Source organism: Chenopodium album, chromosome 6, assembly GCF_948465745.1.
Source record: "Chenopodium album chromosome 6, dcCheAlbu1.1, whole genome shotgun sequence".
Taxonomy (NCBI): Eukaryota; Viridiplantae; Streptophyta; class Magnoliopsida; order Caryophyllales; family Amaranthaceae; genus Chenopodium; species Chenopodium album.
Window position 1 is genome coordinate 5,091,127 of NC_137839.1, and position 60,948 is coordinate 5,152,074.

General features: G+C 31.9%; 2 protein-coding genes and 1 pseudogene across 6 annotated transcripts; 1 reads left to right on the plus strand and 2 right to left on the minus strand.

Moving 5' to 3' along the window:
- Window positions 1-33,740: 33,740 nt before the first annotated feature.
- LOC145635677 (zinc finger BED domain-containing protein DAYSLEEPER pseudogene) lies at window positions 33,741-38,780 on the minus strand (annotated as a pseudogene). Of its 3 annotated transcripts, none has more exons than XR_014113899.1 (2): window positions 38,430-38,780; window positions 33,741-37,241 (listed from the first exon to the last, which is right to left on the minus strand). The product of XR_014113899.1 is annotated as a zinc finger BED domain-containing protein DAYSLEEPER pseudogene, transcript variant X1 (transcript). The 3 variants fall into 3 exon arrangements; XR_014113900.1 differs by having other exon boundaries at window positions 38,282-38,780; XR_014113901.1 differs by lacking the exon at window positions 38,430-38,780 and adding an exon at window positions 38,130-38,264.
- A 5,353-nt stretch (window positions 38,781-44,133) lies between these two features.
- Window positions 44,134-48,700, plus strand: LOC145635679 (uncharacterized). The gene is made up of 7 exons (XM_081687007.1): window positions 44,134-44,276; window positions 44,523-44,649; window positions 45,910-46,023; window positions 46,586-46,784; window positions 46,870-46,915; window positions 47,579-47,654; window positions 48,126-48,700. Exons 1-7 carry the CDS (start codon window positions 44,220-44,222, stop codon window positions 48,530-48,532), a joined length of 1,026 nt encoding a protein of 341 aa, XP_081543133.1. The 5' UTR covers window positions 44,134-44,219; the 3' UTR covers window positions 48,533-48,700.
- An 89-nt stretch (window positions 48,701-48,789) lies between these two features.
- Window positions 48,790-53,915, minus strand: LOC145635678 (putative galactinol--sucrose galactosyltransferase 6). 2 transcript variants are annotated; one of them, XM_081687005.1, is made up of 5 exons: window positions 53,603-53,915; window positions 50,638-51,995; window positions 50,127-50,336; window positions 49,884-50,018; window positions 48,790-49,676 (listed from the first exon to the last, which is right to left on the minus strand). In XM_081687005.1, exons 1-5 carry the CDS (start codon window positions 53,834-53,836, stop codon window positions 49,031-49,033), a joined length of 2,583 nt encoding a protein of 860 aa, XP_081543131.1. In that variant the 5' UTR covers window positions 53,837-53,915; the 3' UTR covers window positions 48,790-49,030. The 2 variants fall into 2 exon arrangements, with proteins under 2 accessions (XP_081543131.1, XP_081543132.1); XM_081687006.1 differs by having other exon boundaries at window positions 50,638-52,011; window positions 53,603-53,734.
- Between the last annotated feature and the right edge of the window lie 7,033 nt (window positions 53,916-60,948).

Consider the following 60,948-nt stretch of genomic DNA (forward strand, 5'->3'; position numbering starts at 1 on the left):
TCTACATATATACATGTGTAATGTTATGTTATGTTATTTCAATCTTTATCATTAATAATAATATTCATCCCTATTCAATTATGTCATATCAATGGGGCAACCCTCCTTTGTTACTACTTTTACAGCATAGTATGCATATGTAATTGTAATTGTACTTATTCCGTTCTTTTTTTTTTTTTTTTGCAATATAATGTATTCCTTTTTTGAGAAGTTGCAAGTGCAACGTTCCTTCAACCAACTAATAATAGCCTAATAACATATAGTAATAACATTAGAGGGAAATTTTCAAACATGCAAGGCTCCCCATCTTGACTAGGTGATTAATTATGTCATCAATTAACAGTAATTATTATCATTAATTTCACCCGGGTTTCCATTATACGCCCGCTTAGATATCAATATCACATCTTATGAGTTAAAACTTGAATATGTAGAATGCAATAGTGTACATATGCATTAAGTGGCGGATCTTGGGCTAAAAAATTAGAGGAGTCGGGCCCTTACCCGCCCTAACCAAGATCCGCCCCTGTATGCATTCACATTTACTTCATCTAGAACCCTTCTAGAAATCATAATTTCATATTTTTGAACAAAACATTGTCATTCTTTTAGGAAATAAATTAACATACAGTTAAAAAAAAAAAAAAAAAATCTCTCACCTCTCTTCTAAGGTTTCTCCAAAATCTTGGCCGTTTAAGTCGGAAATAGTTTTTTTTTAAAAAAAAAAAATTGGACTATTTTCGACCTTTTTTCCCTTATTTTTTATTTAGATTTGCAATTTAGGTTTCAATTAATCTACACAAGTAGTGTAGATATTCGCTTATCTTCCTATGGTGGAGTGTCTCCCTACAGGGAGTGGAGTCTTTAGTTTTAGTTAGTTTAGTTGTTCGTTTATGTTTGTGTGTTAGGGTTTATAAAAAAAGATAATCATCTTTTGTCCTATTGTTAGTTATTTGGTAAAGATTTGTTCGGGATCGTAACGGTTGTCAAGTTTTTAAATGCGTCCAAGGGAATCAGATGAAAATCATTTTTACGGCTAAAACAAAACATTAGATCGTCTCTCCGAAAAGGTTGTATATTTCAGCGATTTGTGCGAGAAATGTAATACAGTGCAAAATCTTTTCAACGATCGTAACTTTGATGAAAGAAACCCTAATTTAATTCAATTTTTTGTATTTGTTAATTAAAATTTCATTTGTATATACCAGATGGCTTTTTATTAATGAATTGATTATACAAGTATTTGTTTTAAAAAAAAAAAAAATTAACATACAGCCCTGTAATAAAAAGGATGATACCGGTAATAAAAATCCAAAGGTGGGTGGGGCCAAAGTAGAGTTCGTAGGAGCGGGAGCTGAAAATGCGCCGGCGCTAGTACTGTTGTTCTCCACGTGGGGGGCCAATACGACGCCGTTTAGTGTCAGACTTTCGTAAAACGACCTTTCATTGCTTCCATTGCTCTCCAAGTCACGTGATCGACTCCCTTCCAACGCATTTTCGTTAGTCTACACTTGTTTTTTAATACACGTACGTACGTTGTGTATTTTAATGTCTCTTTCAACTAAAGTCTCACTTCAAATTTGAAAATAAAAATATATACATAATTGAGATTTTGATAAATTTTTTGGAGTGTTTGAATTATGATCGAAATTTAAATGCCCCCTTTTCATTTGTATTTAGTTGTAAATTTAAAATTAACTTTTAGGTTAGATTTCTAAATATTTAAGATTCTAAATAATATTGTACTCATTTTAAAACCTTATTAATGTTGGTTAAATTATACCTCTATTATCTAATTGTCTATCATTTATGATCATAAGTGACATTGTTAACCTTTAGATTTTGTTTTAATTTGTGGAAGTAATCTATACTAATCTATACTAAAAGGCGTTCTTAAGAACGTCGATGTGTCACGTAGTGACTATTATGATGCGCCACGTCATCTTTCCAACATTTCATGACGCCACATCATCACTCAAACGATGTCACATCACCCAAGCAACCACTCAAACAATGCCACATCGCCCAAGCAACTAAAATTACTCCATATAATTAAAAACATAAGGATAAGGGGATTCGAACCCTCAATTTCTTATAAGAGCAAGTTTAGCCCTAAGTCTTAAGACTTGGATGTGACATCATTTTTTGTGGTCCCCATTGAAAATGATGTCATTAAATTTTTGTTAAGACTCACTAAGACTTACACAAATTTATCACTTTAGCCCTAAGACTTAAATATTTGACATATTATATGTAGAAAAGTGTAAAAAAAAAAAAAAAAAAAGGATAATAAAAATAAAAATGAAGTGGGTGAAGTGAGTCCCAATCTCAAGTCTTAAGTTGAGTCTTGAAATTTCAAGACTCAACTTGAGACTTGCTTGAGATTTTTGAAGAAAAATGGGAAAAGTCTTAAGTATAAATCTTAAGACTCAAAATGATGATGTCACCCCAAGTCTTAAGACTTGGGACTAAACTTGCTCTAAGACATGTGACTATTTAACCATCTAAGAGCAAGTTTAGCCCCAAGTCTTAAGACTTGGGGTGACATCATCAATTTGAGTCTTAAGACATATGCTTAAGACTTTTCCCGTTTTTCTTCAAAAATTTCAAGCAAGTCTCAAGTTGAGTCTTGAAATTCCAAGACTCAACCTAAGACTTGATATTAGGATCCACTTCACCCACCTCACTTTTATTTTTATTATCCTTTTTTTTTTTTTGATTCCACGTCATCAAATATTATCAATTGCACGTCTACAACAGTAGCAATCCGTGGCAACGCCCGGACTTACTCACTAGTTGTTATCTCAAAAGCATGTTTTCTCAAAGCATGTACTTCGAATTAACTTTATGCTATTTATATATAGTATTCAAAATTAGTTGGTGTTGTTCTTTAGAATTCTGCCGATCTCACTAATTTATTTGTCTAGCATCCTCACTCAAGTTGGACATTACTAGAGCTACAATGCATGATTTGATAAAACACATTACGCCAAACAACAAACCAGTAATGATCGTTACTTAACTTAATTACAAATCGACATCATATTATTTTAGAGAGTTTTAAGTTTGATCCATCATTTCTAAAAAAAAAAAGAAGTTTGATCCATCAACCAATTGCTCAAACAATAATGGTAGCCTTAATATATGAACATGAATGATTTTTTGACAAGTTGACAATAATAATGCAAGTTATATACTATCATTCTTATAACTTATATCATTATGTGTGGATAAAATTAAGTGTATAGAAAATCTACTTTTTTTTTTTTTTTTTTTTTTTTTTTTTAACAAAAAAAATAAATAAATAAAAAGGTGGTGGGCTCAAGATATGGTGGGCTCCAAAGGTTAGACACACGAATGGGCCAAAGCCACCAATTGGGGCAATCTTCGGATCAAATAACCCAAAAAAGTGAGGTCCACTTCCACCTGCGCGCATCAGCTTCATTTTCAGTTTGTTTTTGGCTCTATTCTTTAACCCAACCTTCACTTTCTTACTTCACCTACTTCAATTCTACCTTTTTACCATTCTTTTCTTTCTTTTTTTTTTAAACTCCCCGATTACAAAAATAATGGTGGTGGATAATAAGTGTAGTAATGTTTCATCAATAATGATTGTTCATGACAATTATGAGGTTTCATAAAGGTTTGTTTTGAATATCTTTCTTGCCGTTTTACAAAGGATTCACTATAAACAACCAATATTAACGATGAATGGTAAGTCTAGCACCACTATAATAACCAATTTCAACAAATTTGTGCTTCTTGACACCCTAAGGAAATTATCCGGATGTGTATGTAGTCGGAAATTAGAACTATTGCTCACAGATTTTGATTACCATATCATTGATATTTGAATCAAATCATTTTTAGGACTTTATATAACTAGCTATTGATTAGCCTGACATGATTTCAAACTAACTTTTAATATATATATATATATATATATATATGACATCGGAAGGCACTCTCTCACATTTACTTTGGTTTTGAAAAGAGTAATTTTTTATATTGGTTCAAAAGAATAAATTATAGCTTTTAATTTTAAGGATTTTATTTAGTAGAACCTAAAAAAGATAAAAGACCGCTTTGGTGGTTGGAACCATCTATTGAGATGCTTCCCATATTCCCAAGGGACTCTCTCAAGAACATATATTTGATGCTCAAAACCATAAATTTGCTTGCATCCCAAGCAATCATATCATATCTTAAGTTGCCTACGTACCTCGCTCGGTCATGTCATGCCACCTTGCTTAAGGGGTGAGTTCTAAAACCCGAGATTAAATATTTTCTACATTATTTTTCCTTTACGACTCTCTTCACATCAAGAATAAGTCTTTTAAACTCCTAATAAGTACAAGACGTAATTAATATGCATTGACTAGATTGAGGCACATTTTTTAAAAAATCGTGGCTATTTGATGAACAAATTACACTAGCTAGTGACAGGATTCGAACCTGTATGAATGGATGCATCTAGTCATCTACTTTAAGTTTTTAACTAGTGAGTTTCAATTTTCAGTGGTTATAATTCAGATTAAAAGAGGCCAGTAGATTTTTGTTTAAATTAGGGTTGAAATAATGTTTGCTTTCTCTCACCAATCACTATTGAATTAAATGATCACCAAGCCTTTATTTGTCAATTGTCATCCAACACAGAGAAAGAGAGATCCATACCTTTTTTCAATAGAAAAAGTAATAATAAAATGCACTCATTCATCAAACAACTTTTTATAAACATCACAACTTGTACGTGATCATAAAACCATTTATCAAATTCACAAATTTTGCCAAACAATTGACAAAATTTTTACTTTTAAAAAAGCCAATTAATTCTAAGACATGTTGCCCATAATGCTTGTAACTTGTATATAAATCCAATTTCTTTTTTATTTTTATTAATTTGTAGTTCATGGATTTTCTACAATTGATGAAATAAAAAGATGCGCAATCATATATACTTAATTATCAGTATATATGTTTGTGTTAGTAAAAATGGATTGGATTCAACATAGTAACATTCAAGTTTCTACTACAAATTAAAGTACCCGGTAACATACAGAAGAAAATTAAAAAAACGCGGTGAACATCTACTCGGTCCAATAATTTCATCAGTCACTCACTATAGGTTGTTTTGATGGCATTGTACTGAAATTACAATAAAACAATTTAAGTCGATGTCCAACCATCTTAGTGTCTTTTTTTGGTTAAACATGATAGGGGGAGAAATGTGCATATCTTTAAAGTGAAACAATATAATCTTTAAAAAACTTTGCACAAAATGATATATATAAAAAGGTGTATAATATAAATTGAAAGATATGGAGTGTCACCAAGTCGACTAAGAGTTTATTTGTTGTAGCAAAAAACACATTAAGTTTTGGGGGACCATGAACATGAACATCAACATCCCATACTTTGGTTATTACCAATCAACAAATAATAATATTTAATAATTAAGAGGGAGATCTTGGTCACATGGTTGCATGTGAAAATATGGGATAATAATTTTGGTTTCTTTCAATTAATCTCTTTTGGCCTCAATTTTCCTGTCAATTACTCTTATATTTGTAATTCTCCCTTCTTTTCTTGTAATTATTCAATTACATGTATAATAGACGGGCCCTATTAATATATGGATGTTCAATTGTTCATCCCTCAAGGCTTCATATAAGCATTATATGATATTTGTGACATTTTGAGTTTGAACATGTATGATAATTTACACGTCAATTGATGTTATTAGTGAAAATTATTTTTCCACTTTTATTATTATATAAAGTCTGTCAATTACTATAATACAATAATTTCTTTTAGTTAGTTTCTTAGGAGTTTGAGTTTTGTTAACTAATTAATAAGCCTTTTTATAACAAGTATATATGACTATCAATTGAATTAGTTTTACTAGCATGAATTTATATCTATACCTTTATTTAATGCATCAATGGAGTGTTATGTGTCAGTTTTAGACACCGATAATGTATTATCGATAAATAATAATTAAAAAAAAATTATTATCCTTGAAAAACACTTACTAATTTGAATATAAGTCTTTTTATTCGCAAAAAAAAAAAAAAAAAAAATAAAAAAAAATAAATAAAAATTGTATACAGTATTATACATCCGATTACATTGTATATATTATTCATGCATAGAATCATGTAACAATCGGTCAAAAATTACTATATTCAGACATATAATACGACTAGGATAAGATAACAGAATTACATGAGAAATGTTTGAATTGTGTTCAAGTGGCAAGGTTTGTATGGAATTGAAGTTTCGTTCTCACTACCCTATGATGAGTGCGATTCCCCTACGATGATGAGGGCAATAATAATAATTGTAATTGTATCTCTTGAATAGAATAGTAGTTCTATACTACTATAGAATATTATTAATTAATTTAATATTAAAACAACACATTATCAGAAATTAAGAGTCATTGAATAATAAACAAGCATTCATCAATATAATACTCCCTCAGTCCCTTAATTATATGCCTATTTCTTTCATTTATTACTCACATAATAGAGAGAAATAGGCATACAATTAAGGAATGGAGAGAGTAATATATTAGAAAAAATAAATCATGATTCAACGACCAATAATGAGAATTATGAGGGGCCTAAGTATGTCATGGACTCATGGCCCCTTGCTTCCTCTCCAACTCCGATTAATAGAGTGTATATATACCATGCCTGTGAATCTGTGATGTACTTCAACTATTAGCTTAAACTTTTATGTTGGTTATTTAACATATCAAGAACCAGCGTACTATCAAACCTCGTTATGCCTCTAGATCCAACCTTCTAAGCTACAATTAGGATATTTAATTTAATTTCCAACCTTGCCTTCTTTTTCCAAGTGTGTTCTAAGCCTCCAAACAAAACCAAGTCACATGAGATGTAAAGAATAAGAATACAATAATTAAGTTAATAAGACAAGATTAAGGGGATTGCGATTGAAGTTTCTATGCTTATATAAAAAGACCCTTACTTTAATTTTAATCGGTTAAACTACTTGGAAAGACAACGAGAAATGGGCCCATGCCTTGAACGTGAGATCTAGCTTCATGCACTAATATGATTGCAACATGTAATTTTTTAAAAACTAATTTGATAGTACACCTGATTTAAATTATTGGCAATGAATTATGGGTGTCATTTTATAAAAAAAAAGCTCATATTAAAAAAAAAAAAATAAATAAAATAAAATTTCATGTTCTGCTACCCATATTTGAACATTTAATCAAATACGAAGTATATATCATCAAGAAAGATTGATAATTACCAAATATATGTGAAATAGAAACATAGTACACTTAGTTGATTTACACCAAATTGAACTTATTTATACCTATTATATTGTACTCGTAACAATAATTGAAATTTTTTACTGTTCTAAAAAATAAATTGAAATTTTTTACTATTAAACTTGATAATGAATTAATTTTGTTTGGTAGAGCCTAGTTTCAGTTTAGAAGATAAGATTTTCAACGAACTAATGTTTCCATGGGACTTATCACATGTGACATATATATGTAATATACCGCTTGGCATGTACCTTACTTATAGTATATACGTTAGGATATTACATTATTACTTAACATTAACAATTGAGTTATTTCAAAAAAAAAAAAAAAAAAAAAAAAAAAAAGAGTTGTTTGTTGTAAAATACCTAAAAAGGCTAGCTTTTTCTATAATTTACAGCATTAGAGCGTATGTCTTCATACTAGTTTCTATCATGTTTAATGTAAATGTCATTTTCTCGTATGTATTTGTATCATACCTTACGCATTTTTATGTAACTAAATATGACAGAAAAGTGTGATTCCAATACGACATATGTGCGTGTGTAATTTAAGATGTAACTACTTAACAAACTTCTATGATTTTGTTGTAAAGTAACCAAAAATCGTAGTTTTTACGTATGTAGACGTTATACTATATGTTGTCATAACAACTTCCATCTTTTATTGTTTTGTTGTAAGAACTTCCATCTTTTATTGTTTTAGGGTGTCATTTTTTAATTCATGTATGGCATGTTAAGAACTTGAGCAATTTAAATTATTGTGAAATGCTTGGAAAATAAAATCGTTTCAATAGCTACTTTATATAGGCATTATAAATAACATATATATGTACATTATTGTCATAAAACATGCCCTAAAACCTTTCTTTTTTATTAAGCCAAATATTGAACACAGTTATCATTTATCCCTTTATCTCATTAAACATCATGTTTTCTTGTATATATGTATTCATAAATCACTATCCATTTTCATACAATCAATTTTATCAAGCTTAGGAGTTGGTGAGGAACTCACCTTATGACTTTGGGGTCTCAAATTTAAACTCCGCTAACTACAAAAATGCTTGGGTGTAGGGGGATTTTTCTACCTCCTCCCTTTACTCTCAAACGTTGACCTACGGAGCTAGATTGGTTAAACTTATGAGAGGTGTCAGTTTAGTAGGGTTCTTCATTTTATCTAAAAAAACTAGATTGCGACGACATTTTTCAACGAATACATCCATGATTCGCCCCTTAAATTCCTAAAAATTAAAATTAAAAATTTCTCCCACCCCTTGAACAGATCTCATTTGTTACAAGGGGTGTGATTGATATATATATATAGAGTGGATTTTTGGCTTCATTATTCCTGCGTTGCGTATCTGCCATGCTACCGCAGACCGCACTAACAACAGAGTTTCCTTTTCTTTCTTTTTTTTTTTTTTCCTCCCTTTTTTTTCATTAAAAAAAAAAACATATATATGTGGGCAAAAATGTATGTTGCGTGAAAAACTCATAAAAACAATCCTTTTTTTTTATTATTATTATTATTTTTTTATCTCTCCTCTGTTGCTTCTCTTGTGAACCCTACCAAAAAAAAAAAAAAAAAAAAAAAAAAGTAAAAAAAATTAAAGATTAAAAAGAATATAACCCCACAAGGCTTTTTGATTGATAATAACTCTATAAAAGCTGCTTGACATACAACATATTGCTAGAGTGGTCCTTCAATTCTTCTTCTTTCTCTTTTTCTTTCTTACATTTTTCTCTCCTCTATCTCAACTAAGCTTAGCTACCTCATTTTTCTTACATTATTCACTCCTTACTTGCCTTCCTTGCTCAAGCGGCGAAAATAGAAGTAAGTCCTGTCATGCTTTTCCACAGCTTTCTTGAACTTTCCTCTTCTCCGTCATCTCATTTGTTCGTCTGTTAGTTATACATCTCCTCTAACGTGGAATGGTACAAACGAACGGCGGTCGAGGAGATTACTATACATGGCGAACTGAATGGCAATTCGGGATTGAATTGAATTGAATTTTATCCGCGGAAAGTTCAAGAAAGCTGTGGGAAAATATGGCGTGGGTTTTTATATATAGATGGCCGTTCATGTCACATATTCAGATGAATAAACAGTAAGATTTTCCTTTAATTTGCTTTTAATCTTAGATTCTCTTTTTTACAATTCCCATTCTGATGCTGAATTATGTGGTGTTTTAGGCTCAATTATGAGAATACATTTCATAAAGAATTAAAGATACATTATGATTTAATTTTGTGTTAAATTGATTTAAATTAAATGCCTAAAATGAGCTACTAATTTACTGCCTAAATTATGATAGTATAAATATTTTTCTTCCATTTTTTTGGGGGGTAAAATTATGATTAAAAATTTAGATTCTATAAGTTAGCTTTTAAATTTGAGCTTTTTTTGGGGATGGTCATCATTCACTGAAATTCAAGAAGATTTACCCACAAAGAGAATAATTTTACTTTTTCTTTTTTACTGTTAAAATTTCAGATAAAATTCACATTTACTGCACCTTTTTATTGCTTTTTAATTTAATTTTCCCTTTTACATAATTTTTAAATTATTCATTAAATAATAAATTAAATTTCTTTTTAAGGAGCAGAGAGAAGATTCTCAACCTTTTCCTTTTGCCACATAGATCAGAGATGATGATGATAATGATAAGTCTCCTCTTTGTTGTCTTTTGGGTATTTTAATTCCTACAAAATAAAGTACCATGTAAGAATTTTCTTTTTATTTTAATATATTTCATTTGTAAAAAAAAAAATTACATTTTGTCTACATCCACATAGATTGATAAAATATACATAAATTAATTAGTTTTATACCCTCTTTACTCTTTAATTTTAACTTTTTCTTTGTCCCTTTTGAATAGAAACATTTTTTTTTTTCTGACTTTCGGTTTGTTTTTACTGTTATCTAGATGCATCAAAACAAATAGTTGAATGCCAAATTCAATTCATGAAAATTTTATATAATTTTATGATTAAGACAGTTTTGGCATTGTAAAATATAATTATAGAGTATAATTTAAAATGATTAAGGTTAGGAACCTTGGACCTCATGCAATGAATGATATTATCATCCAATTACTAGCTAGCTCAAAAGTTTGAATTGATTTTATCGGAAAAACTTTTGATGGTTCTAAAGATTGAACAATAAGTGTTTTTTTTTTTTTTTATTATTATTAATTGTATTCCCAATTGAATAGAGATATTTTAGTGTTTGATAGGATGCACATGGGTTGACAGAATATACCTTTTTTTCCATCCTGATGAAGACATAATTGAGTTCGAAAACAACAATCTACCAATCTCCCCAACAAATATAGTGAATGACCAATTCTTTGGTATTTCCTTATTATGAATCATGTACCATATTATAAGTTCATTTTCTTAACAAATTAATTAATTATCTTTCAAAATTGATTTCTTAACCCTAAATTATACGCTGTTAATATCCTAATTACCTGTTCTATCATATATTCATATACATATATATGTTCATCAAGTTAATTTTGAAATCATCTTACATACACTCATTAGAATTTTGAAAAGATCCATAAATTTGGTAATTTTTTGTGTGCTAAATGTGTACAAAATGTCCATCATATACATATATGTGTAAGAGAACAAATGGTCCCAAATTTTTGGGGTTGATTTTGATGATAAAAGGGTGGCCATATGAATGCATGACACCCATAAATCTCAATAATTTTCCTGCTCATCTACATCTACATGACTACATCTACTGCTACACAAAATTTGGACTGTTTGCTAGAAAATTTTGGCAATGACATAAAATCTAAATTATAAATGTAATTGGAGAAGAAGAAAACTAAAATAAAATAAATGATTTTTTGCAAAAAAAATAATAATTATTTTCTTGTTATTATTATTTTCTTCAATATTTTGTATTTTTGCTCTTTTGCAACTGGCATTGTGGAATCTTTACCTTATAAAAGGTGAACAAAAAAGACCCCATGTCCCCATAAATTACTTTTCCAAAAATTTTATAAAAAGAAATTAATTTTTTGATTAAAAATGTAAAATTTTCCTATAGGCTATTGAGGGGGAGGTGGTCCACCACAAGTAGTTGTATGAAAGGCCAGACAACAGGGAATGGCAGTTTCTGGCAAATTATGAAAAGGAATTAATTTATTATTTGGCTGCACTATATCTAATTAATGTGCCTGTAATTGGTTACATATTTCAGTTTTTTTATTTTTATTTTTTAAATTTTTTATTATTAATTTTAATAGTTTGAAGATTAAATGAGTCGCATTCAAGCTCTAAGGTATTCACCCTGTAAGATATAATATTGTTATTTATATGTCTTTTACTTTGAGGCAGACACTATTAATTAAATAACAAAGATAAAAGCTTTTTTTAAGATGAAAATGTTATGTAGAATCCAGTAACAATATTAGTACTTCATTTGTATTTATTACTATTACATATATAATGTTGGATTTTTTAATAAAATAAAAATATATACTTGTATTTTGTTGGATCATGTTTGATTGAGTAAGTCGAGCTCAATTAAGTTCGGCTCAAATTGTAACCATTCAAGCTAGCTCAATCAAAATTTTAAGTTTGAGGCAGGGTACGGTGCTAGTTCAAGATCAAACTCATTGATATTTAATCGATCTAAGCCAAATCATATTAGAGTTTAGTTCAACTCTGCTGATTGTAGCAACCCTAATTGTATTTTCTAAATATTGTATATTGGATAATATGTGTCTACTATTTATATGTCCCTCAAAGGCTCAAACCATCAATGCATTATTATTTTCTAGCTATAAATTAATATCAAAACAATATTTTTGGGCAATTAGATTATCAATATAATACAATTATTCCCTCAGAGAATGTCTTCAGGGGGAACTTAGTATATAATCAATTTATTGTTATTCCACCTTTTTGTTGTATTGTTCTTATAATCTGATCTCTCAATTACCATCCCATGCATGATGCATGCAAGAATCAAGTTAAAACATGAGAATTAACTGAATAACATTTTAATTTTGGATGGATTGAAGACTAAAATAAAGCTAAATAAAATAAAGCTAGATTTTTTGCATGCTAATTAATTACTAATTCTTCCTAGTTTTAGAGACAATAATCTTCTTTTTTGTATAATATCTCATTCACTCGCTCAATAATAAAACGTGAAACGGTTTCATCCAAAACTTGGTCAATAATTAAACATAGTTATGTTAAATATTTTTTCAAATTTTGACAACATGGTCAAAATAAAATATTATTCTGTGTTATATTTATATAATTTCTCACTCAAAATTCAATAATGAAGGAAATGTATGTCTTATTTAACACTGTTTAACTATCAGAAAACTAAGTTCATACACATAAGGTTGATAAGGCTAACCACGTTTAATTTACATGTAAACAAGTTCTGGTAAATTTTAATGAGTTTACATAAATTTCGGTAAGTTCAAATAAGATAATATAAAAAACACATTTTGAAAGGGAATTTTGACAGCTTATAACTAGCAAACACAAGGAATTGTTTGATTTACCTAGTTGATGTAAGTAAAGATGTGATAGAATGATGGGTAGAAGTGATTGGGTATCTGACCCGACCCTTTTGTTGTAGTGTCTTATTGGCGGGTCATATTCATATAGACAACAACTTCTCAATATCTTTTTGCAGAGACAACCACATCACTCTAGTTTGTACACTAATTTTGTCTGCCCTTATTTAAGGCTATGGCTAAAAACAATTTTGTATCTCTTCATCAAATAGCTAAGTTTTCACTAAAATTTGCCAACAAACTTGGCCCTACTCAACAACTATTTAATTTAATGTTGACATATGATATAAAAATTCATAATTCTCATGTTGTTTTATAATCAATAAGTTTATATGTTGGGATGTTTTTGGTGAAACAAATTTGTTTGGATTTTCATCTTGGAGAGTTTTAACCAATGGAAGGTTTAAAGGTATGAGAACAAAAAGATAACAATATAGAGATGTAAACATAAGATTGATACAATACAATTCAATTCAAACAAACTAGCTAAGATTAGAGTTGTCTCTTCGCAAAGCAGACTGACACATCACATTAGATATTTGCAGTCGAACTTCATTTTAAGACTTGAACTTGCATTAGTCTCTATCATTATAGCATAGAAAGAACTAAAAATGATAATTTTCCAAAAATACTAAAATTATTTCTCAAATAAGACTTATAATTTTCAACAAAATAATGATAATATTTACAATTCTATGTATATTTTGCTCTAAAGTATATGAAATGTAGGATCAAAGGATGCTTAAGGGTTGGTGAAATTAAGTGGTAAAACCGTAAAATCATGACTATCGATTCAAACTACAAAGACAACAACAAAGGCATGCATGCATGTTTATACATTTATTCCATGCACACTCATACAAAACGAATGACATAAACAAACTCCTCATGCATCGGAAAGTAATACATATTGAAATTCAATTTTGAAAGATTATTATTGTGATTTATTTAGTTGTTGGTTGAAGGGAAGCAAACACAATAACCATGAATCTCCAAAAGCAAACCTAATTTTGTAACAAAAGCTTTGGAGTTATAACTAAGTTTGCGAAAGTTATCTTAACTAACATATATAATATCTCTGCTTCTTATTATGTGCAACAAAGGAATATTTTATGTCTCATAAATAATACTCCTTTGTTGCACATAATAAGAAACGGAGGTAGTAACTCATATATGTACACACATTGAAATGCAAATTCGATATATATGTACTTGATCTGTATAATTCATGGTGTACGTCATTTTGCAATATCAATGCAATATGATCACATGTTTTTTCGTTAAGCCAAATGAATTTGCGCACCTAGTAGGCTATGATTACCAGCTTAAGATGAGGCTTTCAGTTTGACAAGCTCAATACACACAAGTGAAGGGGCGCATGGGGCATGACAAAGATGCCCCCTTCCACACGACGACTCAAATGACGTGCACTCTCCATACTAGGAGCACCATCTTGAGTACTCCTAGGTGCATCATGTACACATTGCTTATGAAACCTAGGTCATTTGTTAACATCAATACAATATTCAGAAATTACTTTACACTACCAATGTACTACACTTATGAACTAAAATTGCTAGATGCAATTAATTATTTGAAAATCATTCAAATCTATTCATACCTTTTTTTTTTCTTCTGGCAGTTGGTGGATAAAAGGGAATATACATGTACTTTCATTGATTTTGGTATCTCCTAATGCATTGTACAACATAATAGAATTTGTAAGTGGACTTAGATGATGTTAATTATCATTTAATATAGTAAGCAACAGAAAAAAGAAGGTACATAAGATTTTTTTAAGAGAATTGAAGGCCAATAATCATTATTAATGGACCATATAAAAAAGCATATATTAAAATTATAATAAACAAAAAATTGACATGTGAATTTGTGGCTAATTGAAGAATTCAAAGGACAAGACTAAAATTTAAGCTTCCACGCGTGCTCAACTCATCTTTTTTATTGGTTGTGGGTATTGCGCAAAACATGGATTAGTGCCCAATTTTGTCCATCTTGAGGTGGACTTGACCTCAAAGCAATATGTAATTGGACTATAGTGATCTTTATCTTTTTTCACAAACCATTTATTTTCAATAAGTGCTTGAGCAAATTATAGTGCCAATTGCCATGATGTTATGATAGGTTTTTTAAGCTTTGGATTCCTCTCTTTTCTTTTATAGATTATGACTAATTAACCTCTTTTTAATTTTTTGTGCTCAATCATATCCTTTTTAAGAGTTAAATCAAAATCATCATCCTTATAACATATGTCACTAATTTATTTGGTAAAAAATGTAGACAAAATTAATGAAATTAATGAGACACCTTTTGAAATCCGTTGATGAACGCAAATAACCTATCTACAATATCAACGAACATTAGAAACTAAGTGTGTATGTAATAGATGGTGAAATGAATAACCCACTAGATTAATAGGTTAGTCATTCTCATCAGTTTTATTTTTTCTATATATATGTGGTAACAAATTTAAAGCCAAGGACAACCCTATCAAAGAATTGATAATTCTATGTACTAGTGTACCACTTCGAAGCATTAATTTGAGGTAGAGGAGATAGCATAAATGGTGAAGTCCTTATACTTATCCTCTACTCCTTTAAAGTTACCCTAGTCATAAAACCATAATTTACTTATTACTCTCAATTATTATTGTTTTCATGAAATTTTCTCAAAGTAATTGATCATGAAATTACCTAATCAAAAAAACAGCAAGCAAGTCTTCAGAATTGTAGCAGTGAAAATTAGTCCAAGGATCGATCTAGATCAAATTAAATGTTAAAAAAATCTTAAAGCACAATAAAAAGCAAAGAGAAAAAAAAAACAATAATCCCGATAAAGATTATGTTTCATCCATAAAGCAACTTTAACTCTAATTAATCCTCTTTTTTAAGAAAAAAAAAAAAAAGAAAAGAAAAAGAAAGGCAAAGACAAAAATGTATTTAGTAAAAAGAGACAAAATGCATAGCCTTTTTGACAAATTGGTCAAATTTAAAACATAATGTATATTTTATTTTAAAAATAAAAGTTGATTAATTCAAGAGGCAATTAGATTTTCTAAATCACATAGATTAACTCAAATGCTTCTCTTTTTCTCAACAACATTGACAAAACTTATGAGTTGACCCTCAAAAAGTGAAACACTATTAGGTATAAAAATTAACTGATCCCAATGCCAATCTTAAAAATAAAAAATTAAAATAAAAAATAAATAAAGTACTATTTGCTTTTTCTTTTTTATCATACAAGTATTATGCAAATAAAAAATTGATTAAACAATACTTAAGCATCTTCCTATGCAGGAGACAAAGATCAGAGTTTCTGCTGATGGGTTTTTCTTCAATTAAAAAAACAAAAATTTTATAAAATAATTAAGAATTTAATGAAGACAAATCAAGCAAGTTTCAGGAACATGCATGTTTGTACTTTGTACTAAAATTATTATATGAATGTAACACATAAATAAACATTATAGTATATCAGAATTTAATGTGTCAAAGTAGAGAGGTGGCTGCTGGATCCAGCTAACTTAGCTAAATCATATGCTTTGACAGATCAGTAAACTTATGTAAAGTGGTAGTGAAAATAAATTGATTGATCCATTTTTGGTGAAACATAATTATTCTTCATGCATTATTTACTACATATAAAGTAAAGAATGAATAAATGCTCTACTAATAAAGGCATGAAATCTAAGTACTTACAATATATAGATAGAAATTAACTCATTTTTTTTTTCTTTAGGGAGTAAAAAAAATAAAAATGTGGGTTGGTGTAATAATTATGAAATAATGAAAACAAACACAAAGAAATGGTAATTATTTGAAGTAGAATAAAAATTGTTCAAGAAAAGTAGAAAAAAGACAACATAGAGTACATATGATGTAGTTGTTATTACTTATAATAGAAAAACTTGAATAGTTGAATGAAGAAATAGGTAAAATGACAAAGGGAGAAGGGTTTGGACCATTACTTGTGTTGTCTATTCTAAGTAGTAGTGAGAAGAGCCTACACCACATGATTCAACGTTTTTCCCTTAGATAATATATGTTGTTGATCTTGGCAAATATGTAGTTGATTCCTTGCTAGGATAAAAACCATTTAAAGAAGACTCGATCTTATATATTGTCTTGATCATTTTCACAGTTTCACTATAAGTGATTCATAAAGTTTGGTTATATATTTATACATTGAAGTTTTGATTTTTCGACATGCTTGGCCAATGTTGAAACCACATGTACATGTACTACATATGTACAAGGTACATCACAATTGTAGAAAACAACATTTAAGCAAGATCTATATTGCAAAATGAAAATGCATGTGAATCTTACTCGTGACTTAAGCCTTTTTATCCTTGTACTCCGGCATTAAACTAAACTTGTATTTAGGAAAAACATAAGTAATTAAGATCACAATTGATTGATTATTTTCGATAACTCAAGCTTTTTGATATGACAAAAGCACGAATTGTTCATTGAGAAGAATAAGATAAACATGAGTATAGGATTTAAGGTCATGAAGATTTACACACCCTAAGAAAAAAATACCAAAAATTCAATTCCAACAAACAAAAGGCTAATAGTATTCCCTTTTGCTCCCAAATTGTGCTCTTTACATGTATATGAATGATAAACTCCTAAAATTCATGCAAAGTGATGGTTATTTTTGTTTTTATCTTAGTCACAATATTCACAAGTACCTTTCTCATCATAAAAGCCTCACCTAACCCATAGTTTCCATGTGAATGGTTTAAAAGCCTCCTAAAAATTAAAAATAAATCAAATAAAATACAATTTGCACATTTTTGTGGGGATAAATTCATCAAAGTCATCTAGCAAAACCTATTAATATCGTGGTCCGTTTCTTCATTCAATAGTATCTAGAGATTCTCTGCTTCTAATACTCCTTTACAACTACACTACATATACAATCACATAGTCTAGTTGTAAAGGAACTCTATACAGTCTCTTTCATTGATATCTTCATGTCATGTCCTAGGATCAACTTACTTCCTCCTTCGGAAAGTAATAAACAATATATATATCGCGCTTAGATATGTTAGGTTAAAAATTGACGATAGGGATATTATTTTGATAAAGTCGTGTCATATCTATAACTTTTTAGTGGTCGAAAAAACTTGAACATTATCTTCATGCCCTAGATAGAGAGAGCATTTAATCACAAAATTTAAGTAGGTATAAGTAATTATGATAATTTGATGCAATTAGCACTTATTTGAACACCTACTCCCTCTCTTAGTTAGCTTCTTTGATTGAGAAAGATTGCAATTTAAAAAAACTAATCAAACATAATATAGAAGCTAAGTTCAAATACAAGTAATAAGAAATGTCTTTGAAGACTACATTATTCCTTTGTCTTGGAAATTTGTTAAGTCTGGAATCGAACCCAAATCTCATGCCTGGAATTCAACACAATGTAATATTATTTTTCATTTGGTCATGTATAGGTTTTACATAGGTTTACAATAACCAAAAATGAAAATAAATAGCAAGAATAAAGATGAATGAGTCAACAATGTGTGTTCAAACTAATGAAGAATTTTGTGCCAATAGTATTTTTTAAATGAGCACGAACTAACTTCAATCTTATTGTATGATTTAGATTATATATATATATATTTATATGTATAAGTTAAGATAAGGGGATGACATAAAATAAACATTAACAAAGTGACAAAGGAAAAAACAAAATATACAGCAAAAAAAATATAAGGGACCATGAAAAAGAGGCCACCAATAATCAGTTACATAATAAAAGAACTAGAAAGAGATAGAAATCATACATAGAGTGAAAATCTCCAATTGTAAATAAAATTCCTTCAACTTTCATCGTCCAATCCAATTCAAATCGAACTACATATTACTGTATGGATCTATTTGTACAAGACAAAACTCAACCAAAGAGAAAAAGGTGTGCAATGGATGTATTGTATGTATGCAAGATTAGTCCCAAAATCGTCACTCTAATAAAAAAAATTACAAATAAAAATCACATCAAATGAAAACGTATGTAAACATGACATACACATCATATCGATTGAAAAAAAACGACACATATATATCTATCATAGATGAAAGAATGGAAATTGAAAATTTACTTATATTAATCACATCAAATAAAAACAAAATTAATTATGTTAAAGGAATTTTTTTTTTTCTTGAGCATGCCTCAATTCATTTTTCAGTCTAACTAATAAGGGAGATTTTCCCATTAATATACACTTCACAAAAAAAAAAAAAAAAAAAAAAAAAAAAAAAAAAAAAAAATCCATCGTTATTGGGACTAGGGTTAGACCAACATAGAAGAAATTTCTCCCTTTTTCATCCAAATTAAAATGAAAAATAAACATAATTTTAAAAATATAAAATAATTTCACCCATCAAAATAATAAATTTATAAATCCAACCCTGAAAAGATAAAATCCGTGATAATAATTAATAAAATTAGATCTAAAAAATACCCATATCATCAGCAAAGAATAAAGGATGGATCTTGATTCTTGAATATACTATCAAATAAATAAAAATTCTTGGAGAATAATTGGGTGATTCTATTTGTATCTTCCCACAGCTTTATTGAACCGCAACCCAGAATTTTCACATTTTTTTTTTTACAAGAATTACCGAAATCATGAAAAATATCATGAAAAATAGAGATGCAGTTCAAGAAAGCTGTGGAAAAATAAAAATAGAACCATATATTATACGAGAAAATGGTGTACATAATATGGTTTTGATATAATCATAGAGATATGATGAAAGGGGCTATGAAAAAAAAAACCCTAGAAAAGAAAAAAAAAAAAAAAAAAAAAGTGGAGAGAGAAAGAAAAGAAGAATGAAGAGAGAGGCGTAGGTTAAGGGGGGTAGGAAGAAGGGGTATAAATAGCTGAAAATAAAGTCCTTTTACCACCAATCCCGAGAAGAATAATTGGTTTTGGCTTTTTTTTTTTTTTTTTTTTTTTTTTAACTCATCATCCCCCTTTTACTACTTTTATTTTTATTTTATTTTTTGGGAAAAAAATTATTAAAAAGGAATTGGATTAAAAAAATATTAAAAATGAAATTGGATTAAAAATTAAGATAAATTAATTAAAAAGGATTTTTTCATCTTTTCTATTTTCCTTTTTATGTAGCCACCATTTATGAAAAATAAGAAAAAAAAATATATGCAACCCTAAGGGCTGTATAAAAGAAGCTAAATATGAAAAGAATTGACAATTAATAAACATTTATTACATCGATTTACTCGTGAATTGACGATAAATTGTCAACTTAATACTAAAAAAGAAAGTATATTTAATGCTTATATGCAGCCCTAAAACATTATCCTTAAAAAAAAAAAAAAAAAAAAAAATAATAATAATAATAATAATAATAATAATAATAATAATAAAACTCATCTAACCTTGTTTTCAAAAATTGTAACTAGAGTTTTTTTTTTTTTTTTTTTTTCCTAATGAAACATTAACAATTTAATTTATTGTTGATAAAACGTTATTTGGTGATTAATTGGTATAATTGATTGATTGTCCATTTAAACTTTATTATTTTTTTTATATAACAAATCAGTTTGGTATCAAATATGAATGCATCATGTGTCATGCGTGTTGTTACTCTTTTTTTTTTTTTTTTTTTTTTTTTTTGAGGCAATTGTGTGTTGTTTGTAAATGTCGGATGACTTTTTATTAATGAATTGATTTGTTTCAAAAAAAAACATTGTTACACATGACTCAGGCCTTAATTTTTTCACTTATACAAAGTATTTACTATGTAACTAGTAGAATCAATTTTTGTCTTTTAAAATGAATTTCAATCAATTTAAATAAGGCTTAACAATAAAATTCAATAAAAAGAGGGTGGACAAATAAAATTTAACAATAATGTAACCAACAAGGTCACAACCCTAAAATTAAACTACTCGTAGATACCAATAGTAGCCCTTCATTTTTTAATGGCTATGTTTGGTGAACAGCTTTTTTAGCAAAATTAGCTTATTTGACCAATATTAGGATTTTTTTTTAAAAAAAATAAAATAAAATAAATAAACTGTTAAATGAGCTGATTTGAGGTATTTGGTAGGAAACTCATTCAAAGAGCTTATTCCACGAATTAAATAAGTTTTTTTTTGAAACATCTCTTTTTAGGAGTTTTTTAAATTAACTTATTCCACTTAAAGCTTGTTCACATTTACTAAAGTGAGCTGATTGGAACTAAACTGAATTAAATAGAGCTGAAATGAATAGTTTGTGAAAGAAGGAATTGAAATTAAGAGATAAACTAAACTGATTGGAGCTGAACTGAATTGAACTGAACTGAACTGAATTGAAATTAAGCTGAAGTGAACAGACCCTTATATCCCATTTACATTTAAAATCCTGCCTAAACTACCTACCCACAATTATCTTGTATTAGTTAATAAAATCAACCAATCAAAATCAGCTTCAGGTTTCAACTTTAAGTTATTCATCAAACACAACCAATTCCTTTTGAACATTTCGATCAACTACCTCGGTGATTTGAGACAAATGAACTTCCACGTGTGGTAGTTTAAATTGATAGCATATTGAAACTGTTAAGCAAGTTAATTACAAGAGTTATTTGATAAAAACTAGTTATTTTAGCTGGTAATAATTTTCAGATGATTAGTACATCGCAAATATGATGTTAAAGGGGTATGCACAATGCTCACTTATTATTAACATGTTGTGCAAAGTCTCAATATAACTCTTTTTAGTACCATCAAATTTAGGTTTTTTTTTTTTTTTTTTTTGAACAGACCATCAAATTTAGTTAAAGGTGCTTGTAGGTGACAACTCTATTATTATTTAAGGTACCTTAGGCTTTCAACACTTTATCATATTATATATATGGATTAATTTATGAAATTTATGATAGTGCATATATATGACATGTCACACACGCATCACGTGTATATATTTATATACAATAGTATATCAAGGATGGATTGAATGACACTAGCTAGCAATGTGCACTCGTTGCAAATTTTCGCAACACACAGTTTGCAACAGATGAATTCTTAGAATTAAAGGGCATATCAATTGTTGATCGATAGTATGTCTAATAAAAGGCAAATCAAAACACACAGTCCTTGCCTAATATAAGAGATTGAGATCCAATGTGTAGTAGAATAAAATACTTGATTGATTAATTACATAAGCATCTGCGCATTCTTGCAAGTTTTGTGTGCAATTTGGATTATTTTGTATGGACAATACACATACAACGGTCTTTGTAATAATTAGAATGGGGGCAATCTATACTATATCGTTAAAAGGTATTTGATTTACAAAATGTAAATACATATTATAATATACGAGCTTATAATGGTTTAAACTTTTAAATTCAAAACTATAATAATTCACTTTCAAAATAGATACAAATCAACTAATCCTAAACCGGTGAAGTAATCGGCCTTAGCCGGAGAAACAACTTTTGAGCAACACAACATTTGGTGGTAACAAACTAAGAAAAGGGCAAACCTTTGTTGGGCTTAGCCAATGAGTTGTGTTAGGTATCCAAAATTGTCAAGTTTAGACCCAATTATTCCTTCTCTCATGCCCCCACATTTTAGGTGTACAAATAAAGCTTAAAGAGGTATGCAAGATCATACACGAATTACTTTTTTTTTTATTTCAAAATACATGTAATTGTAATTTGTAATAGTTTAAACCAATTGGTTGTTGGTGTAGTGGTGATTGGGACTACACTTGGTTGGGAGGACTCGTGTTCGATCCCCCGCAACAACAATCGGGAGGGGACTGGAACCTAACCACCCAGAACTGATCCCCGAATCCGGATTAGCCCAAAGGGTCAACCGGGTAGAACACCAAAAAAATTTGTAATAGTTTAAGGCTTTAAGCATTCACGCTCATTATTAACGCTTTATAAGTAGCATTTTGAGTCAGCTAATAATAAGCATACATAACGCTACTTATTGCAACTTACTTGCTTAAATTTATAATTACTTAGAATATTATTGTGACTATACTACTAGTCTACTAGACATTTAGACTATCTTGACATTCATGAGGATAAAAGCCAGTAGAAAATAGATAATCCCTTTTTTATAAGCATATTCCGTACTTAAAATTATACGGATTGTAGTACAAGCAAGGGAAGAGTAAAAAGAATATATCTTAAATTACTAGACATAATTTGTTCTTTTTAGAGAATTATGTTCTTTTTTTTTATTATTATTATTATTATTATTATTATTATTTAATTATTATTATTATTATTATTATTTAATTTTTTTTTTGGTTTTAGTGAACTATATAGTCTAACATAAATAGCTAGAATTATTATTATTATTTTTATAGGGCAAGCGAGCTAATGCATTTTATTAATCAAGGGACAAAGTATAATCTTACTCAAATTTTGATCCTTTTGCCTTGTCTCGGTGAAAATTAGATTGCTTATAAAATTTATTTTTATGTAACTAAAGATATTAATAATGCATTGAAAGCTATTAAAAAATTACGTAATTTTTTTTATACTTTTTAAACGTTTCTAATCATAAATACAAAGTGTTTAATTAAGTATTGACGATCGTGAAAGTCAAACTGTTGCAAAAAAAAATAAGGGAATTGTATCATAAGAGGTGATCATAATACCAACGTTGTAAATTAAAATTGTTTCATTTGTATTCAAAATTTCAAAAACTTTACTAAAAAGAGACAAAACTTTTCGAAATAAAATAAAATAACGCGATCCAATTTGATTAAAATAAATAATCGGATGTACTAAGAATGTTTTGCTCTATAGATGTCTACATAGAAACTTGTAATAAACATGAAAATAAGCAAATTTACCAAAACTAGAAACCCACAAAAATTAAACAAATTAAAATAGGGATTTGAAAAATAAATAAAATTATGTAGCCCAAAAAAAAAAAAGGAAAATAGGTGAAATCACATGGTGGCATGTGAGGGTGACCCACGGTGGGGGAACGTGACATCTACCCCGTTTATCGCGGGACGGAGGTTTCCTTGTCGGAGAGGCTGCCACTCTCTTTCTATTTGTACGATGTCCATCTTTTTTTTAATTTACCTATTTTATTTTTAATTCATAATTATGCTACTATATATTCTAGTCTATACTATACTATACCATATTGTATTTGTATATACTCCCTCTGTCCCAGTTTACTTGCAACATTTTGACTGGACACGCTTGCCGATACACATGTTTGACCGTTGATATCTTTTATTATATATTTATATAAGTTATAAAAAAAATTATATTAAGTAAATATACATTAAAATAGACCTAACAACATCTTATATGATTACATTGACTTTCATATAATAGTTAAAAAAGATGGTCAAAGGGAGATGTGTGAATAGTGTAAAAAGTCAAACCGTTGCAAGTAATTTGGGACGGAGGGAGTAGTATACAATGTAGTATAGGGAAAAAAATGTCATATCACTAATCATATGTTATGGGGTACAAGTACAACCTACAAGACACCAAGGTATGTATAGTATAATAATGTATGCACATTTATACTCAAATGAATCTCATGAGATCGTTTTTTTGCTATTCAGAATTTCAAATCCCTATTTTTAAATCTACGTTTAAGGTACGACTATGTATAAGGTCTAGTGTAGTGTTTTGTGGTGGGATAAGTTTAAGAATATGAAAAATGTTATAATGACTTTAGTTGAATTTGATAATTACTCACAACATATTTAGGATGGTGAATAATGTCTTAATGAAAAGTTCAGGAAAAGGCCTTTTAAAAAAATAAAAGGTTAGGAAAAGGTTGATGATTCTCAACTAGGTGAAAATAAAAGAGAGTTTATAACAAGGAGTTGATCACTGATACATATACAAAACTCGATTGCTAACAAATAACACATTGCTTTAAGGTTAACAGAGCGAATTTTATGTTTATTAAAGGTCTTTACTTGATGGGAAAATTATTGTTGAATTACAAGCTAAGTATGGGTTATCAAATGGTGTTCATTCGGCCTTAATGAAGCACATACATTTATGAGCTGAGCCTACTCATTAAGTACGTAGTCATACTCGTGCCAAATTAGAAGTCTTTGCTAGCAAGCAAAAATCTAGGAAAAAGTTGTAAATTAGTCACCAAAGTCCAAAATACCACTATTTGCCGTACATGTAACATTGGTTTACCAAACAAAAGTCATAATTCACAATCGTTATTTACTTTATAACGGCCTTTGAGATATGTTGACTAAAGTTTCCTCAACCTTGATGAAATAACCAGGCATGGTCCTTATTAGGCTTTCAAATAAATGAGTGTACTAACTGACCAAGCCTTTTCTTTACTCCACACTATATCTACTTGTTGTAAACACGCATCCTACTGGGGAAGCCACCGGGGTGAACAAGCTAAGGTGTCGCGATTGTCACCTAGCCTGACAAACCCCGTTTGAAATAAAAACCATTACTCCTCACAATATACAATCTACTCGTTGTATACATACTACGTAGTGACTAGTGAGGATTGGGGAAGCACCAAAGTGAACAAGATATCGCCTAAATCCCAGTCAAAAATAAAAATCACGAAATAACACTAATATGAAGTGATTTATTTACAGTTTTTAACACCCATAAACATAATATCGACACATTGTCTTCAAAATCTAACTCCGCGACTAATGCTACACCAATAAAGTATTACTTGCCTCAACATAACTACTTCATTCACAGTGCTCTTGCATGGACATCTAATGACACCAAGCATATGGAATAATAATGCAACAAATTAAAGTTATATGATAATATAAAATAAGTTTTGTCATGTAATTGTACGATCTATCCAGGAATGTTCATAAATCACGAGAGATTGGTTGATGTAAATCTTAATTGGTTGCATGTTTAATCTCCATTATTATTATCTGATCTTGATTGATTAAATTAGCTGGCAATCACTCTTTTTTGTTTAGGGCAGTCTTTTCACTAATTAACCAATTATGTTGATGTGATTTGATTAGTCTTAATTTAATAATTAGTAATTAATAACCACCCCCACCTCCTATTTTCCTCTTCTTTCACTAACATTTTTGGCCATCTTTTGCCGGTTAAGTGGAACCATTTACAACTGGCGCATTATTCGATTTGATGCTCAATCATACACTTTCATGTGTTTTCTTATAGAATTTACAAAATTTTAATTAATTTTTTTAATTTTAGATGTGATGAGGTGGGTTGTAAATTCCTAGTTATTATTAATGAGAAACTATAGCATGGCTAAAATTTGGGGTATGGAAGTTGATGCAAGAAACTAGTTTTATATTCTAGAAAAGAAAGGTATGTTTATTACAAAATCCAATGAATTTTGAAGTCCAAAAAAAACTAGACATAAAAATTATACAACCCATTTTAATATACTCATGTTATGGAAGTATGGGTCAATACTCAATATAACATGAAATATGTGATTTTGTTTTGTGTGAATAGCTAGGAATAAATTGTTTCTTCCTCCACTTTTTAAGTTACCTCGGTTGTTCAATGTGAACTTCAACCAAATTCTATAAATAAAAGTAAATTTAAAAATATACTACGTATTGTAAAGGAAGCAAAGCTAAGTAAAGCTAGGTCACTATTACAATATACTCCTCCGATCCCTTTCAAACTAATGGTTACATTTAAACTTTTCACCAATGTTGATGTAGAGCTCTGAGTATTAACATCTCTAACTATGTATTTATAAGATAAAAGACGATAGATTGATATTTTGAGAATATAATTTTTGAGATTAATTCAACCATACTGTATGGTTAAATATTTAGGGTATGTGTTGTTCATCTTATGTTCACTTAATTATTTCAGGTGTGATAAGTTCAGATAAGTTCAGTGTAGATAACTAAAATAAGTTTTAATAAGATCTAAAAAGTTCAGATAAGTTCAGTGTAGACAACTAAAATAAGTTTTAATAAGATCTAAAAAGTTCAGATAAGTTCAGGTAAGTTCAAATCAGTGAATAATAGAACACGTTATAAAAAAACAACAGTTAATTAAAATTGTGTATAGGAAAATGACAAATTTTCAAGTGTAAACGTCGTTTCGAATAAAGAGAGCGGGTGCAAGAAGTGATAAATATTTTAAAAATAAAAAAACCCCTAGCACTTATATATGTGACATTGCTCTAGATAATTACTTATACATTTTTTACTTAGATCATTTAACAAAATTACTACTGTGTATGTAGTTTACCTATCAATTCAATTTCTAATCAGTCTAATTATGAGCAATATAATAGATATATGATTAATAAATTAATGAAATTCAGGTGTATAGAACGCATTCGCAGAAGAGATTTAGAGGCTAGTTCAAAATATAAATGTATGCATCATGAATGTATGTATGTACGACAATGCTAATTAAATTGAATCTCTCCATCATTTATAGATGTGCACAATACTAAGATAGCCATATTAATTGACAATTTGACAATAATCCCTTAAATAATTAATAAAATAACTTTACATTGGGGCCAGCTAGTGAAACTTCTAATAAAGCACATAAGCCTAAGTCCAACAGTACAGTTCAACTACTGTTAACATTTTGAAACCTTAAATCATCCTAGACTCTAGTAAAACCATATTTAAATTTAACCTATGTCCCAAATTGGTACAATTTTACTATGTAATTGTTGAATTTATTAATTCAAAAATTTGAAAAGCTAAGTATATACTCGTAAATAGACATTGTTCTTCATTTCTAGGTGTTCCATTTCGTGTTTCATATTGTATGTATATATACAAGTATTATTTTTGTGTTGTTTATCATCTTATATCGAGTGAAGCCAAAGTTTTTTTATAAGAGAAAATGATGTTTTGATCTTATAAGGGATATAATTCGATCTTTTATTTTATACTAAATGTATGTTAGTACGTGTGGGAGTGGGAGTGGGAGTGGGAGTGGGAGTTAACAAGGCTATTGACCAGCCTTCGACTTATTATTATAATAATGGTGTAAATTGAGTAGAATAAAAGTTTGTTAATTAATAGCGTACGAAAGTAATTTTATAAATAGTTAGATAACGTTCATTGTATGTGTGGTACAACAAAATTGCATTGCATACTTATTGCTAAATTAAGGAAGGTTCACAAAAAAATTAGTGAGTTTGTACCATACAATGTGTATTATTACAAATACTACGTGGTATATTTGGTTGTGTAATAAAAATCTTATTGAGATTTATTATAATTATAATACAATAAGTAATAATAAGAATATTCAAATTAACAAGGAAGAAGTTTATTCTAGGCCAAAATTTGTAATTATTGTATTGTACTCCCTTAATTATATTATAACAACTCTAATTATTATGTTAATTTTCTTTCCATAAGCTTGATTTATATAATTTTATGCATCCTCCCTAACACAAATTAATGGAGACATATTTTATTATATTTTTATAATAAAAATTAAAAAAAAAAAATCCTGATTACAACAATAATAGACAAATTAGGAGAACCAATTAACTGACAAAGTTGAATTATGTTTGGATGTTATTGGTGTTCACACATGGTCGGTTGACAAGATGAATAATAAAACTCTACTGACTAAGCTGTCCACTGTCCATACAAATTATACGTATTAAAACTATGTAATTAGAGTTAATAATATGGTATTAAAATTGTTAAAATAAACTTAAAAATAAGGTATTAATTGAGAGGAACATTCCAAAGATCAGTGACAAAGAGTGACAGAATGGAAAATTCAGATATGCACGTGTATAAAGAGTACTTGGAACATTTACATTGGAATTTTTCATGCACTCTGATTTTTTGTCAGTGTAGAAGTGACATCCTTTTCATTTAACCATCTAATTATGGATAAAATAATTTATAGTAAATGGTACGGAGTAATTATTAATTTAATTACTCCTTCCATCTCAATTATGTGTCAGGATATTCACTTTGCATCCCGTTAAAAATAAAATAAAAAAAAAAAAAATCACTTTACCATACATGATGATTTCTAGCTTAAAAGTTAAATTTTTTTTTTTTAAAAGAAAAAGTTAAAGTTTTTGAATATTCATTGAATATATGGTTAAAGTATACCAACTCCGTTTTTTTTTTTAGTTGACACGTTTTGACTCTAAACACTATTCACACACTCTCCTTTGACCGTGATTTATGCTTTATACGTAATGAAAAATATAATCATGTGGGATCTTGTTAGATTCGTCACGATATATATTTTCAAAATATAACTTTTCATAATTTTTGCTTATCGGTAATTAAAGATTTAAACGGTTGAAGTTGAGCATTGGCAAACGTGACTAAAGAAATGTGTCAACTAAAAAGAAACGGAGAACATTCATTGAACACAAATTTTCACGGGAATTAATAAACACAAATGCTCCCTCTGTCCCATTTTGATAGTCCCGGCCTTATGGGCATTTTTCATGGGAATTAGGGTCTGTTCTCTTACGTTGAAATTCAGTTCAGCTCTATTCAGTTCAGTTCAGTTCAGCTCAGTTCAGTTCAGTTCAATTCAGCTCCTAATTTCCTTCTCTTATAAAATATTCATTTCAGTTCGGTTCAGTTCAGCTCCTAATTTCCTTCTCTTATAAAATATTCATTTCAGTTCAGTTCACTTCAGCTCCTAATTTCCTTCTCTTATAAATATTCATTTCAGTTCAGTTCAGCTCAGTTCAGTTTAGTTCAGTTCAGCTCAGTTCAGTCAATGAGAACAGGCCCCTAATAAACACAAATAAGAATAGTTAAAGTACATTGAAAAAGTATATTGACATTGGGTGTGCAAAAAAGTAGAAAGAGTAAGTAATAAAAGTAAATGGGAAAACAAAATTTACATGGAAAAGTTAACTTTGCACATATATTGTTGCAAATTGGAGGGAATTTTGGTAAAAATTTAATATTAGTGGTTGTTGAAAAAACCAAATGGGGTGAACATTTTGGGACTATGTATCAAAAGGGGACGGAGGGAGTATTATTTAGTTATTCTCATCTTGAATCACAAAGAGAGAAATACTATTTTTTTTCCCAACAATTTCTTGTTTTACATTGATTTTTTTCCTCACCTTCATATGTTAGAAAGATGCAGCTTAAGCTTGTTATAAATCTGATCCTATTGTTGCAAAATTTTGAAGTTTTTTCTTATTCAAAAAAAATGTTATTAAGGGCTTGTTCCGATTGTCTGAACTTAACTTAACTGAACTGAACTGAGTTGAACTGAACTGAACTTATTAATTAGTGATTTTTAACTACGGATTAGTGATCTTTGATTATTTATTGATTATTTATTACTATACATATGTGTATATACAAATGTACATATTATTATTATTATTATTATTATTATTATTATTATTATTATTATTATTATTATTATTATTATTAATTATTGATGATTATTATTATTATTTATTGATTATTATTATTATTATTATTTCAATTATTATTGTTATTATTATTATTATTTATTACTTATTGATTATTATTATTATTATTGTTAATATTATTATTATTATTATTGTTGTTGTTGTTGTTGTTGTTGTCGTCGTCGTCGTCGTTGTAATAAGAGCTTAAAAGAATGAAATTTGGCTTTATATCATTAGACGTAAATTAAGAGCTGAACTGAATTGAATTTCAACGGAAGAGAACAGGCCCTAAATGAATTTAATTTTTCTAAAACTCAATTACATTTAATTTTTAAGCTTCATTTTCCGAAGAAGTATACAGCGGAAGAGCAAGATTGTATCACATAAGAAAAATATTACAGTACTCCTTATCTACTATTGCAATATAAACAAAAAGAATAAAAAAAACTAAAAATTACAGTCTAAGAAATTATTATCTCAGCTTTTAAAAGCAAGTTTTTTTTGGAATTTGTTATCTGAAAAACCCAATTAAAAAAAAATAATAAAGAAAAGTAAGGAGAATTTCCTTTAAAAAAAAAAAAAAAAAAAAAAAAAAAAAAAAAAAAAAAAACAAGCATTGGAGGTAGAGCTGTCAAAAGTTGACACGACACGAAATACCGACTCAAACCCGATTATTAACTAAACCATCTGAACCCGAAAAAATGGTGACCCAAATCCGACCTGAAACCAACCCTAGACCCGAGTATGTGAGACTCGAACCCAAACATGAACTTACCTGGAAATGACCCGATCCGAATGTAACCCGTAAATTATTCAACTGAACCAAATCCGACTTGAGCGGAAATTTACCCAAATCCGTTTTAAACCGTCAAAATCCAAATCTAATCCGACTTGTTACTAACCTGACCTGAATTCAACCCGTCCTGAATTTAACCCAACCTGTTACAAACCCGACTCGAAATCAACCCGACTTGTTATTAACCTGACCCAAATTCAACTCGACTTGTTATTGACCAGACTTGAATTTTACCAGATCTATTACAAACCCGACCAAAAAATTCATATTCAACCCAATCTGTTACTAACCCGACTCGAAATCAACACGACTTGTTATTGACCCTACGAAATTTTAACCCAAATTGTTCCTTACCCGATTTTAAATCACCTTAAATGCAATTTAGACCACCTTATTATTGTTGATCAAAGCATTTTGTCTAGGGAGACCAAGTCAGTACAGGCCAGCAAAAGAAAGGAACATCATCCTCAAATTTAAGAGTTAAATATAGTATATATTTGTTGTATGGTCAAAAGAGATAATTATCTTCCTAAATTATAGACTATAGTTCCCCAGTGGCAGATCCAGTTTAAAATTAAATGGGATCAAAACACATTTGATTATTTCAACGGGGTCATTTGATTAAAAATATAAGCAGCTTTATAGGGAAAAAAAAATAAAAAAAAAATTCATATACAAGTGAGGTCAAGGGACCCCATCAAATAGCCTTGCATCCGCCACTGTAGTTCCCTAGTATATTGCCAATTTTGCCAAGTATTATGTATATTATAGTTAAAGGAAATAATTAGTTTGATAAAAATGATAATTATTTATTTATAGTTACTTGAACCCGAATATGACCTGATTTGGAAATGACACGACCTGATTGTAACCTGCAAATTATTGACTTGAACATAACTCGACTTGAATCCAAGAATGACCTGACTTGGAAATGACCCAACCTGATTATAACCCGCAAATTATTGATTTGAATCGAACCCGACTTGAACCCGAGAATGACTCGACTTGAAAATGACCCGATCAGATTATAACCCGCAAATTATTGACTTGAACCGAACACGAGAATTACCCTAACCCGTTTTAACCCGTGAAAACCCAAATTAAACCCGACCTATTGTTCACCCGACCCGAATGTAACCCGACATGTTATTAACCCGACCCAAACCCGATAAAAAGTATGACCCGACTCAAGCATGAACAAACCCAAAGCCGACTTGCATAGGTTATAGAATTAATCCGAAATGACCCGACCCGAGTTAACTCGACCCACTCTTACTGACTTAAACCCGACCCGTTTACCCGAATTGACAGCTCTACTCGAAAACTCCAAAATTTCTCAAAAGCGTGGATATTAACCTTCAATTTTGGAATTTTTAAAACTTTTTTTCACTCGAAAATAAAAATTGTCGAAATGTTTACCAGGTCCCTAATACCATACGAGAGTCCAACTTGCTAATAAATACTCAAAAGAGGCATTGTATATTATAGTCAAAGGAAATAATTAGCTTGATAAAAATGATAATTATCTATTTATAGTTAGTTGAACTCGAGTATGACCTGACTTGGAAATGACCCGACCTGATTATAACCTGCAAATTATTGACTTGAACATAACCCGACTTGAATCCAAGAATGACCCGACATGAAAATGACCCAGCCTGATTATAACCCGCAAATTATTGACTTGAACCGAACCCGACTTGAACCCGAGAATGACTCGACTTGAAAATGACCCAACAAGATTATAACCCGCATATTATTGACTTGAACCGAACCCGACTCAAACCCGAGAATGACCCGACCTAATTCTAACCCGCAAATTATTGACTTGAACCGAACCCGACTCGAACTCGAGAATTACCCTAACCCGTGAAAACCCGAATTAAACCCGACCTATTGTTCACCCAACCCGAATGTAACCAGACCTGTTATTAACCTGACCCAAACCCGATAAGAAGTATGCCCCGACTCAAGCATGACCCAACCGAAACCAAACCCGCATAAGTTATGGAATTGATCCGAAATGACCCGACCCGAGTTGGCCCGAATCACTCTTGTCCGATCCAAACCCGACCCGTTTACCCGAATTGACAGCTCTAATTGTAGGAGGTAGAAAATGCAAACCCCTCGAGGCCTCGATGAAAAAAATAGGAGAATTGGAGGAGGTATGAATTTGGGTTCAAGTAGCCCAATTTTATGGGCCGCGCAAATTATTGGGCCTAGATTTTACGATGAACTCCTAAAGGCCCATTTCCACGATCAAGTCATTTTCGTTGAAAAGAGGACCAAAAGAGCACAACCATCAAGTCCTAACTCCTAACCATTAATAATTGTGTAGTTTTCCTTGTTAAAAAAATTTGATAAATGATAATGACACTTATTGTTTTAAGTATAGTTTTCACTTTGTCCTAATTTTCGCATTGTCCTAACTTATCATAACTACAATGTAGATATGGATAACTTTTTTTAAGACATCCTAAACTAATGGATCCATAAAGAGAGAACGATACCCATGCATAAAAATACCCATAAACTCGGTAACTCGCTCGAGAAATAGACATTACACCTTCAAAAGCAATGCCCAAAGTTAAATTCCACCCTTTTATGATTTGCGGAACAATTAACACAAGCCGTGCAACAACCAAAAGAAAAAAAATTACATCAAATTATAGCAATTTGGCACATATTAATAAATTTATTCCCCAATTATTGTCTTTATAAAGGAAGAAATCACACATTTGCTTATGTTACATAGAGTCAGGCCAATCCAAACTAACAAAAAGGCTTGCTGAAGTAAAGCGAGCCCATTCAGGACATAGCAGACATAGCTCAGCAAGCATCGAAAAGCACGAAACTCAGTAACGATTGTAAGCCACAAAGGTTCCGAGCTCAGAAGCTTGCCTCGCATAAAATGTAACTTTAACGCAATCCCTACAAACCTCTACCTAAATCACAGAATAGTTCTCAATTAAAGACTTACAATCAGACTGCCTAAGAGTCAGGAATCATTTTCACAATCAGGATAACCACGTGAACAAGCAACATCCATCGAAAAAAACCCTACCTACACATTGACATGATGCAAGATTTTATTGTAAGAGCAGCAGCTGGAAGTCAGAGTTGTTCCATCTTCACCAGATCTTTCGTGGCTTTGATTGTATCTGGCTGTAACCAATCCTTAGCGCATATGAGGGCTTCAAGAGTCTCTGGCCGCAATGAGCACCTGTACGAGTCCATCTCCTTGAATGAAGAATCAAATACGGATTCAGCAGATACAGTTGACAAAGGAACAGTCAAGATATCGCGGGCCATCTTTGAAAGGGTCGGATATTTGATCTTGTTTAGCTTCCACCAACCCAGCACATCGAAATCTTGGATTCTTGGTAAGAGAGACTCCTCCAAATACTGATCCAACTCTGACTTCATTTGCTGGCTCGTTGTCTCCATAATATACATATCAAAGTCTGAAAGTCCATTGTTGTTGAGAATGCCTTGATCTTCTCTCTTGACAATACCATCAGTCCCATCTTCAAGAGGGGTCAATGGAAGAGGATGAGTCACATACTCATGGAAAAGCTCATGGATTCCCTCATCGACATTTCGGATGTATACAGGAGCTTCATCCATGAAAATTTTTGTGAAACTGAACTCCACAAGTTTCATCTTAAACCGAGGATCCATAGCTACAGCAACTGCTAAGACCAGGCAAGAATTCTTCCAATATTTGAGAAACCTGTCTTGCAAAGGCTTAGCAAGGCCAGCTACAAAGAGATCATCACTTGCAGCTGCACGGGCTAGCTCCAGCTGAATCTTCCACACCTCATGGAAGAACACGTTAGAAGACGGAGTAGGTTTTACCAAAAGCAAATTTGCAGTGTCATACAGGAGTTTAAGGTACATGCAGATGTTCTCAACTTGACTCCAATCATCCATGGAAGGAGCATCCTTGTAATCAGGGTCACATGTATCTAAGCATGAAAAGACTTGCTTCAACTCAGAAGCAGCAAGGAGCATTTCATACGTTGTATTCCATTTTGTGATGTTGTCAAGAGAAAGAGTCTGTTCAGATGGCACCTGAAGCTGTTGCTTCAACTCAAGAAATTTTTCCTCATGAGATTCCGAAGTCTTTACATACTTCACACTGGTCCTGATTTTCTTGATAGTTGCTTCACTAGCAGATATCACTTCTTGGGCCATGCTGCTCAAAGTGCGGGCAATGCAACTCTTAATCAACAACTGGCCATCAAGAAGCATAGAATTTTTCACAGCAAGCAAGGCCCTTAGATTTTCAAGTGCAGCTTGACCCAGTGGCTGATTAAATGTAATTGAGGCTAATTTGCGATCTAAACCCCAGTCGGATAGACAAGTACCAATGGCATGGCTAAGTGCTCTATCTGACTCTGGAAAGGGCTCCATCACAACATTAAGAAGTCTCCGATGCAACTTCCAGTCATTATCAATGAATTGCCCAGTAACAAAAACAAAACCAGTTGAGTGACTGGAAGTCCACATATCCAATGTCAGGCATATTCGCCCTGGAATTCCCTCAATAAACTTTTGAAGATTCTGTTTCTCCCTCAAGAATATTGCTACACAATCCCCTTGTACAATGTTGAAGCTGACCATATCAAAACGAGGCTGAAGATTCTGGACAAAGGAGACAAATCCTGGATGTTCAACCATGTGAAGTGGATAATCATGCATGATTATCATCTTAGCAATCTCATGCCGGCAACGATCCTGATCAAAGATGAGATACGGTGAGCTAGAGGTCCTGTAACGCCTTTTTGGTTGGTGTTCAGTACCAGCATCAGTTCCACCACTCTTCGGCATATATGGGGACAACTGATTCTTCTCCTGCTGACGCAAAACAACAGGACAAGTCCCTTTAGCAATATGGCGCTTCAGGTGGCTTGTCCCAGCAACCTTAGAACCAGTACTGTATGCAAATGATTGCTTGCACACTTTACAATACGCCCTCCTACAGCCAGCACCAACAGTTTCAATAGTAAAGTGCTCCCAGACTATAGACTTCTTCTTCCGACGCTTATTAGGTTGGGTATCAGGAGTTTCTTGCTGTGAATTAGGGACCTCCGTGCTGAGTGGCTGTGTATTAACCAGCTCCATGCCAACAGCATGAGAGTTTACAAGTTCACCCCCATGAACATGCGAATTTCCATGTTCTACCCCAAGTGGTTGCAAATGAACTGGCTCTAGATTACCATGCTGAAAATGCACATGCTCTGCATTGACTGGCTGGGAATGCACAAACTCAGAGGCAATAGGTTGCGAATGCACAATATCTGAACTAAGAGGCTGGGAATACACAAGATCTGCAGTTCCAGGCTGGGAATGAACCATCTCCATAGTGACCGGATGCGAAAGCACATGCTCAGCACCAACAGACTGTGGATGCATATCCTGAGAACAGACTGGTGGTGGATAAACAACCTCCTCGCCAAGCGGCTCAGGGTGAGCAAGCTCGGTACTCACATGTTCTTCACCAGTAGCATGTTGATCAACTTGTTCCCCCATGTCCATGTCCATTGGCTCTGGTGCAACTCGTTCTGGTTTCACACTCACTGGATGCTCTGCTTGTGAATTTGCAAACTCTGCCTCTCTTGGCTGCGCATCAGCTTCTTCTGTATCAATCATTTCGTTGTTTTCATCAATAGAATCAAGAGGCTGAGTATACACGAGATCTGCACTGCCAGGATGAGGATGAACCACCTCTGCGTTGACTGGGTCCGGATGAACAAGCTCAGCAGAAACTGTCTGTGGTTGAACAAATTCCGAAGGCTGTGATTGCACATGCTCCATGCTGACAGGCTGCGAATGCATTTCTTCTACACTCTCAGGCTGTGAATGGACATGCTCTGAGTTGACTAATTGTGGATGCCCATCCTCTGAAGAGACTGGTGGTGTTTGTAAGACATCCTCACCAAGCGGCTCAGGATGAGCAAGCTCATTGTTCACATGTTCTGACTCAGCCTGTTTACCAGCACTCTGAGGATCAACTTGTTCACCAATAGGCTGCGAGTTAGCAACCTCCTTATCCACACGCTCTGGTTCAGCTCGCTCTGGCTTTACCTTCACAGAATTTTCAGCTCCAGGCAGTGCATCAGCCTGTTGTGAATCTACCATTTCGTTGTTTTCATCAGTGGTCGTCATAACTCAAATGAAGCCAAAAACTGCAGAATGTACAATAACGAGATAGTTTGAGCAAAAATTCTGGCATTTAAAGTATTATAACTAGCATAAACTAACAAAACAGATACACTGAAAACAACATTGTCAAACTATTCTATCTTATAAAAGCTTATATTCTACAAGTTCCAAAAATGCTCATAAGAAATACCAAGAAGCCCTCAAAAGTTCTAAAATCTGAATATAATCCCTTTTACTTCACTGTATAATTGCAATTGATAGTTCATTACAATTTACCTCCCAATTCCGAAACAACAAACAATGATCTTTGAAGGTGCACATAACTACTACTACTACAACAACAACAACGCCTAAGTTCCAAAATGATTTGAGGTCCGCTAACATGAATCGTCAAATAAGAAACCATCCAATAAGGTGCACATAACCAAAAAAAACACCACAAAACCTCAAAATTCAAGTTTCACTATGCAAATTAAGCCCCTCGCACCTCAATTTGCATCCAGTATCCTTTAATTAATCAAAATCCCAGTCTATAAACCTTCACTGATAGCAAGCAATGTATACTTAAAACCTCCACAAACAACACCAAAAACCCATAAAATCACATAAATCAATTGCAACAACCCACAATTCTCAATATTTATTTCATCAAACGCAAAAATAAACTAGAATATAATCAATATGTTCTTCCAATTCCTACAACCCCAAACCCACCAGCAATTAATGTCATAAATACAGATGAAACAAACAAACAACAACATACATAACAGAATAACCAAAATAAATCAAAGCTAAACCCTTTGAATCACAAAAACAAAAGCCCAGAATTAACCCGCCAATAGATTCAAATTCGATTAAATTTGATACAATACAATTAAACAATAGAAGAAAAGGAGAAAGAAATTGAACACCTTTAAACATAATAATGGGTAAATCACTAAATCAAAAGGATCGAAGAATTCGATCTAAAAAAACTGGGCTCAACAAAAAATCAAACGAAGAAGACCCAACAACCAAAATCAATAAAAAAGGTGGGAGAAAAGAGAGAAATTGAATTGAATACCTTAAAAAAATTAATGGGTAAATCACGAAATCAAAAGGGGTTTCAGAATTCGATCTAAAACTGGGCTCATCAAATAAATCAAACGAAGACCCAAAAACCAAAAGAAGTCAAATCAATAGAAAGAGGAGAAAGAAATAGAATTGAATACCTTTAAAAAAAATGAAATGGGTAAATCACTAAATCAAAAGGGGTTGAAGAATTCGATCTGAAACTGGGCTGATGAAACAGATTGAAATCGAACGAAGCCCACACTCAGAGGAGAGAGAAGAAGAGAGAGAATTGGAAATACGGCTGGATTTGGTTTTGGGTGTTTTAGGGTAAGTGGGTAAATTGAAGGAGGGGTCAAGAAGGTGGGATTGGACGGTTAAGATGTGTTTATTGATTTTGTGATTATCTCATTCATTCAATTGCATGGGCTTGGCCCCTTCAACAATTGGGAAATTTTGTGCTACTAATAATAGATAAAGTCCAATGCCAACTAGGAGTAGTAGGAAAAGATCCAATAAAAAAATACTTCTATATGTGGAGTAAGTAGGAAAGAAGAAATACGGCAATATAACTGATACCTGAAGCACGAGATCGGTTTAAAAACTCTATTCTGTTAGGGGATTAATTCAATTAAAAGGTTAAGGTGATAGTTTAATGCTAAGATTGGTTTATAAACACTATCACGCCTCTTCTACCAAAAGCTTAGATGATATTTGAAGCTAGGGCTGGGTTTGTATACTTTATTATACCCCCTCATACGAAAGTTCGCTAAAGCTTAAAATGTGGATGTAGCTTGGGTCTCCTCATACACCGTGTGAAATACTTTCCACCGAAAATGATGGGTGGATGGGTTTTGAATCGTGACCTTTTTATCACGTTAGCTCTTGATACCATGTTAAAAGAGGACCAACTAAACCAAAAGCTTAAATTAAACTGATAGTTGAAGGACAAGATCGGTTCAAATACTCTATCAAAAATAATTATACATATGGGATTAGTGGAAAAAAATAAATAGAGAATATATTAATTATACTAGTAGGGTTAGTGGGAAAGAGGATTAATAAAATGATAGTGGGTCATTAACAATTTATGAATTATTGCAATTATTATGAAATAGATGTAAAAATAAAGTGTTATGATTATTAGAAAACGTATTGATATTGAGAACTAGATGGAACCCATGCGATACATGGTTTTATATTTTTGTAATATTTTTAATCTAATATTTTATATGAAAAATATTGTGATTGTATTTGTTTATTTTTACTTATAAAATTTTAAATGACTATACAAAAAATTAACAATCGGAAGAACAAGCCAACAAAGGAAGAGGAGGAGAAAGAGCAAGCCATGGACAGCAAAGTGGCGAGGAGATCTAGGGTTTTTGGAGGAGAAAAAAAGTTAGGGTTTTTGAAGGAGAAAAAAAATTATAAATAAGATTAGAGAAGTGGATAGTTAAATGGAGGAGTGATAGAAAGATTAAGACCAATTGACCAAGATATGATAATAATATGGTTAAGGCATATTTTAATTTTTGAGAGAGAGAAATTACATAATACGTTGAAAGAAAACGGGTGAAGTAAACTCAACCAGTTTGAATTGTGTTACATGGACCATTATATTAAATGGTTGGACCATTTTCCTACCTTATAAAAAGTGGAAGAATACTCTTATGAATAGTGTGAAGACTATAATATCCTTCAAAAAGTTAATTTACAAATTTGCCTTCAATTAAAATTAATTTTGATGCATTTAAGTATTTAACTTTTCATATTTTTGTCCTTAATCAAATACAATTTTTTTAAGCACTCACGGGATTAAATACTGAACCCGACCAATAGTGGCGGTGAAAGGTTGTTCATCATCGGGTTTGGTTTTGGGGAGACATTTTTAGGTGTTTACAGAAGCCCCCACTTTGACTGAGTTTGTAGAAACGTCAGTTTCGAAAACGATAGTCAAAGTAGCCGATAGGGACGGAGAATGATTTAAGACGTTCTGCGATCCTAAATCACTCTGTATACGCCGATACCTGCAGAAAAATGTTAATTCCACAGATAAAAGAGTAAAAGGATAAAATACGTATCCTTCAAAAAGTTAATTTACAAATTTGCCTTCAATTAAAATTAATTTTGATGCATTTAAGTAATTAACCTTTCATATTTTTGTCCTCTATTTCTTTTGTTTATCTTCCTTCTTATCATACCACCGAAAAGGCCAAAATTCCTCATTTCTCAATTTACTCTCTTCTCACGAACTTCTATTCTGGTTGCTGGAAAATTCTGCTAACATGTCAGTTTCCATTCCAGTACCCCTGGTCATCACCCACCGCAGAGATAATTCTATAAGGATGATGACCCTACTGGTTGGTTTTTTTATATATACTAAAGGAAATGTAAAGTTTGTGCAATTTATTTGTTTATGCTATACCGGTGAATAAGCATGCTATTTAGAGACGCACGTATCTGGTTAAAGTTGGGGACATCTCAAGATTGGTGGAGTTAACAGATGAATGCAATAATGGTACCTTCTAGTGGTGGAGTGTAATTGCTTGGATACCATTAAAATGATAAACAAGTAAATAAATAAATAAAATAAAATAACAAAATAAAAAAAAAACACACATAAGAGTAATACTTTTGATGTAATCTCTTTTAGTCGTGTTTATAGGGGAGTCAAACAAAACAACTCTTTTGATGAGTCTTCTACGGAATGTAGCAGTTATGTCTCACATATGAGATACTATAGTCTTATGCTTTTGATTAAGTGTCTGTTTAAAGATGTATTTTGCTTTAATTACTGTGTCATTGTCTCAATTTTTATCCTAGGAAAAACTTATAATTTATGATTATAGGGAAGAGTTAAGATGTACTCATACATCATCAGTTAAATACTCGTAGCTCATAAATGTTATCTCCTCCATTATATGGTCCACACACTATCTAATTGCAGGTAAATATACTAATTCTTATAGCCTTTGTGCCAGGGTGTTCAATGACGGTTTTGTCCTCTCCATAACACTCCTATTGTAGTCATAGAATGATGCAATAGTTTTGATTGCCTTTTGCTTTGATTGCCTTTTTATATAGTAATACGTACATTGGTGAGTTATAATATATATGATCATTTTCAAAATATATAATCATAACACAAAATATGTTTCTACAATTAAATAAATTAAGATACAATCTCTTATTGATCGACCTAAGACAAGTATAATTCAACAGCAACTCAAAGTACGTAAACTTTGAGGGTCGAATTTATAACTCGCCTACGATGGCTAGCTGTATCGCGCGCATCGCGTGCGTAGGCTTCCCTAGTATATTATATGGTTGGATTTAAATTATATAGTTGGTTAGTTTTATGATATCATTGATATGTGATATGGTCCAATTTGGGTGTGATTTTTGAAGGTATTTTTAACTTTACTATCACAAAAAGAAAATGAATGAATTTATGTGTGTTTTTTTATGGTTGACTAATACAATAGCCCATCATTTTTAGAGTAATGTTATGTAGTTACGTACTAGTACAGTAGTACTTGTTTATGTAATTAGGTTGGGTGCTTATTGGGTATTTCAAAATGATAAGGGGCCCTTGGTTTGGGACTTTGGTGAGCAAAGTCCAATTTTGGGAAGATATAGGCTGCATAGTGCATATAGCCCAATTCTGGGGAGCAATCATTGCTTATATGATGCTTTGCGCTGTGTAGTGTGTACCCTGTGTTGGTATAAGGTCATGGCTAGTACTTATGGCTTGGGACTTTGGTGTGTAGTGTATATCACTACATCCCAACTCCTCTAGCATACTTGTTTTTGTTATTATTGACTTGGCCTATCCACCTTGTTTATTTAATCTCACACCCATTATTCAATTGACATTGGGAAAAGTTGTTTATTAATCACGAAAATACCATATAGGTTGAAGTTTCGTATTTGCATATGAGTGAATACGCAATAAGATAATAATTACAATAATAATAATAAAACCTAAGAGAATATTAGATAAAATCAAATCATAAGTTGTGAGTCGTGTTATGTATCATGCCCAGGTGCTTTTGGACTAGCCAAGTTTGACCCACGAGTTACGTGTTATGCCAAAATTTTCAAAAGAATATTCCATGCATAACCCAAGTCCACATATCATCACTTGAACCGTGTCATGCTTGCATGACTAAGTCAAATTACACCATTTTTACGTGTTTTGTCATACTAGACAATGATGTACTTTGTCATACTTCCCTTAAATAAAGACGTTCTAAGCTTGACCCGAAACTCATCTTGTATTTTACCTCTATCCCTTAAAGTTTGACTCTTATGGCCAAAATTTAAATCCCAAAATCATCGTCTCATTTGCATTTAAGTACCTTCTAATTTGCAATAATTTGTGCAAATTTAACTTTCTATTTAGATTTTTTTTTTGTAGATACATTTTTCTTAATTCTCGTAAAAAATTGCTCAAAAACATCGTACTTAAGGAGACGGAGGGAATATCTTTCTCCCCCTTTGTATCTAGCAATTGACTGTTGGTGTAGTGATGATTGAGGCTATATTTGGTAGGGACTAGGGAGGACTCGTGTTCGAGACCCCGCAACAGCAATTGGGAGGGGACTGAAACCTAACCACCCGAAACCGATCCCCAAATCCGAATTAGCTCACCGGGCAGTCGGGCACCGGGTGAAAGCACCGAAAAAAAAAAAAAAAAAAAAAAAAAAAAACCCTTTTAAGTGCACCCTTTTCTCTCCGCCATTGAAGCGTACTCGGAATTCTCCATTGAAGTGGCTTCTGAGCTTTCTCTCCTCGACTCCTCCATTGAAATACCTTCTCAAGTAAGCTCTTTTTTTTTTTTCCCTCTCATATTTCTTATTTGATTTATAATTCATATTATCGAATATCAATTTCACAATCTAGGCTTTAGCTTCACACTATCGTGAATTTATTCGTCTGTATGATCAAGTTAGGGTTCTTTTTAGACGGACTACTGAACTTTTGATTGCATATTCTGAATACATGAAATATTTTATCGAGCAATTTTGTTGCTGAATTTTCTATGTACAATTTGCGTTAAGAATTGTATGCCATTTTTGAGCCTAAATTGATAATTGAGTCAAATTTGGTTGCTAATGTGTTGCATGATTTTGTTTATATTTCTTTAATATTAGGATGTAATTATGTGTTTGAATATAATTTCTTTGTTTTTGAGGTCATATTGAATCATATAATGGTTTAATGTTATATTTGGTGATCAATTTGCTAGCTGAGAAAAATGCTGTTCATTTTATATTAGAAATACTCTGTATGTTGTATCATTGTATGTAAGCTCTTATTGATTTAGGGGGGTAGGCGGGTAGCAATGCTTTTCCTCATTTTCCGGTGTCAGTTGAAGCTTGGACTAGTTTTATCAAGTATTTTCCGAGCATAACTTGATGTTGAGTTACAATGATCCTTATTCGATTAGTAAGCGTGGAACATATTTCCTGTTGAATTGGATTTGCTCCTACACTATTTAGCTAATAGTGTTACCTCCCAGTTTCTTCATTGGGTTTGTAAGATGGAAGGTAATTAGGTAATTATGTGGGTTCGGCTGCCCATGATATGAGAGCTAGAGGTATGATGGCCATGATACATCACAAGTTGTTGATTGTTGAATTGATCCAAGTTAAAACAGTAATAACCCCAATGCTAAATTGGTTTTCTCATGCTTTCATCTATTGTTTTTTTTTATTTTTTTTTTTATGTTTGAGTAAAAAAAAAGACTTTATTACAACCCTAGAAATTATTTGTCTCGTAATTAAATATTTTCTTCCATGAGTCATCAATACAGAATATAAATAACTTGTGATTAATTATTCAGTTGTATGCATGCAGGCTAGTGTTCCATGTTAGAGCTTGACATGTTGGAGCTTGACTAGAAAGGAGAGAACTTTGTTGGTTGAGTGATATATATATATACAATGGATTTTTCTCCCTTAAAGCAAGATCTTGATGAGCTTTTAAGAGAGTTTTCTGAGGTATGCCTTTTGCAGCCATATGATTAATGAATCCAGAACTTTAGATGTGTTGTTTCATGATGGATTGTTATTCTTTCACACGGCTTTGTTATAGTCTTCCATCTCTTTAAATGGGCTGTTTTCTGTGGAATTAATCTCATCGCTCTTGCCAATATTGCATTGATTCCAATTTTGTATAGTTAATCCAAAACGCAAAAAGCATGTTTTGTCTTGACAACTAATAGCAATTTATTATTTTGCTTACAGGGAGAGCTTAAAACTTTAGCAGACATGAAAAAATTATGGCTTGAACGGAAATTTTCCTACATATTTGAGGCTCAACCTTCTATCTGCCTGAATATATTTATGCAATCTTTGTACAACCATTCTATAAGTAAGTTACTTCCTTGATGCTTAATGATGTAATGACATACAGTTCGTTTTTTCAGATGCATCTTGTATGAACAAGGTGAACTTTTCATCATTTTGAGAATGTATAGCCAGTTCTTCCACTTTAATTATGAGCAGTTGGATGTCAATTATTGTATATAAGATATAACTAATTAAGTTATTAAGGTTCATGCAAAGTTATTTTGTTAGGTTTAACCAAAAGATTGAAAATGTAAAAGAACTGAAATATATCCAGCTTGTCTATACCAAGTCTAAGGCTCTAAGAAAGTTCAATTGGATTTAATGCTTATCTAAATGAAACATATAAAACGTATGTGATGCTGGCTGTAATGTTCTTAATGAAACATTTGGTAGCTTTGAGGTTACATCTTTCTAGAGAAGAGCTCGCTGTTAATTTTTGTAGCCAACACAGAATGGAGTCTTGTGATGGCTACTTTGAATTTTTTAGAAACTTGGGTTTTCTGATAATGTTCAACTATTGATTGAATTGTTAACCTGATAAGGCTAGCATTATCCGCAGGCCTGATGTGCATAGCTTTAATGATCAAAGGTGGTTGAGTTCAGATTAAAAGAGTAATGCCTGGATTTTTTAGCATACTGGATGGGGTGAAATTATAAATAGTTGAATAGGAAAATATTAGGAACTCTTTAAGGACTGGATTTGGATAGGATGGCAGCACAAACTAGTCGGTCTTCTTTCAAAGAATGTAATTCAGCAGCATACTGGATGCCAATTGATAATAAATGTTAAAACCTCATAAAAGAAATGAATGCGTTTGTGAAATGTACACCGAATTTGCTTCTTTAGTGCTAGCAAGAGTGGAACATCTGGAAGTGAGATACATTAGCACCTATTGATGAATTGGTATAATGTGTAAGTCAACTGTTAAAAAATAACTGAGAATCTGAAGTAACCCATGGTTTTGATCCAGCCTTTTACTGCTCCTTCCCATGATTACGAGCTATTGTTCTTGTTTTGTTAAGTTTGATGTTCTGTAATTTCATGCATGATATGATTAGATAGCCATTTCAGAGTCAGGAGTAGGCTAAGTTTTTTTTTTTTAATTGTCCCCTGCTTTAAAAAGTGATTCTTTTTTTTGTTGTTGTTGTATTGCTTCTGATCAAATCTAATCATGGTCGCTGATATTCTGTCCCTTTTTAGTCTTAATATGTTTGACAAATTGAAATCCATATCCTTTTGTTGTTTGACTAATTCTTTTAATCTTTCCGTGATCATGTGCAGGTTATATGATCTCCACTAATTCTTTGTCACAGAGACTGGGTGCCCTTTATGTCCTCTATTGTCTCTATGAGACACAGCCATTCAAGCCTCCCTTCAAGATTTATCTCTCTCTTGGTAAGTAACTGCTTTTGCATATGAGTAATTTTACTTTTTCCACTTCCTTTTTGAACCTTAAATGAAAGACAGAGTAATTCATATTAGACGTACGTATGTCTATCAAGTCACAGCTGAAGAAGTTACCTCGGATTGATTACTCTTGTCTTTCCCCCTTCTTTTTCAGGTGGCTTATAATTAATTATCAGGAATGTTATACTCTTCATAATTGCTTTCCCCTGAAGTGATCCTGGGGAAATAGTTGTCTTCAAAGGCTCTCATCTTAGGTATGAATATGGATTTGCAGAACTCATGCTATCTAATATAACGGAAATATTTTGGATTTGTTTAGTCTTTTCCTCAATACACAATACACAACATCGCATCAGCAAATTGATATAATATAAAGTGACTAGAAAATCATAAAATTTGGCTTTACTGGCGTATTAAAGTAATCTTATATTTCTCTTCCCAGAATCAATAGGCAAGTAGATGTGTTCATGTCTTTTTTGATTGATTGGCATACATCCTTTCACCCTCAACCTTTCTTTGAGATGTAACCTCCTCTTGATGGTTTTTACAGGAGAATTACGAAAACTAAAAGCTCTGGTTGTAAATGTGAAAGAAAATGGAATCAAAGTAGTATCTGTTTTGGTCAGAAGGATGCTAGAGAAGAATGCATTCTTGTTTGGTTTCGTCAACATAAATGATTATTCAGAGAAAGAGAGGATAAAGGAATTGGTAGATGTGCAGAATGCCTGCATAAAGAAGATGCATGAAAAGTATGTCCGACACTCATAAGTTTAGTATTGTAAGCTTTATTCAGCTTCATAACTGACCTCATCTTGCTGCTTTTCCTTTTTGTAGATTGTTGGCGAATACTAAGATTGAGCGTTATCTTCACATGGACATGGTATGCTGCGTACACCTGTGATTTTAGGTTTCTTTTTGGCTGTGTCTTATTATTTTTTTATTTTTTATTTTCTATTTTCTAATATATCATGATATTACTGTCATATAAATTGATGCCAAGGCATATTGATAAAACACACACATTGATACACACACTCATTTTACGCTCTCACTATGAGACCTACTAGATATGTCTAGGCCTCTAGTGTGCCTTCTTCTCTTTCCCCTCTTTCTCCAAATTGTGATTTTGTCCTGCACTTGATATATTCAATTATGTTTTCTATGTTCTTAGTTGGTTTAGTAATTGGCTTAATCCTGAAAGTTGTTTATTTTGAATCATTTATGAACCACCTTGAGGTCATCAGTAATTTTTTTTAGCTCTAATCTTAAAAAATCTGATTCTGTTAATACTTCCGCTCTACCTTGCAAACTTGTTAGATTATAGATTAGCTTGTACTAAAGAATGTAATTGCGTACTCTGAGGAATTCTCTCTCTTCTTTGCTTCTTTTTTCTGCCATCTTTTGAACTTTCTCACAAAATTGTTTGGTGAATTATTAATTGATACAATACACACATTTGATGTACTCTGATCTTTTTTAATTTGGATCTGTGAAAGCAATTTTGCTGCTGATTGTGTCTTAATAGCTTGAATTTTTGGAACAGGGCATGGAACTTGACCTAGAAATGCTCAAGAAAATGGCCAAAGAATATGAAGGAACTAAAAATCTTGCTATCAGAGGTATTATTTGCAGTACTTTATTGCTCTTTCCTGTTGCTATTACATGGTCAGGTTTATAATTCCAAAAAGTTATCTCGAGTTAGTTGTGTCTTGAGTCTCTTGACTTGAATATTTTCCCTTTTGGTCTTGTTTTACTGAACCCCATTACTGACAGCCTATTAACCAAAGGTGCAACCACGCCTTAACGTTAATACTCATAGGAACTATGTTCTGTGTTTTTACGCGAGTACTCTTGTTTAAATAGCGCTTATAATCTTCTTTGAATCTCAAGCTATTGCAATGGCATCATGCCCCAGGTTTACATAGTATTTTTAGCTTAGCAACCTTAGCCGTAAGCTAAATATAAGGTCAGTTTGTGAAAATGACTAATTGTGAAAGTATTCCAAATTTTGTGTTTTGACATACATGATTCTTGATCCTCATCTTTGCTAACTTGATTTATCTTTTTTTTTTCCTTCTTTCTTTTTAAAGAGGCTAGTAGGGTAGTCAATACCGAAAACATAAAGCATATTGCAGAAGATAGGCTGACAATTGGAGATGAAGTGCAAAAGATAAATGAGGAGTGGGGAAATCAAAAGGAAATGTTCTCACAGTTTATAGGAACAGACCAGCATTCTGTCGTAACTCATCACCAGAGAGAAGAGAGACACCACAAGCAACTAATGCTACTTTTTGCCGCTGATCAGCAGCAAAGTGACGATGAATTACAACGCACTGGTTTCATGGGGCTTCTTATGGGAAATGAATCAACATTAGTAAATGGCAATATTCTACAGGGTCCATCATCTGAGCAGCATTCTATGCCTGATGAAGAGCAAGATTATGACTTCGAGTATGCTAAGGATCTGGAAGATCAATTATTTGATTATATATTATAATTCATGTTTATGATAGTGGGAACATTGTTAATAGCTAGGTTAATATGCTTTATTGTTTCAGGGTGTAGATAATTTTACATTTGTTATGGAGTAAACATTTATTGGTGTTTACACATTTCAACTTTCAACAGTTATCTATATATAACACATGAAAACTTAGATATGCAATTCTCCTTTTGTATTAAAATACTTCAGATACGTCTTGCACGCGAGGCCATGATGCTGGCCCTAAATGATGCACAATGAATCAATGATAATTTTGAGTACGTCAAATTCAATACTATAGTAATATTACTGTAATAATCTTACAGTAATGTACTGTAATAATCTTACAGTAATGTAGTAACAACAAAGTTTACATATCTGCATATCGCCTTGAAACTCAAGAATAGATCCCTTGCTATTGTGCACCTCCAACACTATAGCATACGAGGAGCAAAGGGAAAAAGAATATATTCATAGTAACTATGAAAAACACTACATAATATAAAAACTAACTTATAACTCAACCTCTACACTGTGAACCTTCTTACTGTCCTCTGGCATTTGATCCAAACTCAAAGTGACCAAACCCGAACCAGAATCGTACTCAAACTCGACTTCCTTGGATCCAACTCGGCACCTCTTGGGCCTTGTTGAAGAGTAAGCCCCAAATACCCCACAACCTTTCACCTCCATTTGGACCTTCCCTACCATTTCATCACCATGGGCAGATCCATCTTCCACTCGTGCTCCGCTCCTGACTTGGTAGATTAGCCCGTCAATGGCCCCACCAGCGTTAAACATTTTGATTAGCCCAAATGGGGCAAAGCTAATGCCTGGGGCTAAGACCTTAATGGGCGTTATAGTGAACACATCATATTCCAACACCTTAAGTGACACTGGCAGAGATACATTGTATGGCAAAGTGATAACCTCACCCGTCCTGTGACGATAGGCAGCACAATCCAAGTTCCAGTCGGTGGGGTCCACTGCGGCCTCAGTGATGAGATGGACGTCTCGGCCACGGACAACGCCTGTCAGGGCTTCAGGTCGGGTTGGATGGAAAATGTTCTTTCGCTCGGTCATACTCCATGCTGCCCCTTGGCAGTTGTACACTCCTAGCACACCAGTGTACTTGTTCATGTTCCATATCTTCAGCAAGCTGCATTTTTGTCACAGCAAATTAAATATTAGACATTTCTATTATGTATAACTCCCTTCAAAAATAAAAAAATTTGTACCGTTTAAGAGTAACATTACAAAAGTGCCCTTTTAATTGGGGTGGAATTGAAATAGAAATGTCTGATTAATACAATCTTGAAATTGGACATGGTTTAAAGTTAATAAAAAAGGTTTAGAGTTGCCATACCTATTACCATCTCGAGCTGGATCATTGAACAGGCAATCACGGGTGGGTCTACCAGGCATACGAGGACGGAGCACGGATCCATCAGGCAAAACAAGCTTCCTAAGCAGATCAAAGTTGTGCTTTCCAGGTGCATCACTGTAACACAAACATGGGAATAAATCAGAAACATAATCTACTAAAATTGGTTAACTAATTGTGACACAATCAGTAAGAAAAAAGAGACTGTACAATAGTTCCATGTACCTGACGTAGATTGGTCCTCCACTGATAGCTCTAGCCGAACCATGGTATTCACCGGCAGGGTGGTCTGAATGGAACATATCCCAATCAGGTTGCATAAACTCCCCTAAGAATACACTGTTGTAAGCCACAGCTGCAATATGTATGGTGTGCGACACAGGGTCTCGTGGGTAAAAATCATCTGATGCCCTCACAATCGCTGTTTGTTTTGAGCTGTTCATGATATAACAAGCATAACATCAGCATATAATGAACTAAAGATGAACTACTGATTTTCAAATGTATGTAACAATGATTTTTAATTAGTTTATTATTAATGCCATTACGAGAAATCTAATTCCCCCCCACTCCTAACCTTCCCCCAAATGGATGCATATGAAGGTATGTAAATAAAGCAGGCCTCATTAAATAATCAAACCCAAGTACTACTGGTAAACCACCTAAAGCAGGAAAATTTCAAATCAGAATCACCAAAAACAGCAAAAACTGTAGGATTATAGGATTGTCAACTTACCAATACAATGCATCAGTATTGTGGCTCATGCATGCAATGCAACCATTGTCTGGAAAATTTCTAGCCACGGAAGCATCAAGAGCTTGGTGGTATTGCCTAGTGAGCTCCACTCGACCACCAAACCCTCCGCCTAAGGTCTCCAAGATACACTGCACATCCACCTTAACCCCATCAATCCCCTTAGAAGCCAAGTAACTGTGCAAGTCATTATAGAATTTGTACACACTCTTTGGGTTCACTAATCCTAACCCCTGCACCTTCATAGGGTCACTCTTCCACACCGGCTCATTTTCCACAACTCCCTTAGACACATTAGGGTATTTCATCAGTGACTCATACTCCTCCATCTCCTTAACCCCAGGGCGAACTCCACCCCAATATCCTGTGATGGCGTGCCATACATACACATATTTCAACCCGTACTTTTCCTTAGCTATATTTACTATGTTCTTAATCCCAACACTAGGGTCATCCTTCTTTTGAAACTTCTCATTCTCCTTAATCCCAGTTAGTCTTGGCACAGGTTCATCCTCCTCTGAATTATCTTTATTCTCTTCAGATGAGGTTTCCTTCCGTGGGTCTACCCCGACAGACTGCCAACCATCATCAATGATCACAAACTTAGGCGGGGTCCCACCTGAGGAGAGGCTAGCCAATCCAGCTTCAACACCTTCTTGGGTGACTTCTTTATAAAATGCATCCCAAGTACACCACCCAAAGTAGTCAATAATCCCAGGCAACTTCTTTTCATGACGTTGCCTAAACGTCTTAAGATGAGATTTAACTGCCCTGATCGCTTCAAAGATGGTGGCGTAGGGATCAGTCCCTGCACTCACAAACAGAGAATGAGTAAATGAAGTCCCCTTGATCTCATCATCCCCACTCTCTAAACAAAGCTCCAATTCATCTTGTGCGTTCCCCTGCAGACAAGCCCTAAACGAACCCTCAACCAAAGGCAGGAAAACCGCATAGATGATCTGATTAGCTTCATCTCCACTGTCTGATTCAATGTGCGACCCATCCTTGGTCTCGACCAATAAAAACTGAGTTTCCAAAGGGATGTCACCACCTTTGTCACCCATTTTTTGAGCCATCCACCATAACTTAAATCGAAAACATGCCATGAACCGAACATCTCTAAGAGTACCTAATGACACCACATGGCTGCTGCTAGGTTGGTCGAAGTCAGCCCCTATAAAAACTCCCTCAACCGGACCAGATGATGAACCTGATGTTGCTATCACATTATTGGGTACTCCAGTTAGGATGGTCCGGTCTTTTACTATAACTTTCCCGTCTGCAATTCGAACAGCTGGTGCTATAGTCATTTCCTTTTCTTTCTCTAGGCTCTCAGCCCTCTGCCAAAATGAAAAACTGAGTGAGCAAATATTAGATTCAAGGCAATCAATTTCCACGACAAATGACAAACAAAGTAACAAACTTTAACACAATAAGTGACTAGAAATAATGAAAAAACATGTTAAGTTTATTATGTTCAAATTATCTTGTGAAGAGTTATACATACAGGGAAATTGGATATAGTGCAAATTCGGGCTTATGAGCTGATAAGCTAATGCCTAGCATACAATATCTAGATTTATACGGAGTAATAAACAACAAAATCGAGATCTCAATGGGTATTTTTTGTTTCTTTAAGAAGTCGTAACCTCAAAGGTCTTTGATACCACCCTCAAGACTTTATAAACTAAGCAGCCTAAGCTAGTTAAGGTCCATTGGATCAAAAATGGTACTACTCCATACATCATACATTCATACATACAGATTTGTGCAGCTTATGGAAAATAGTTTGTTACATCATACAAGTTTGTGCAACTTATGGAAAATAGTTTGTTACAAGAATTGGTACTGAAAACGACCCCATAATCTCAAGGTGCCAAATTCGTTGTTACGGTACCAGTTGGTAAAATTAGATCCGCTTGTCTAAGGCTTCAAGGCTCAATCATGGTACAAGTCCATAACAATCAAATCACGACATTCACAAATAGGGGTGTCAATTCGGATGATCGGATTGGGTCTGATATGGTCGGGTTGGGTCGGGTAAATTTTTAAAGTTAATACATACTAAATTGTTATGTCCAAGCGAGTCCAAATCTGAATCGGTTATTTTTCGGATCGGTTACGAATTGGGTCGGATCGAGTGTGCTTTTGACACCTCTATTCACAACTCACAAGCCTTGTAATGAACCAAATGCAATGAAAAATGACTGGTTACGTATAGAAGAGGCTATAAACTTGTGAATCTTTACCAATTTGAAAGATCAAATGGACAAAATAAGTTATGATATGATATTATGGTTCAGGATTCAAATATTAGCTTAAAATTGACATAAAACAAGCTTAAAATTCTTGGACTAGCTTCAAGTCCTAAATTAAGATGATCAAATATTAATTGAAACAGGATATCATTATGGTACAAAAATAAGGTTGTATAAAAATTTATCAAAACAATCTACGTGGATAATTTTTGAAGAAGAAAAATTAGACCCACCTAGAAATAGCTTATAAAAATATCATACTACCAAAATTGTATCATGGTATATCACGTACAAGTATATGTATTTTTATGCAAATATTCTTCATATAATAAAACCCCAAAAAAATTGGACAACAAAAAATACATATAATCATCTTATCCCTAACAAACAATTCACAACTTTCCACCTTATATCATCAATCATGTAAATGTTGAGCGTCAATGTCAACTAGTTTAGATGGTTAAAGTATCGGGATCGAATGCCGCCCATATAAATAAAATATAAAATCAACCAATCTCTACATTATAACTAAAACCCAGAAAACACTCAAATAAAAACAACATGAATCATCTAGCTACATTATAACTAAAACCCAGAAAACATTAAAATAAAAACAACATGAATCATTCAGCTACATGAAGTAAAACCCAGAAAAGATTCAAACTTTAATAGATAAACAAATTTCTTACCTTGAAAGATTTAACAGAGAAAGGTTGAAGATGATTGATTGACTTTCTGGAAGATCTTAAACAATTTGAGGAGAGAAAATTTGAGTATTTCTCAGAATATTTAGGAAATTGATTGAAAGAAAGTGGCAAGTTTGGATTTTTTACTGTAGAAATAATGTAGTTTTTCTTGTTAATTGTTTGAGAAAATAGAGGAATTTGAGATGAATTTATAGTGCTTCTAATTTTTGTGACCATTTTTTTTTTTTTTTTTGAATTTTTTGGTTTTATTTTATTTTATTATTTTTAGAGGGAGAAAGAAAGAAACAGGAAAGTGGGAAACTATTCTCTGCTTGAATGTCTAGATTTTTTGGGTTTATACTCAATGGAGAACTAATGGTTGACTTGTAGCATAATGATCCAACGGTGGATAATGGATTGATTTTCATTTTTGACGGTCCATAATTGTGACACGTTGGATCCACGTCTTAGCTCAATCTAGAATCCCTACTTTTGGGAATTTGTTTGTTTGACTCGCAACATTATTTTTTTTTTTTTTTTTTTGTTAAATGTAAGGATAAAATACGAATTCTTAAATGGATCTGGTTCACACTAATATGTGGACCACTAATGTTTGGAAAACTATGGTTGTTTTATTAGTTAAAAAAAGGGTAATTATAATAGAAAAAAGTCTTTATGTTGAAATAAAAGTTATTTTAGTACTCTGTAATACATAGGCTATAAGAGGTTAATTTTTTTAATAAAATATTATATACCGGTTAATATGAATAACAAAAGTCACTGTGTTAAAATTAGGGTCATAACGTTATACTTTAAGTTCACAATAATATTAAACGTTATACTAGTTTTAATAAAGGTTACTATGTTAAAAATAGGGTTACTATGTAAAAAATTAAGGGTCACTATGTAAAAAATTAAGGGTCACTATGTTCAATACAATGTCAGTTGCGTGTGTATAAACCTCGGGTCCACAATAACATTATTGTGGACCAGGTCCACGCGAGTCTTACCTTAAACGAACTTCAACCCGGGGAATGCTAAAGAATCTTCACCCTTAAAGTGTTTATAGTGGGGATTGAATCTGCAACTTCAAGGTTGGAAGGTGACAATCTTACCAGTAGACCAAGCGTAACTTGTGTTTGACTTGCATTATAGATTAAAAAGGATGATGATAACAAAAAAAAAAAAAAAAAAAAATCTTATTTATATACTTTTTTTACATCCTTATTTATATACTTTTTTTTTTTAAAGGAAAGTTTATATACTTATTTGTTCTTGTTAATGTTAATTGTGTGTATTGTTTTTTTGGTCAAAAAAATGTTAATTGTTTTTTTTTTTTTTCAACTCTAAATCAACCATATGCGGATATTTAGGGCCTGCTCACATTTACTTAATTTCAGTTCAGTTCAGTTCGGTTCAGCTCCAATCAGTTCAGTTCAGTTCAGCTCTTAATTTCCCTCTCTCATAAAATATTCATTTAAGCTTAGTTCACTTCAGTTTATCTCCAATCAGTTCAGTTCAGTTCAGCTCCAATCAGTTCAGTTTAGCTCAGTTCAGTAAATGTGAACAGGCCCTTAAATTCTAGGAATATTTGTTTACTCGTACTTATTTTCCCTCATTAATGTTGTCAACAACTAAAATTGTGAAATAAGGTCGAACTAAAAGAATTTCTCAAACATGACGCGCGCCCTAATAAATACTCCCTTTGTCTTACGATGCCTCTTTTTTTACATAAATTAAATACAATGTCTCTTTTTATTTAAGGTTGTACTTTTGACATTATTACCCTCTTTTTATGAGTTGCCATTTTATTTTTACAGTATTTTTTTTTTCTTTTATTCCGTAACATCAATTTTCAATACTTTATCTCTTTTTTCTTTAGTCATTCCCAAGTACGGAGTACTTTTTCCTTTTTTCATTAATATCTCTCTAACCCCAAATGCACAAATTTCTAATAGTAATTAGAGTATATTCTTTTCAGCTTATTTTCAGTTTAGTTCAGTTTAACTCCAATTAGTTCAGTTCCTAATTTATTCTCTCATGAAATATTCAGTTCAGTTTAAATTAGTAAATCAGAACATACACTTAGTTTTAAGATATACGAAGTATATAACTTTCCTAATTCTCACGTAAAAACCCAAAGAGACACTGTATTATGAGAGGAGAGGATATACCGAGTAAATTTTTATAAATTTATAATTAACCAGAAAGAGTTTCTTGAACATAGCATAATTTTTTTTATAAATTTATAATTTGTGTTAATTTCATGGAGGTACAACTCCAATTCTATGTCCAAAATTGAAAACTTTGACGGTAGATTATCGTGCATAATTTTAATTTCTTGTTAATCTAAATTATAAAAAAGTAACTTTTTATTTTGGGTAAGTAAAATATATGATTCGTGATTAATCTAGATACTACAAGTAGAGTAAGAATCTAGTGGTTGATCTACAACATTCATTTTCTAGAGTTTTCACAAATCACTTGAACAATCATAGAAGATCAAATCTATTTTAATCATATGGTTTTGGTTTATTTGTCCCTTAGCTTTTTGTTGCATCGATCACAGTTTGTTCACTTGCTAAGTGTTTAAGCAACCTTTTTCACTTCATTAAAAGTTAAACTAGAGTTATCAAATAAAATCTTCTATTAACTAATACTAAAACTGAGCATGCTTACATCATTTTTGAAACTTGTCAAACTATTACTTCGTATTAAAAATTTTCCCGCCAAAACAATATATAATGTCATCATTAATTTTTTTTTTTTTTATTTGGTATTTGTTATTCTACCTAGCGTATTTTTTAAAAATATGTTGTATAGTTATTTTTGGAAAAAACATGCATCATTAACGTAAGATAATGTTCTACTTTTAAATATTTTCAACACAACATATCAACAATAAATTTTTTCTCAATTTAATTTTAATAATTTTGGCCTTATTATTTCAATTTTCTTATACACATTGCATTTGTATATTTCATATAAATTGCCTCATTTTTTATATTATATCACAAATTAATTATGGAAAAAAATTGTTACCACCGTGCGATTGCACGGACACTAATCTAGTTAATTATAATTTATAAAATTTTGGTCATATTTAGTTAACCTCTTGTAATAAGCAAATATATATATCTAAATTCCTACGGCTATTTTAGCAAAAAAAAAAACAAGAAAATTGCCGAGTATATAAAGGAGAGGAAGAAAATGAATTTAGGTTTTATCTTGAGGGAAAAGTAAGGAAAAAATAATAATTATGGTGCAACTAATTAATAAAATAAACTCAACAATTATTTTTTTGGGTGAGAGGGAGTAATCTAAATAATCAATAGCCAAAGGTGCATGTGTAAATGTTGACCGTACAAAAAGTCAAATGCATTAATATTTGAGACAGATAGATGAAACAAGTGTTTTTCTATATATATTTTGACATAAATACGAGTATTTACAAGTGGCATTCCGTCCTTCAATGCTCTAATACCGCATTGGACGCATATTTTTATTTTTTTTTATAGCAACCAACATTCATCGTAAAACCAATGTATTATTACATTTCATGTTCTCTATAATTTCGTGTATACTACGGGCCTGTTCCGATTTATGAAAACAATTGAATAGAACTGAACTAAAATGATTGGGGCTGAATTAAACTGAATAGAGCTTAAATGAATTGTTTATGAGAGAAAGAAATTAGAAATTGAACTAAGCTAAACTGATTTGGAGCTGAAGTGAATTGAAATTAAGCTGAACTAAACAAGTTCTATGTATTTGGTTTCTTTTTTGTTCAAACCATGCACACAAGAGCAACCTAATTCCAAATAGTACTTGTTGTAGTTGATAGGAGTTTCACCTCATGGCCGGATTCGATTCCTAATAGTTGTGGTGAGCCTAACTTGCTCATGAACTGAATTTGATCACCTATAAAAAGTTATGATCTAATAGGGTCATTCTCTTTACCCACTAAAGAAAAATTAATGACATAAACTCCTACTTCGTGTATGTTTAATTTTACTCGGTATTGTTATTAATACCGCGTAGCTTCCGATCTAATCCTTCCACGTTGGCTCCAGCTAGGTTTAATTTTACTTTGAACGTCATTACATTTTTAAAGTCTTACACTTATACAATCAGTCAATCATCAATTCATCATGATCAATCTATAAATATTAGAGCCGCCGAAACATTCTTAAGCAAAACGTGAAGTTATATATTTCATCCAAGAAATTGGAACTAGAAGCGGGAGTTGCAAGAAAAATCAACTAATTAAAAATCAATAATAATTAATAATTATTGAACCATCAATTTTATTTTGTTTTTAATAATTTGTATAACAATCATTTAGCTATGTACGTGTAATCTTATACAAAATGCTTACATATTAATCTTTCACCATTTTTCTCAAAATCCAATGGCTGAAAATTATCTATAAACTATCAATTAATTGATCCAACGGTTGAAATTATTTGTTGTGGAATATATATTGAACAATCATTGACATTAAATTGATAAGAAATATATATACGGCTTAAAATTTTGGGTGTTGCGTGACAGCAAAAGCTATTTTGGATTGTTTGTATAAAATTTTGTTTCTTGCCAAATAATTGGCATGATGATAGTTCAACAGATTGTGACTAGGTAATCCATAAATAAAAATATGTGAAAAATGGTTGTTCTATATATGATTGGTGCCATGTATTGAGGTATGATGTATAGGATAATGATAATGAAATGCTTATTTTTGCTTGCTCGATCTCAAAATTTTGACCACTCATGTCAAAGAAAAAAAAAATTGACCACAAAATCTCAGCAATTTTGATATTGAATTGGTATTTTCAATCATTAGTGAAATTATAGAATTAAAATGATAAATGCGTACGAATTTTTAAAATAGTATTCCTTTTTTTTTTTAAAGAGAAAAATTAAACTATATAACTAAAAGAACTTAAATTATGATTTGTTGTAGTAGCAAGAATATGAGCCCTCTCGACCCGGACACTCGGAACATTGTGTATACTATACTATCCAAAATTTGTGCATGATCTGTGTACCAGTGCATGGTGCACCCGATTAAATTTAAAAAAAAAAAAAAAAAACGGAAAGAACATTCATTTAAACTTTGTGCTTAGCTGGTGAAATTGAGCTACAGTCTCGAAAAAGGGCACAAGGTTCCAATATTTTAAAATACAATTACTCTTTTAGTTTGTTGCATGTCATTAAGGGTATGCCTTTTATTTTCACTTATGTAATGAGCTTATTTAACACAACTTACTTTATTTATAAATTGAACTTGAATGAATATACTTATATTAACCCTTACGTTCTTAACCAATTTTTTTTGTTAATTTGTTGAAATAAGGTGAACAATATAAATTATAAGTAATGTAAATTTAACGATGTTTAGTTGATTGTAATTTATTAGGCTCACTCAATTAGGAAAGAAGCTAAGGGTCCCAAAAAAGGTTAAACACTTGAACTAATTTTACTTTATTGATTGGGTTTGTTTTTGTCTATGGAGGGTGACTCCATACACACGTGGGCGGTTAGAAGTTAACGTTAAAAAAAAGTATGGAGTACTTGTAAAAAGAAGTATCTTTTCGCACGGGTCTTGTAAAAAGAACAATTAATAAGTTTACTTCATGTATGCATTGATGCACATGTCACCATTGCACCGTGCGTATAAATATAGTGTCACTTTAGGTGTTGGAGTGAATTGTCAATCAACTTAGGTTTATTTTAAATTTTTATTTATGTTAAATTTTTCTGTCCTAACAAATCTCAATCTCTTCTTTTTTTTTTTTTTAGGCCGGTTTTAAGTCGATCGGCGGTTGATCCTGACACCTCTACATACGTACAATGTTTTTAGAAGATATCGTTTTTGCTTTGATATATTTGGAACAGTATTTTAACCGAAATATCCTTTAACATCATTAAAAAAACCATTGCATTTTGTTAGGATTATTATTAGGGTAAGACCATATTTTTTTTTATCATTGATATATATGAACAACATTCTCTTTGATTATAAGGTTAAGATGTAGTAAGTCATGAACAATATTTTTGTTGATCATTGATATGAACAATATCGATCGCGAAGACCAATAGTTCAAGACTACTTCAAGTAATAAGCTAGGTTGTAACTACCTTGAGCAAAGTTCTTTGAAAGAATGATTTCCCTAATTAATTATTCATTAGTGCTTTGATTTCATGATATGCCTCCAAATGTTAGCCTAATAGAAAGAAAAAAAAAACAGTAGCATATAAGGCCTTTTAGTGCATGTTATAGTGCAACTGAGTCACTGAGAAGGTCTCCACTACTCTACAAAAATTTAAGGGAAATTATCAATGGTACCCTTGTGGTTTTGGCTTTTATCAATGATACACTTCATTAAACTTTCATTATCAGTGGTACCCTTATACTTTACCCTTAATTACTACAGTGATCTCAACGTTAAACAAACGTTAAGTTTGTTTAATTAGGAGGGTTAATGGGCTGGGGATAGCTAATTTGAACTGACAAAAATGCCCCCCTAGTTATTAATACCCCCAAAGCCCAACCATGAGCGCGGGGAAATTATGTCGTTGACTAACCTCCTCACGGCCAAACAAAATTTATTATAATCCTAAACTAACCCCTAAACAAGTCTAGTGGTAAGTTCGGAGTCGAACCACAAGGAACGGTAATGTTGGATTGTTCTCGATCTAATGCTTAAGCTACGCCGAAGTCGGTTTATGGATAGTGGACACTACAACTACACTAACACACATATAAAGATCAAGATATTACAAAGTCTACTAGGGGCAAAGATCCACTTTGAACAATTAACAAGTTAATGGGAATCGATTTGATAATCAATCATGCAAAGAAAGAATTAAAATGGGAATTAATTACCATCAAGAACAATCTCTCAAATTCCTAGCCTAGATCCCTCATTGACTAGGTGCATAGAAGAAATTTACCCAAAATGCAATCAAATATATAAATTCTAATTCACAATCCCTTGTCAAACTAGAACTAACATGCAATTAAGTTTGCTATCTTGGGAGATCAATCCAATCTAAAACAAACAACATGCCATCATCAATTCAATCAATTTAATCACACAATTATCATCAAATTTATCTCAAATAACTCAATTAACCATAACAAAGCTTCACTCAACACCTAGTAGAAGGAAATCTACTCAAACATGATTAACAAAGCAATTAATAAAGCATAAAGAGAGAAGAGAGTAAGAAATGCTCATTGATATAAAATGGAGATCTTCAAATCATCCCATTCCTCCTTTGATTATCCAAAATCCATGAAAACCATTGTTTCTCTCACTCTCTCTCCAAATTTTGAGAGT

Excerpts from the sequence above, each read along its gene's own strand:
- LOC145635679 (XM_081687007.1), top strand. The coding sequence starts at position 44,220 with ATGGATTTTTCTCCCTTAAAGCAAGATCTTGATGAGCTTTTAAGAGAG. Across the intron at positions 46,916-47,578 it reads GTTATCTTCACATGGACATG|GGCATGGAACTTGACCTAGA; the intron begins GTATGCTGCGTA and ends TTTTTGGAACAG. Across the intron at positions 47,655-48,125 it reads TAAAAATCTTGCTATCAGAG|AGGCTAGTAGGGTAGTCAAT; the intron begins GTATTATTTGCA and ends TTCTTTTTAAAG.
- LOC145635678 (XM_081687005.1), bottom strand. The coding sequence starts at position 53,836 with ATGGTCACAAAAATTAGAAGCACTATAAATTCATCTCAAATTCCTCTA. Across the intron at positions 50,337-50,637 it reads AATACTGATGCATTGTATTG|CTCAAAACAAACAGCGATTG; the intron begins GTAAGTTGACAA and ends TATCATGAACAG. Across the intron at positions 50,019-50,126 it reads GGAGGACCAATCTACGTCAG|TGATGCACCTGGAAAGCACA; the intron begins GTACATGGAACT and ends TTTGTGTTACAG.